Source organism: Hydractinia symbiolongicarpus, chromosome 2 (genome assembly GCF_029227915.1).
Source record: "Hydractinia symbiolongicarpus strain clone_291-10 chromosome 2, HSymV2.1, whole genome shotgun sequence".
Taxonomy (NCBI): domain Eukaryota; kingdom Metazoa; phylum Cnidaria; class Hydrozoa; order Anthoathecata; family Hydractiniidae; genus Hydractinia; species Hydractinia symbiolongicarpus.
Genome location: NC_079876.1, coordinates 35,917,326 through 35,989,414, shown reverse-complemented (window position 1 = coordinate 35,989,414; position 72,089 = coordinate 35,917,326). Strand labels below are relative to the sequence as shown.

At 35.8% G+C, this 72,089-nt stretch overlaps 2 protein-coding genes across 2 annotated transcripts; one reads left to right on the top strand and one right to left on the bottom strand.

Moving 5' to 3' along the window:
• Positions 1 to 23,551: 23,551 nt before the first annotated feature.
• Positions 23,552 to 26,271, bottom strand: LOC130630158 (cilia- and flagella-associated protein 251-like). Its single transcript, XM_057443551.1, has 5 exons — positions 26,228 to 26,271; positions 24,838 to 24,859; positions 24,226 to 24,318; positions 24,007 to 24,087; positions 23,552 to 23,749 (listed from the first exon to the last, which is right to left on the bottom strand). The coding sequence occupies exons 1-5, from the start codon at positions 26,269 to 26,271 to the stop codon at positions 23,552 to 23,554; spliced, it is 438 nt and encodes a 145-aa protein (XP_057299534.1).
• Positions 26,272 to 35,135: 8,864 nt separating this feature from the next.
• On the top strand, positions 35,136 to 38,734 carry LOC130630743 (uncharacterized). Its single transcript, XM_057444340.1, has 2 exons — positions 35,136 to 35,359; positions 35,554 to 38,734. Exon 2 carries the CDS (start codon positions 36,882 to 36,884, stop codon positions 38,199 to 38,201), a length of 1,320 nt encoding a protein of 439 aa, XP_057300323.1. The 5' UTR covers positions 35,136 to 35,359; positions 35,554 to 36,881; the 3' UTR covers positions 38,202 to 38,734.
• The last annotated feature ends 33,355 nt before the right edge of the window (positions 38,735 to 72,089 follow it).

Sequence of the window (72,089 nt, the reverse complement as noted above, 5' to 3'; positions counted from 1 at the left end):
TGACAATTTGCATTACTAAAAGAATAAATTAGCAATTAGGAAGGAGGCTTTCCTGATAGCCAAGGCTAAACAAAGGAGAAAGCCACCAAGAAAAATGTGAAATATTTTCATATGTCAGTAAATACTGTAAGTTTACAAAGATTAAAATGAAAAAGCATTATTGATTATAATTAGTATAAATGAAAATTCAGTACCATATAGTCAAATAGAAAAAAGTAATGAGACAAAATAATGAAGAGGAAAGCTAGTTGATGTATTGACTCATGTAGAAACTTGTAGCTAGGGATTTGATTGTGCTTAATTTACAGTTTGTGAGGTTACTATCAGGATAATTTCTTTGCAGATTGTTCCACTGTAATGTGGAGATTCTAGAGAATGAAAAAGATCCAAACGTCGATGTGTTAACTGTTGGTTCAATAAGCAAACGAACTGTGTTACATCTAGTTTCATGAGAGTGTGAGATTCGATCAAATTTGAGTGAGGTAAGTGTGTCAGATGGGAGGTTAGAGTTTAGGAATTTGTGGATAAATTGAATGTTAACTAGGTCGAAGAATTTAAGAATTCCAAGTTCTGCAAATATAGGCAAAGATGGGGATCTTGGTTCACTAAAGGTGATCAGCCTAAGGGCAGCCTTTTGGAGGGTAAGTATTCTGTGGGCTACTGTGGTGTCTCAAGTGCCCCATACTTGGCAAGCATAGCTTAAGTGAGAACTAAAGATAGCATGGTAAATGTTTAGCAGGGATTTTAGGGGAACATAGTGACGAATTTTAGATAACATCCCATTGGCTCTTTGAAGTTTAGTAGCCACAGATGAGACATGATACTTCCAGGAAAGATGTTCATCAACATGAACACCCAGGTATTTTACACTTTTGCTAGGATAAATGCGCTTACCGCATAGAATCAAAAAAGGTAAAAATTCAAGCCTACGAGATTGGGATCTAAATACAAGAAACTCTGTTTTGCTGGAGTTCAGTGATATTTTGTTGGCGTTAAGCCAACACACAAGGCGTTTTAGATCAGCATTCATCCCTCTACAAAGGGATTCTAGTGATTTTGAGAATTTCAGCAGATGAGTGTCGTCAGCAAAATGATAGGTCTCTGACGATTTGATACAATTATGCAGATCATTAATATACAACAAGAACAGCAGCGGACCAAGAACAGAGCCTTGAGGCACACTATGTAGAATGGCTTTAAGTTGAGATTTGAATTCACCGATTGAGACATACTGGAGACGACCAGTTAAATAAGACCCGAACCAATCATTTGCTTTTCCCCGAATACCATAGTGATTTAGCTTGGATAGAAGGATTTTGTGGTCAACAGTATCAAAAGCTTTTTGTAAGTCGACAAACACTCCACAGGCAAGCTCACCTTTGTCAAGGCAATGTCTAATGCGTTCAACTATAGTAAGCACAGCCTGTGATGTTGAATGCTGTTTTCTGAATCCAAACTGTTTGGGATATAGGATATCATGGTTGTTGAGAAAGCCTATGATTCTGTTGTACATAACCTTTTCATAGATTTTCTCAATGTTTGACAATAATGAGATTGGTCTGTAATTTGACACATCTATAGAAGAACCTTTGTTTTTGTAAACAGGCACCACTCTGGATGTTTTTAAAGATCTAGGAAAGATACCAGATTCAAACGAAAGGGTAGGCAAGGCATAGGAGGCATAGGCAAGTGCATAGTAGGCAGGCACCAGAAAAGGCATAGGAAGGGTAGGGAGAGGCATGGTCAGTGTTGGAGGGCTTTAGTACAAGTATGCAGTATATTAATAATTTTGTGTAGCACACACAGCATTAAGGTGTATCAGGTGTAATGTATATTTTTTAAAAAACAACTTTCCTGCAAAAATACAATTTACGTATGTTGTGCGCATCGTATCAAATTTTCTCAAATGTTCCTGGCCAAATTTAAATAAGGAATTTTAATCCAGGGTGAGCACTTACAGGTAAACAATGCCATACATCCACATAATAGCGTTACAAAAATAATTGTAGTTCAACGCTGTCGACTTTTCTTTTTCCAAAGTTTAACAAAAGTTATTGGTTTTGGCGGACGGTGTCAATGAATGTGGCTGGTGTCTTGGAGGAGGCAGGGGATGCTTACTCAAGGGCCCGCACCAGATCCCAAGCATGAGTGAATTTCACCAATCCTCGTGTTTCCACATTCATAGGTGTTTGTTTCAGTACAGTCGAAATCCATTAACTTTCCGATTATCCCTGTAAAGGGGAGAATGCAGAAGTTCTCCAGCAGCTTCTTATTCTTTGGAGAGAAACCTCCTTTTTTAATTAAACTTTCCGTCATAAAAGACTAGTTTTATCTGCATTGCGATGTAGTTACTCCTATTCTCTATAAAAACACAGGTACCAGTCTGACGTTAACATAAGTCCAATCGCTTAGTATATACAGGTATATTGTGTCGCCTATCTGTATAGGCATTTGCAGTAGGATATAAAGCTATATATAATAGCAATTAATTAGACTAGCTTGGAACGTAGCTCAGGCTGGAGTTAAGCATATATCCCACACTGGTGTAAAGATCATGTCAGGTTACAGAAGCAGAAATTATTATGACATTATTTCCATACATATCGGGAAATTAAATAAGAAATATACATTTGAAGGTTTTCAAGACATGTTGACAATTGCATAAAAACAACTTGTCGGAATTTACAAAGCCTCTGTAACAGAAAATGTAGATCTTACTGCAAAAAACGTTTTTCGATATATAAATAGTTTCTATTTCTGCGACTTGACACAAACTGGTGCATGCAAAGTTGATTTTCTGACCTACAAAATGGCAATGTTTATTACCCTGGGTCTTTTGTTACATGCATCAAATATGGTTACGATCGTCCACAGAAATATGACTTTCCAATCCGCCTCCATGTCATTCAATGTTAAGAAGTGACATTTGTGGTTGAGCAACGTAAAGGATTATACGTGACCACATCAACCTTTATATTTAAACTGATCATGAGTGTGGATGAAACGTGATTTTGCAAAATATGTATAGTTAGCTAGCTATGTTCTTTTGCTGACTTTGCTAAACTTTTTGGCTCTTAGTTTTTGGTATAAAATTGCCCAAGTCAACAATGGACGATCGTAGCTAGCTAAGTGTTGGGGCATTCCAACAGCGTAGAAATCATCCAAGGCACAAACAACTTCGACCACTAGCTTTAAGGACACGAATCCCCAGGGCGTAACAAAGAGCTCCACTACCTTGCCTGCACACTAAGCATCAACAGCGGCTTGCTAAATTTGGGCAACACATGTTACATCAATTCCATCTTGCAATGTTTTTATGTGTTACCCGCAGTTGCCACAGCCATCTCTGCAAATGACTCCATTATGCCGATAGGTAAAAGTTTTGTAAGTATTCTACGCAAACTATCCTCTTCCAAGGTTCCAGTAAACACTTCTTCGTTTCTAAATGCATTAAAAGGCCATGTTTCTAATGCAAGGGGTGCTGCTTTTAATCCGTTCTCTCAGCAAGATGCCCTAGAGATTCTTGAGTATCTCATACCAGAGTTGTCCTTAGCCTTTCCTTTCTTTGGTAGATTATTCAACACTTGTGTGAAAATCTGCACTACTTGCAGCGCTTGCAATAATATTAGCACCTCTGAGCAAGTAAGTCCATTTCTTCAACTGCCCTTGACATCGACTGTACAATCTTCAATAGATAACTTTTTGGAGAGCAAAGAATTGTCAGGTGTCAACTCGTACTTCTGTCACTACTGCAATAGTTACCAAACTGCAACAGTTGAAAAAGAGGTCGCAGAGTGCAGTTCAATTTTGGTTTTGCAATTAAAGCGGTTTGCCTATAACAAAGGTCTTGTGTCTAAGGGTTGTTCCCCTGTCACATGTTACCCGGGCACCGTTTCTATACCTATCACTGTAGAAAGTGAAGTCTCTTGTCGCAAGCACTACAACTTAAGGGCTGTAATTAACCACTCCGGAAATTTGAACAATGGCCATTACACTACTGTTGCTTATAACTAAGTGCATGGTAAGTGGTTTCATTGCAACAACAGAGCAGTGGTCCCTTGCAAACAAAGCTTGCGTAATGGTGTACAACCTTGCATCCTTTTCCTAAGAGCTTTAGGTAAATTGCAGTCAGCACCACATCTTCCGTCTTATGTCAGCAAGGGGGTTTGACTATTCTTTTTTTTTTTTTTTGTTTGTTTTTTGTAGTCTTTTCTTTGGAGAGTGACGACTCCACTTATTACCCCAATCAAAATAAAAGCAAAAAAAGAAAAATTACGCCAGCAATGGGGGTTAGACTGTACCAGATCCTATCTTTGGAGAGTGACGACTTCTCAGCAACCAGCAGAAATTAAAAAGCTTAAAAAAATAGAGAGAAAACAACAAATTTCATGGCCAAAACCCGCTGACACAGAAGCTTGGAGCGCTCTCAACAATGCTGTTTTCCACAACCTGTTAGGATCTCACCCTCTGTCAGACAGAATGGAAATTCTGGAATCCACAATTTACCATCATGCTTCCCTTCTCTTTGGATTTAAGGCTCAACCCACACATGCCCCATCTGGTTTAAACAGACGTGCCTTGCAGTCCATCTCGTTGGTAAAATAGAAAAATTCTCTTCTTTAACAACTGGAAACGTGTCGGACTTAATGCAGAGGGAACATTTACAAAATTCGCTAGGCAATGTTAAATTAAAGTTAACAACATTACGCCGGGGAGAACAGAACAGAAAAAAGCGATGAAAGATCTGCAATGCAAACCGTGCATTTGGTAAGAATCCTTATCAGGCTGGTAAAGATCTGCTGGATCCCAAATGCTCTATAGGCTTAATGTTCCTAAAGAATCCCTAGATGCCCACAAATCTTCCGTGTTCATTGATCCCTTATATGAGATTCTGCTTTCGACTCTTCCTGGTTTGCCTAATGCGTCTGCATTTGATTCTTCCAAGTTCAATTTCAAGGACTTTCAAACCATCCTTCATACCCGATGCAATGCATCGTCACCCGGATTGAACCAAATACCTTACACTGTTTACAAGAATTGTCCTCAAATTGCGTCCTTTCTTTTCAACCTTTTCCAATCTTGTTTAAAGAATTCCTACATTACTGTTCAGTGGAGGGTCGCTTCAGAAGTTTATATCCCTAAAAGCAAGCCTCCATCTCCATCATCCATTAAGGACTTTCGGCCAATAGCTCTCCTCAATGTGGAAGGAAAACTTTTTTTCAGTCTCGTGTCAAAGCGCCTAGAAAACCACATTCAGAAAAACCACTTTATTAACAAATCCATTGAAAAATGATGTATGGAAAAAGTTTCTGGTCTCTTTCCTGGGCTGATCTGAGAAACGCCAAGTCTATAAAAAATGCCCTATCTGCAATATGGCTTGATGTGGCGAATGCGTATCCCACTATACCGCATAAACTCATTTTCATGGCCCTTCTTCACTATGGTGTTTCATAGTCTTGGATAAGGCTTATTAACGCCTACTATGGCAGCCTCTTGAGCAAGTCATTCTCTTTTACAGCCTCATCCAGAGTTATTTTTATTGGATGTTCATTATCAATCATGCTATTTTTGGCAGCCATAAATGTAATCATCGAATATGTGTGCGCCGAAGAAGAGTTAAAAAGTTCTGTTCCGCCTGGCGATTCAGACCATCCTTCGGTTAAGGCCTTTATGGATGACATTTTTAATGTCTTCAAGTGTCCCTCAAACTCAAAACTTGTTGGATCGTTGTGTAACAGCCCTTCATTGGGCTGGAATGGGCTTTAGACCTTCAAAATTACGAAGCATTGTTATAGCTAATGGAAAAGTTTTAGATCAGTCTCCTTTTTGTGTCGTGCAAGAACCAATCCCATCTATTCACGCAAACCCAGTTAAGTTTTTGGCCGGACGATGAATTTAACATTGTCAGATTCAGCTGTTGTCCAACAGGCTATTGTTAACGCTGTAGAGCAAGTCAAACTCATAGATAAGTCTTCCCATAGAGGCATTCACAAAGTGTGGTTTTTCCATCATCTTCTAATTCCCCGAATACGATGGCCTTTTTTAATTTACGAAGTTCCGATATCTCGTATTGTTTCACTAGAACAAAAGTTTTCTTTCTTCACAAGAAAGTTGCCGAGACTCCATCACTCTATTTCTAACATAAGTTTGTATTCTGCTTCATCGCCATGCCCGTTACCTTTAAAAAGTCTATCCTCTGTACTAAAATCTGCTAAGATCAGCGGTCATCTTCTCCTCCGAGATTAGGCTGATCCTCTAGTCTCAGACTATCCTCCAGACTTAAAGGCTGGACACTGGAAGGTAGATCAGACAAAAAAATCAGCAGAGAGTCAACTCGAGTTCAAGAAAATACTTGGTTTCCACCAGTTTGGTAGAGCAGGCTTGGGACTGGTAAGCCATAAGAGTGTCCAAGCAATTGGTACCCATTCTTACCGCAAACTTGTATCAGATGTTGTGCAGAACAAAGAGGAAGACATTATGCTCAAGCCGTTCAGCTTCATGTCCAAGGTAACTGGACTAAATGGTGCTCGTTTATTAAATACAATCTTTCTCGGAAGAACCTACTGTCTCTGCCGCAAAGTTTATCTTCGTTTTGCATTGGCGCAACCTATGATACGCTTCCTTCTCCTACAAATCTTGTCAAGTGGGGAATTCAAAATGACAAAAGTTGCACCCTATGTAAAAAACCCTCTTGTAACGTGTCCCACATTTTAGGCGCTTGTAAATTAGCCCTTTTACAAGGTAGATTCACGTACCGCCACGATACTGTTCTACGTGTGTTAGTGACAGTTCTTATCCGATTATGATCTAGCAAAACCATCTAGATGTCATAAAATATCCTTTGTTCCAGCTGGTAAACGTCTTCCCACCAAAAAGCGTTCAAAAACTTCCACTTTTTGACATCCTTATATCATTCTCCCACAGAGCCTTTTTTTCAGTCAGCTGGCTAGAAATATACATGGCTAGTTTGTTTAGTATGAAATAGTAATGTCGAAATTTTATCTCCCAACGTTGCAAAAGTTTTTTACCCAATGTCACTCTTCTCAGGAAAACATTCGCTTCTTCATCTGCTTTTATATCTTCATCATTGGGCTGATAACCTTTTTCAAGAAAAAATTTTTTTTCCATGCCTGCAGTTGTTTTTTGCATTGTTCATGTGCCTTCAATACTTTCATCTGAAGTTTTAGTAACAGCGAAAAGCATTGTTTTCGTGAATATTCATTTGCAGTGTTTTTAAATTTGATGTGATGCATGTCGAACTGTGTCAAAATTGGACTTTCACCTATCATTTTTTGGATCAAAATACCGATATTTGATTTAAAGGATGAAGGCTTTTTCTCAGACGTGCTGGGTAAAAGTTGTAATGATCCAGGCTCTGTAATTTCTCCCAACACATTAATATTCTGTTCTATGCTATCTTCATTCAAAACAATCAATTCCTCATTCTCTTCTTCCGCTTCCTCCTATAAGTATAACAGTTTTTAAAAACTAGTTGAATAAGGAAATTTCGCAAATTAGATTCACCGTTATTGGAGCATGAAATTGTTTAGAAAATTGATTTGATATTTTACTTAGCAGATCAACTTCGATGTTAGTTTTAGAATATTCATTCGAATTGGCTTCATCATTTTTTTCTGCTCCTACGAAATGAAAGAACCTTATAGCATATCTATATATATACTTTTAACAAAATTGCAAAACTTATTTGTGGCAAAAAATGTTTTTCGCAATTGTGTTGCTAAAAGAAACTTTTAAAATTTTATACGTGCAAAACTAAATATGTCCAAGGTAGTTGTAATGTGTTGCATCACTGTATATAAATTAAAACTCACTGACTCCATCTGTATAGGCTTTGCTAAACCCTATCAATGATTGTTATTGAAAATTCAACTTGGTCTCTCTCATTTTCATTTTTTTTGTACTTCCTATAAAAAATATGGTTATATCAAACTTCCTCAATATTTTTTAGGTAATTTTTTAATGCAAGAGTTTTCAGTTGTTTTGTGTGGATTTTTCTACCCTTTCATCATTCCTTTTTACTGCAGTTTGCTGAATTTCGACTGAGTTTGGAAGTAGCAGGCCAGGAGTTTTCAAACATATTTTCCATAGTTCAGTTACTTCAGAAACAATATGTGGAGTGCTGTATTTCTTTCAATGTTGGTCCTTGCGATCTGAAATCACGCTCTAATGTTCCATCAAAGAATGCAATATAATTTTTATTCTGTTGTGTGTCCACCACACATCCTTGCCACATACCAAATAATCTGAAATTCTTTGCAAATGAGCTTCAAAGTCTTTTTGTAGTATTTCGTCCAGATTGAACGTTGTGTTTTCTTTGTCAGTCACTGAGTCACAGTCACTGTTTTTTGATGATACTTTGAAGGAAAAAATCTCGCAAAAATTTTTCTACACTTGCTAAAATACTGCAAAAATGTTTGCCTTTAAAGTATAATCAATGAAAAAATAGGCAAATACGGATGCATGATGATAACTTTGAAATTTTTTGCTCTAGATTGGAACGTTATGACCCATTCTTTTCCTTAAAAATTTGTTCAATTTGATGTCTGATGATGCTGTTATCCCGAATTGATTCACTTCTTCGTGATGAAGTTGCTCTGCTTATTTGATTCAGGCAGCTGAAATATCGTTCTTCATCTTCTGTATGTAGTTGGCTTGGAGCATATATTCTGGCCATATGTGGAAGGTGAGTAGTTAGGGAGTGAAAGTAAATACCAAATAATTTACGATGAGTTATAACTTTCTGATATTTCATCGAATTGATGCAAAGATAAGCGTGTGTGAAAGTTATATTGTGTAATCTCAATATTGATTTTGGTGTTCTCTCATCAGCTTTTGCATAGCAAAACAGAGATATCTCCACTAACGTGTGCAGTATTTCTTTAATATCTTCTGTGCAGTGATCCTTCAAATTCTTGTATACCATTAGAAGAGAATATCTGTAATCAGCGCCTTAAAAAAAATCATGTTGATAACTTTTTGTTTCTTAATGTCCATTTTTTTAAATGCTTTAAATGGACATTTTGAGTAACATACCTCTTATATTATCTTTATTTCCGAAACATGTTTCAAATGTTAGTTTAAGTATTTCTTTTCCTTCATTGTTTAGAAAAGATGGCAGCACTTCTTGAATGTTTGATATATGACCTAAAAAATTAATAGGTATGTATAAACAAAATATATTATATCAATATAGTATAACATGTGGACACAAAAATGTCATGATATTCACTGATCTCCTTTTCACAAACATGCTGACCTACACAGCACATATAAAATAAATATACCTTTAATGTCATGCAGCCGTTCAAATAAAGATACTTCATAATTATCCAAGTTTAAATATGCCATTGTTCTATCTTCGTACCCCTATGATAATGCTGGACTCCTGATAAGTCCTTCCATATGTGTATTAAATAAATTTTGCAAATTTGTTTTGTTTGTTAATTCTTTCAATGGAATGTGTCTGTAAATGTCTTTCAAATTCACTTCTAATGCAATATCAGCAAATTACAAATTGTCCTTTTTCTTCTACCACCTACAATAACATGTAAAAGACAGATGAGAAGTAATAGTTTAGTGATTCAATGTAACAAGTGTTCCAGTTCCATATATATATATATATCCATATATATATATATATATATATATATATATATATATATATATATATATATATATATATATATATATATATATATATATATATATATATATATATATATATATATATATATATATATATATATATATATATATATATATATATATATATATATATATATATATATATATATATATATATATATATATATATATATATATAAGTTTGACGTGTGTGTAAAAGAATTGTTTGATACTTTTTATATAAAGTTAACTTGTGGCTGCTCAGTTTTGTGATTTGACGGAATGAGCGAAAAATGTAAAAAACGTAATAAAGTAATTGACATGAAACCCCTAATGACACGATAAAGTAACAATTGACAATTAAACAATATTTAAAGCTAAGATGAAACATAATGATACAGATGGGACGTCAGAGACAATGAGACACGAAACTGGACAAGTCAGCAAAGAAATTGAATAAACAAGGCATAACAATAAACACTACATACCAGCGTCATTAGTGTTATTTAAATTTGTAAGTGTTCTTTAATTTTGTATTTTGTCATTAAAAATATGTTTGGGGAATGCATTCCAAGAAACAAATAGGCGAATAATAAAAAGTTTGCTATTGAAAAAATCCATTTGGGGCCAGTCACAGGACTGCGAATCCAGGTAACTTTATGGTTTCAATTTGTGTAACTTTCACTGTTTGTATATTGTCCCGTGTAACTGTCGAAATATGGCTAGACCATTTAGTGCAATATCAGCATGCAAAATATGTGTCATCAACGTACCTGTTGTAAAGTTGATTGGACCATCGTTTACTAAACTTTGAATTATAACCTCCTCTTGTTCAGTCTTAATTATGTTTGCAAGAAATGGTCCCACTGAACCACCCATACTAACCCCATCAGTTTGTTCATACAACGGATTTTATCCCTTTTACTGCCTTCTTAAGCGAGCCTTTGTAATAGATCTTTTGTTGCATAAAAAGGTGTATACGTTGATGTATGAAAATAGCTTTTGTTAAAACTTCATTTGATCTTGTTGCTTTTCAATATCGAGTGCAGTGATATTTTTGGATTAACTTTCTTACTGTATTGGTTAAAATTTATATTAGTTTTGTTATTGATGACATATATTAAAAGGAATCTCGAACGTTTTTACTATTAGAAAATTTAGTATGCGCACATAATTATTCAAGATAAAAACCCCTTTGAATGAGCTTGCTTTTATAATCACTTTCTTGTTTGCTACAGAAATTTAAAACACAATTTACCTAGTTGAAAATTAGTGCACGTGGAGCAAATTTAACAAGATCGTCATCCTTGGTGGTATGCACTCAAGTCCAGATATAAAATTACTTTTAAGTACAGACAGTTGATTTTCTATAAATGTAGAACAATCAAAAATTAAAAGAACATTATCTAATATGTATTAATACAAAGTTAAACAGTAACCATACAGATTAAATAACTAATCGTATAAATACAATAGAGCTGATCTGATGTTGTTTTCTTAAGTGGGAAATATCCCGCATTGTGAACAAACTCTCTTTAATTATTAACAAATACAGGTTGTTCCCTCAGACAGTATACTGAAGTCGTCAAGAGATGATGTGTTGTGACAGGCTTTCGGATGATCTTTAATGGTTGTAAAATGTCATTTGTTCAAATAATTCTGAATTTTTGACAAGTGATCCGGAGATGAAAACAACACAAAGATATTGTCAACGTACCTTTTAAAGTAGACTGGCTTGAATTCCGTTGGACAATTGTTCAGCAGGTTTTGCTCATGATAGCGAAAAACGCATTAGTAAGTGTGGGGCGTAGGGGTTAAGCCACAGCTACTCCATCAATTTGTTGGTAAAGTTTGTTATTGAAAATGAGATATGACTCCTTGGTAGCAAACACTAAAAAGATTTAAACTTACTTCTAGTTAGACCTTGACAGTTGTCACATTGATCAAAGATCAGGCTGGTACATATTTCGTTTATCGTTTGTCGTTTCATTGAACGGAATTTTGGTAAATAAAGAGTCAATGGCAAGGCTGGCCATATAGAGACTGTTATCTTGTTGAATGATGTCTTCAGAAAAGGAAAAAGAGTCGTGAAATGTATATTTTTTTTTGCTATTAAATAACACAAGAGCAAAAAGCTTAGTTAACTTATAGACCGGTGTAGCGATGACAAATATAGGTCTAATACGCTTTTTATAGACCTTGTTATGACCCTAAAGTATATTACAACACCAGGTATATAGGCGAGACGCCGCGTAATCTGAAGGTTCGGGCGTGCACCGCAGAAAGCCTGCCTTACAGATAAGAAATCAACAACGTTTAATTTTATAGCTAATAAGGAAGGCGAACAAAAATTATTTTGTGACAGCCACAAAATAAATATTAAGCGTGAGAATTTTTTTTAAAGATTCATAAATCCTAAAATAACTGCACGGAGAAATCCCGGAGAGACTATATCGACTCTCTTACGAGAGTCATGAAGAGTCTGCGCCAGACTCATGTTTTGTGTCTCTTGAAAGACTCTTGCAAGCCATTCATTCTCTTAAGAGAGCCATCAAAGACTCTCTTCGCAGAGTCTCTCGCGCTAAAGAAACCGTTAGAAGAGTCATTTTTAGTCGCAGAGAAGAGTCATAAAACTTTGACTGTTTTAAGAGAGTCTTTAAAAGACTTTCCTCGCAGAGTCTTTCCCGCTGAAAAACCCTTAGAAGAGTCAATTTGAGTAGCCGTGAAGAGTCATTGATATAAAGACTCTTCCACGAGAGTCATTGACACTCCTTTTGAAACCCTCTATTAAGACTCATTGTTGACATAAAAGTGAAAATTAGATTTCGTGACTTTGATAATAATCATCATGGGGAGATATGGAAGACGAGAAATGAGCTCCGAATTTCTATCATAATAAATATCTTATATATTAATTCCCTTGCGTGAGTAAAACTGTGAGTCCACGACACGGAAATCACGGGTCACTTTCTTATGACGTGGCTGTACGCTAAAATTTAACTAAAAAGATTAGGGATGTACTTCATAGAAATCGCACATAAGGTGTAAATATATAACCCGCTGCTAATAACGATATAAATATATATACCCTTATGCCAAAAAACTCTATGTTAGCATATATATATAGGTATCGCTACATATGAAACGGTATTAGATATTCACAAAGCATACGCACTGTTAAATGAAGTTCCTAGCATAAAACGGAAATTGTGTTTACGAAAAAGGTGGCTGTTCTTTTTGAGTATTCTCTACCCTTTCATTCAAAATAAATCTTTAAAAAAACATTTGAAGAAGAGCATCGTTTTATAAATTAATCATAGCAAGGTTCTGTAAGGTTTTTTCATGTTTTATTTTCAGTTTTTATTATATTATTGTTGCCAGACATGTTTTATAGCTAGCATCATAAAAAGCCAACCACCACCAACAACTAGCTAGCTAGCTAGGAATATATATATATATATATGTAGCCATGTTCTTTATACCTAGCTAAGTCTCCAGTTTATATTTAAGTGACTAGCTATTAGCTGCTGTAGCTAGCTAATGCTAGCTTTAAACTAAAGATTCCCAGTATATATATTCCCACAAAACCCATCAAACGTTATTAACCCTGAAAATTTTAAACATTTTCCTGGTTTTTTTTGGTTTGCGAAGTTCTTTTTCTCCAAATATTCTGAAAATAAAGTTCAGAAATTACTTATTTTTAAAATGTAAATTTAATTTGCTTCAAATTGTGGTTTTGACATTTTCATGTAAGAATTTGTGGGCAAAAACCTTAATCAGCATGCTAAAAGAACTGACTTTTCTTAATTTAGAATTACTAAACACAACCATTTTCTTACATTTAGTGTAAACTTTTGTGCGTATGGCTTATATTTAATACACCAAAAGAGCTATATACTTTGTTGATTTAAATTTTATACTCTTTGTAAGCTATTTTTTTCTTCTTTTTGACATTTTGAATTAACTTATTGTTGTAGAAGGCATATAATATACATGCATATAAAAAAATGGAATTTTGCAAATTTCTGTTTTACCACTCAATTTTTACATTTTATAAGTTATTTGGAACAGAATGGTATGAAATAGACCAAAATGCCTGATCTTAGTTGTTTTTAATTTACAGGCTGTGTCTGTAAAACTTTAAGGGGAACATTTGGTGGAAGACAATGGCATGACATATACTGATAGAACTGATTTTTGTTGTGTTAGATGTTATATCTGAACCTTTTTGACATTTTATGTTAATTTTGCGAGGAAGGACCATATATATATATATATACAGAAGAAGAATTCAATTTTACACCTTGCAAGCTTTGTTTTTCTATATTTTGTATAAATTCTTACTGGGGAGGACTCCGTGCAATATATCGAAATGACTGATCCTTCTCGATTTAAATTTGATGTGTTCTAAATCGTATATAGTTTTGGAAATTTTGTGTAAGATTTAATGGGTAAGGGCTAGATGCAATATGTCAAAAAAACTTTTTTTGTTGAATCAGAAGCACTCCCTACAACCATTCTTTTTTTTACAGTTTGTGAAGCTTTTGTGAGGAAAGAGTGTATGCAATATTATCGAAATAACTGATTTTTGTTGCAAACTGTCTTTCTTAGGCATTTTGGATTAAAATATTGTTTTAGAGGGCATATGCAGTAGATATATGTACCGAAATAATTAAATTTTGCAAACTTTGATTTTGTCGTTACCTCTCATTTTTTACATTTTGATTAAACTTTTGTGGGAGACCGTCGGTATGCGAAGGACCAAAATAAGAGATTTTAGTATTATTTAGAATTTGTATTTTGTGTTGCAAAATTGGTGCAAAAATTGACATAAAATAAACTTATATACAGATTGATTGCTGTTGTTTAACATGACTCATTATGACTTATATATATATTTTATGAAAATTTGTGACAGAATACTATGTGAGATTTGAAATTTTGTTTACTTTATTGATGGTAAAACAGCATGCAAATTGCTAAAAGGACTTTATTAATTTTAGATTTAAACACCGTTATTTTGTTGGCATTTTGTCTAAAGTTTGGTGAGGAAGGACCGTATGCAATATATCAAATAATGTTTTATTGCATTATAATTTATCCTTGCAAATCCCTTTTTAACACCTTAGATAAAAATTTCTACTTAGGCAAAATTTATTGTTTATTTTTCACATTTTGTGTCAACCTTTGGCAGGGTTTGCAATAAACTAACTGATTTTAACATATACAATGAGAGAGATTTGTGTTTGACATTGATCAGCTTTTTTGTATATATGTGGCGTTTTGAGTGATTTAAATTTTATGGGTGAGATGTATGTTGAAATGCTTTTAAAAACTTTTTTCCGAATAATTTTCGCATTTGTCAGATGGTCAGAGCAGTAATTTTAGTAGATTTAGATTTTAAATGTCACATATACACTGCAGTTGTTGGACACCTTCAATTTTTTTGTCATTTATATAATAATGCAGATGTAAGATGCGCACTGCTGTATTGTTTGTTTTTTGATGGACATATATCTGCTACATAAATTAAATGGAATACAGTGGATTCTTCCACGGGAAACAGCTAGTATATATTAATATCTATATATAATTTGGGAAGGAACAATAAAAAATTAATTAATATAACATGATTGATTCATAACTTACGGAACTGAGATATCATTTGGATTTATATAATAAAGCAATAATATGTGTTTAAGTAAAATCTTAGATCGATTAGTCCTGGAAGCACAGTCTCGCGAATTTTTCTTCTATTCACACCCACTAATATAAAAAATATTATAGGGACAAATTTATATACAACATGAATCATAAATATTCTTACGTGAACAAAAAATCTATTTTTAAAGTTGCTTTTCCCAAGAGCCACCAAGAAGGAAAAACCGCGTATTTGATTTTGATATTTTCGGAATTCAAGATCCGTCGATTTTAACTTTTGTAAGTTTAACGAATTTGAATCATTGTATATGAGAATTGAAACGAAAAGGATGGTTTTAGGTGAGCTAATTATATATTTTTTGTGTGCTATGGAGAACCTTTTTTTTATTTGTTTACATTTTATTGTTATAATTTTCATAAAGGCTTTCCAAACCGGTTAATAGGGAATTTTTTTTCTTTCTATGTTTAATCTTGTTTTAGAAACATTTAGGCATTTTAATGCTTTTAAGTTTTGTTTAATTAAGATTTGTATTGTGAAGGTTTGACCGAGAAAAGGAAGTGAGTATGGAAGGCAAGCATCCCGTCTGCGGAGAAACAAATTCTCACGGCGGATATAAATTCGGTAGTTTCTGCAAACCAATGGCCATCTACTACAATGCTGAATTCGTTGCATTGAATTGCTTCGAGAATGTTCCCAACACTTTTTACACATAAAATATGTGGATGTTTCTCGTGAAAATTTTTAAACAACATGTCAGCATTCTCTCGCAATAAAGAGGGTAACAATATTGCAGCGAGAGTCATCATGTATTCTAAAAGATAATTAAAATATGTATATTACTATTTTTCGGCAATTAGTCAGTTTCTTATAAAGTGGTTACTTATAAAAAAACGTGTATATGCTAAAGAGCAAATGTGTTTTAACATACCATGTTGAGAATAATAATAAATATTTTTAAAAGAAAATTACGAATATGAGACTTATTACCAAAAAAAGTAAAAACACAAAAGTTTTATAATTTTCATTTTTATCTTTTTATCTTCTCTTTTTTTATCTTTCACATTCTTAATTTTACGGCAAGTGTTGTAGAAAAAATATCAACCTTACCTTTACTACTTTATTTTTCACTCTGGTTATTTATTTCCTCCATCAACAGATCGACTTTAAAAGTCTTAGCAGGTTGAAAACCAAGAATTATTTTGTTCTTTAAGGTGAAGTAATCGTTCCATAATTGCGGCAAATCAATTTCCGTCACTCTTTTAAATTCATCCATAACCTGAATCGAGAACTTACATACAATCTGAAAAATATATGATTTAAAATTCATAAAAACTCTTGAAAAAATGTTTGAAAAATCAGAGTTTAAACCAAAGAGATGTTTATTTGTGGGATGACACCTGCATTTGATCTCCCAAAACAGGATATTCATCCAAGATATCAACAACTGTTCGTCCCTTTAATATTATTGCATTCCTTCTCATTGCAAACGTTTTATCCATTGCCGTCCTGATAGAATATATCCGGGAATATGGATGCGTATTATGTTTTCCGTTCATTTTTTTGATATGCAACTCCAACGTTCTTTCGTCTTCCCCATCCGGTGCCACTGGCAAAAAGTTAACCACACCCCACACATTTGTTTCTTTCGTGGCAACCTCGTTCTTTTTCTTTTTTTCACCCCTCCTTAAAAATTTGCAGCAACACATTCAGACACATCACCACACTTTCTTTTCCTGATGTTCTTGAAAAAGCTAAAAGACTTTTCCTCATTTTCCACTAAATAGATCAAAATAACACTGTTTTATGGGGAATTTATCTGGATTTATTCGTTTGGTATTATAGCATACTGTAATACGAAATGAATAAGTCTTTTTCTCAACTAAATATCAATATATTTTTCTTGCAACATTTATGTCTGGGGTGAAAATAAGTTGGTTTTGGATGTACTTTAATGTACTAACACGATTCTGTACATATTGCATGTATGTCTTTCCGCTTTTGATACAGGTCAGACCTATAGCAGAATCGGTAAGGCAAATTTGTTCTTTGATTTCCACTGTACCTTTTAAAGGCATCCACCACTCCCCTTAAAGCTAGGTACCCACTGGGCGTTTAAGTGCGTATATCTTAGTGTGCATATTTTAAACGCGATTATACACCCAGTAGGGACACTTATGCGCAGTTACATGCACTTATTCGCTCTTATACGCACATAAATGTCACATAACATAAGTGTTCTTTTATATGAGCAAATTCTTTAGAGGAGCGAAACCTGTAGAATTTAAATTTTAAGACTTAACTGGTCGAGTTTATCATTGTGCGTGCACTTTGTAATTTTCATTCTTAATTTTCTATATTTCATTTTAAGTCCTGTGCTGCCCTTTCTTCAATCTCTTTTTGATTTACATACACTTGTATGGTGATGCCCTTTTCAAATAAAGCATGTTCTCATACTCTTGCATTCCTTAATCTTGTGACCACTTCTGGTGCACAAAAAGCATCTTCCTTGATATTGCAGAATTCCTCTCTTTATTGTTGCTGTTATGCGATATTTTTTGTCCTTCTGCTTGAAATTGTCTTATCATACTCACATTGCTGGTAATAATGTCGCCAAGGTATTAGTATGTATTAGTTGCTTTTAAAATTCCACTTTTTAAGTTTTCTTGAATTTGCTTTACTATTGTTGTTCGAAAATTTTGATTATTTAAAAAATTGTTTTTTTCACAGTCGTTTATTTTTCCTCTTCTAACTGTCTACAGTTTCTAATTGTTGTTATAGTATTTTCGTTTCCCAGTGCTGTTATATCATCTACATATGTCATCAGTTTTATTACTAAATCACCATATCTGATACCTGTTCGTCCATTGATTTTAGTTTGTTGGTACTAATCCCACGCAAAGTGAACCCATATATAGTCCCTTGTCTAACGATTTTTTAACAGAGATTTTACTTGTAGTTCCAATTCGTTAACTTTGTTTATGTAGGCTTCCATGTTCATTTCTTCTATAGTGTTTACTTTGTCGGTAGGCATGTCGGTTTACCATAATTCTTTTATCCAATCTTAAAGCCAAAGTTTATCAAAAACATTTCTGTAAATCGCCATAAAAAGCATAAATTTTTTTTATAATATCTGTGGTCATCATCATCATGGATTCATCTGAGAAAGTGCGTTGTATAATAATAGAATCATTAGACTGGTCAAACTACGGCTTGTTGTTTTGTTATCTCATAATCATGAAGAAAATTTCTGTCATTTAATATTTCTCGAATATTTATATGAAGAATTTGTCTTTTTTGAAGCCCATTACTTAGAGGAGCAAAGTCTCTAGACTTTAAATTAAGACTTAACTGGGCGAGTTTATCATTGTGCTTGCACTTTGTAATTTTCCTTCTTTCCTCTTTGGTTTTTCATATCTTTTTATTTCCCTTTTTTTATATATATTGTTTTTATTTTCATATTCTTCCAACTATTGGGAATTTCCTGTCGATGTAGTATTTCGTTTAGTAAAATTAACAGTGTTTCTCGTAATTCTTTTTTTCTATATATTATATACTCATTTCTAAATGTCGCTATGTCTTCAGATCTCTTCGTTTTCAAAAATGGTATTGCTTTATTTAATTATTTACGTTTAAAAGAGAAGTTTTTTTTTATTTGTGCAGATTGGTTCAGAGCTCTTTAGACCAATCCTTATATATCTGTTGAATTTTATCGAAATTTTCTTGAGCATTTCTGTTATTGTTTTGCATAGCAACTTTTGTCTCCTTTTTGTTGTTCTTATGTTTTATAATGCTCCAAAGTTTTGGGTTATTTACTCCTCCAAATTTGTTATCTTATCTTAAAATTCTTTTTAGTGTTATCAATTTGTTGTTGTAGTTATTACCTTAAGTCTTGAAGTTAGTATACTTTTTTTATCTTGTTTTTTGTGTCGCTTAGTTCATTCTTAAGCTATTTTTTCAATTTCATTAGGAGGATATGTTTTTTTGAATTGTTGGTATATTGATCTTACATTGTTGAAAACATTTACTGGCAATTCTTAAGAAGTAATTCTCTCAATTTTCATATTTGCCATTCCAATTGGTACTTGATATAAATTCCCATTGTTTATTAATTGTTCCTACATTTCTTGTCTTTTATAACTCAAATTTAATATATGTTTGGTGTATGCTTGTTTTCTGATTTGCCTCCTTCAAATCTTTTAATATAGTGATTGCGTTATCATCTGTGTATGTTAACACACTTTTATTGATTGAGGAAGGTGTTATTTCTCTCTTCGTTCTATAAACATTCTCTTCACAAAATTAGCATTTTTCTGGTCTACTAAAATATAAACCAACGCTGACTTAGAGTAATCATCAACTCTAGTCCACAGTCCAGTGGTGGTGTTATTTGTGTATGCTATCTGTACTTTTTCCTGTTTCATCAATTTTAAGACTACTCCTCCTGGATACTTGTTATTGCTTCCTATTATAGTGTTTCCTATTTTCGCATTAAAGTCTCAAAGTTATGATTTTAGAATATCTTGATTAGTTTAAATTCGGACGAATAAAAAACTTTATTGGAAAGATGCCAGATTCTTTTCCTTATCAATAAAAAAGCGGTCACGTAGCCTTTTACAAGATTTAATTATAAGATATTAGCTTTATGCTTAAGACTAGTCTTCCTTTTTCCTCACGTCGAGTTATCATCTCCACCGCATCACATAAATGATGAAAATTCTCGCGGCAAAATAAATCGATAACGTTTCCATTAGTGCCCATAAAGCCTGTGAACGATATTGCAGCCTTATACATTTGGGCTAAAAGCCTCATTTCACTTCTAGCAGTTTTTCTTTTCTTGTGTTTGTTTTTGTTATAATGCTTATATCCTAACTACAGGATGAATTTGTCCTTTCGTACAATCCCTCCCAATTCGTCATCCCTGACCTTGTCCAAAACGTTAATTATGAAGTCATCGCTTAACCTTGTTGTCAATAGGCAGTCTTCAAGCAACGGTATCGGCACAGCAGCCGAGTCGAACTTCTTAGAGCAACCGTGTTTGCGGGTAGAGAAAAATCGTTTAGATATAAAAGCAGAACAAATACATGCAGTATTTGTTCTGCTTAAAACCAACAAACCTAACCAATTTTCGATGCTTTCTTCTTTTTTTCTCACCCTGATATATCGGATTTTTTTTAACAGCTTCTTTTTCATTAAATTCTTTGATCCCCAATCTTTTCATCTGCTGAAAAGCATTCACACGCTCTCTTTTTTTTCAACATTAGTGTTTTTTTTACTACCTCTAGTTCTTTATGGCAATTTTTAATGTGATCAGTAAGTTTGGAGCACATCTTCTTGTAAAAAACACATAAACGGTAAGGTTTATTATATAGAACCTAAAATATGAAACGGTTATGATTTTAAGGACAAAAATATTTAACAATAATTTGGATGAAAAACTGAAACTTGTTTATTTTACTACTAGTCGATAAAGCCCGTGGAAAAATCCACTTAGACAGGATAACAATAAAAAAGAACCGCTATTTAAATTTTCATGACGTCAGCAAGAATCTGTCAAAAGACGAAATATTTTTTCTAAGAAATTTGTTTTCACGTTGCCTCTATTGTTTAGAGCTTAAACTGCTGATCAAGAAAATGTATATGATCATGTCCTAACGGTTAATGAGATATAAGGGTTTAAAATTTTTGCTGACGTCATCAATAGCTCCGTCTAAACCGAATTTTTTTTATATAAATTTGTATACCTGTTGCCTTCATCGTATAGATCTTGAATCGCTGATCAGGAAAATGTATAGGATTATGTACTTTTTACAAACGGTTGCGGAGATATTAAGATTTTGTGATGACGTCATCAACCCGTCCATTCCGAAACTGATTTGGTAACCCAGGTTTGGAAAACTTACCCAAATTGGTCCTAGGTGGTCCCTAGTTACACACGCGGTGAAAAATCATTGACGTCACCACCTCGTTTCCAAGTTTTTAGCCTCAAAGTTTTGGGTGCACTGTAATGGCTTCATTAATTTAATATAGGATATTGACGTTAAAGTAGTGTCGCGCCGTAACGTCAGAAGACTTAACATATTAGGCATGCATTTTTCAACAATATCAAAGGAAAATAAAACATCTACTTTCTGTGTTAAGGACAGACACAGTCACCGTATTATTATAAGAGATTATTTTACTGCTACAATTCCAGCTGAGAAAAGGGATGATTTTCTAAAACGGTTTCAATGAAAAGCCAACCTCATTTTGTTATGTGTTAACAAAGTTATGTGTTAAGAAAGAACTTTTCTAAAGTGTGTTTTGTGTTAATTTCATAAATAATCCATCGCGTGGTAATTTTAGATTAAAGCAAGAAGAGAGAGAAAAGAAAGCAAAATAATAAAATAACGAATTTTACAGAAATCTTACTTTTTTGCTTCTTTTGATTATTTTTTTTAATTTTCGTTTCCTCTTTTTTTACTTTTTAACTACTTCAACCTACCTCCAGGAATCCTGAAAGATGCTGCCCAACCCGTATCGGGTCCATTAACTCACCTCATCAACATGTCGATTTCCACTGGACTGGTTCCAACTGAGTGGAAAATTGCGAAAATTACCCCGATTCACAAAGGAGGTGCAACTGACAACAACAACAATTATCGACCGATTTCCGTACTTTCTTCCTTATCAAAAGTCCTCGAGAAAGCTGTCCATAAACAACTATCTGATTACCTCGAGAATAACAACATCTTATCAGAAAATCAGTTCGGTTATCGGAAAAGACGTTCAACTGAGATAGCTACTATCCTGCTGACACACAATATTCGCGAAGCTGTCGACAAAGGCAACTTGGTAGGTGCACTTTATATTGACTTATCAAAGGCTTTTGACACTTTAAACCATTCAGTTCTCTTGGAAAAGTTGAAAAGTGTTGGAATCAGAGGTTCTGCTCGAAATTGGTTCGCTGACTACCTTTTCAATAGGGAGCAATACTGTATTGTTGAGAAGTGTAATTCAGAACGTATGAAGATCACCTGTGGAGTGCCCCAAGGCTCGATCTTGGGACCACTTCTTTTCTTGATTTATTTCAATGACTTTGAGTAATGCTTAAAAAACACGCATTCTTTGAACTTTGCTGATGACACTGTGGTTTATGTCGAGGGAAAGAACAAGGAATCAATCGAGTACCAGCTAAATGAGGACTTGAAGTTGATTTCAACATATTTCCAAATCAACTAGCTAGTTATCAACTTGAATAAAGGCAAAAACTAAACTATGCTTTTTGGTACCTCGAAAAAACTATCATTCTGTGGTAAAAATATGTCCTTGTTGTTTGATGACACTGAGAAACAGGCTACCGAAACATACAAATACTTGAGAACTACGTTGGATAGTTCATTTTCACTCTCTACTAATTTTGATAAAATCTACAAGCGTCCAGTATCCAAATTACGTATGTTGTCTTCTCTTCAAAGTTATCTCGACGATTCGTCAAAAAGAAAGATTTACAATGGAATGATTCTTCCTTGCATAATATACAACTGTACGGTAAACTTAAATTTAAGCCAAACGCAAAGAAATAAGCTTAAATCCATTGATAATCTAGCTGAAACCGTCACTGGAACAAGCCAACCACTTGTTGAAAACGTAGTGAAGAAACAATCAATTCTACTTGTGTGAAAATGTTTAGAAAGGAAAACGTGTGCAAACTTTATTGATTACTTCAAAGTACAGTCCCATGGTAGGGGGACAAGAAATGATCGTTATAAATTACAAATTCCTTTCACAAAACTCAAATATGCAAAATCTGGTTTCTTTTCAATGGGTGTTACACTATACAACGAGCTACCATTAAATATTCGTAAAATTGAAAATTTTAATTTGTTTAGGAAAAATGTTTTGAAGATTTTTAACCTTTGATTTGATTTATATCCGATAGTCACATACTCCATTTGATAGTTCAGAGTGTTCTGTTTGATTTAACGTGCTTATTTTTCCTGCGGAGACTTTACTTCAGTTGTGATATTTTATTTGTATTCATCTCACACACAATCTGGCAGTTTTAGCTAATTTTAAGACTTTTTAACTAGTTTTATTTTTATTGCTTATATAATATATGTTTTTACCTTACTATATTTTTATTTTTAAAGACAGGACGTTTGTTAATAGCAATATTATATATATTGAAAATCTATATCCTGTATAAAAATTTTTTATAATAATAATAATAATAATAATAATAATAAATTTCTTCTTTTCCATATTTCAATTCTTTTTTCCATGTTCTTCTTGCTCATCTTTTTTACCCTTTCCTTCATCTACCTCGTTTTCATTAGATTCACTTTCTTTATTTTCACCTTCTTTATCTTCTATATCTTCTTTCTCTTCTCCATCCACTTTTCCTTTTTGATCTTCCTGTACTCTTTTCTGTTTTTTCACCTTTTCTAGTTTTTGTGTATCCACCTAAAATGAAAGCAAAAGCATGATTATTTATCAAAGCAAAATATCCTTTTTTATATACTGAATATAATACGCTACTTCAATCAGTCAGAATAGATTCATTGCGACAAACGTTCTCGTCGCAATGAATTTATTCGGACTCTCTTTTATTTATTCTTGATTCTTAATTCTTTCATGCATTCCTCTTTTTTATGTTATTTTTCCTCGGGATCCCCAATTCCTTTACATTCAATTCCTTTATTCATACCTTCTCTCTTTACTTTTTCGCCTTCTCTATCCTCATTTTGGGTTTTATCTTCTTTTTCTCGTTTTATCATCTTTCTTGGTCCTTGTTTTTTTTCCTAAGTAAAAACATGATTATTTGTAAAAAAACACCTTAACATTTATAAATATAGATTCCGCAATTTCTTCCATTTAAAAAATAAAGAAACACCGATTTTTTATAAAAAGCGCAGGTATTCTCTCCATACATAACATACCTTAAAAAGTGGCATCTTGAGTAGTGAAGGGAAATTGGGGAATACCTTGTTTAATTTTGAACAACAATTAAACACAAACAAGAGAAGTTTACGCTGTAAGAAAGATAGTGCGAACAACTAAAAAATTATTCAAGACTGTTACATGTAAGTTTAAAAATGTCAAAAGCATTCTGATAATCAGCTGTCTAACATAGTATGTATTTTGCATTCCTTAAGTTCTTTATTATTATTTCGAGTACTAGTCGATAAGGCCCGTGGAAAAATCCACTCAGGCAAAAGGCCAATGAAAAATAGGTTGCTTTAGATGTTTTGCTGACGTCAGTAGTGCATATACAAAAAAAAAATGTTCTTAAAATTTCACACAAAATGTCAAACGTCAAATCGCATTAAATCCTCCACACAAATCTTACACAAAATCAAAAAGAACAGCTTGCAAAGTGTAAAAGCTAGTTGATAAAAAGTTACAACAACGACAATCACAACACCAATACTTACAAAACCGACAGTAAGAACACCGACAGTTACAACACCAATAATAACAGTGTCAGAAATAACGCATCTAAAATATGTACATCTTTTAAGTGATTATGTTGAAAACACTTGGTATTTTACTCTCAAATGCCAAAAAGGAGGCCTGCAAGAGTTAGCACAAATCAACAAATATAAGTTCTTTACACATTTTAAATATTGTCTTTCCCTTAAATGCTTATACAAAAATATGAAAAAGCCATAGTTTCGAAAACATCGAATTTAAATATAGAAAAATCAGTCATTTTGGTTGGATACCATCCTCTCCCACAAAAATTTACACAAAATGTAAAAATCAACCAATTAGGAACACAAAAATTTTCCTTTTTAGTTCCGTACTGCCCCTTTTCCAACAATTTTAAACCTAAAAGTCAAAAAATCAATGAGCAAAGAATAAACTTGAATCAACAAAGATCATTATTTTGGAAACATTGTATACGGTTCATAAACAAAAGTTTACACAAAATGTAAAACAGATTGGTTTTTGAGAAACACATCTAAATCAACAAAAATGATTTCATTCAGCATGTCGTATATTACCATTACCCATCAATCTTGCATAAAAAGTATGTGAAACACATCAAAATTTAGAAAAATCAGTCATTTCAGGGCATACAGTCATCGCCCATTATATACCAAAATCAGAAACAAAAACAATAATAAATAACTAACACACACACTTTAAATTCTATAAAATTCGTTCCAATTGTCATATTGCATGTGATCCCCCTTGTAAAGTGCACAGGTAATGTGAAAAAAATTATAAATGAATTTCAGTGTGACGTCATTTGTTTACTTTTTAGCGGTAAGCTCCTTGGCTCTGGCTTTAGCGTGGCAGGAAAAAAGATGCTAGGATTTGGTGAAGAAAGGTCTTTTACTGTGAATTTCTTCTAACGGGGACATCGTTGAGGTTATAAACTATTATCGAGTATAAGTTGATGGCTTCTGATTTATTTGAATTCATTAAGAATGCCTTGTTTGATGAAATGAACGATAATTTTGAAGAAATGAATGATAATTACTTTGCTTCACCTAGCACCCCAATCTTTTACCCTGCCACGCAAATGCGAAAGCCGAGAGAGCTTACCATTGAAAATGTAAGCAACGGAATTCATCTATACTTTATGGGCATAAAAATACATCCTACCTTTGAAAGATTTTGTAGGTAGCTAACTAGCTTGTTACATCGTAATTCGTGCTCATAAAAGAAGAGAAATTTGGAAACTATAGTAGTAATCTATAGATAATAAAAAAGAGGAATAACAACAGAATTCATAGGTTAGAGCTAGCCATGGGAGAGGAGCTGGACTTAGAGGCTAACATTAGCTAGCTAACAGTAGCTAAGACACCCAGTCAAATATACTTAAACCGGGAAGACTTAGCTAAAACTAAAGCTACCTATTTATGCTTAGTAAAACACATATAAAGAGAAACAATAGTAATGTAAAATTAGTAACATTACAGTTCAACAAACCAAAGTTTCCCATTTTTTAGTAAACCAACAGCTTTATGTAGCATTTTGAATTTTAGGACAATACATTAGTTACGCGCCAGGGCACATGAATTATGCAACAAAACGTAAACAAGTATGTCTACATGCGCGGTAAAATATAAAAAAATGTGGCTTTTGAAATGCGAGTCTGCTTGATCCACTGACATAAAAACCAAACGTCTAAAATATCAAAGTTCTTACTATTTGTGATTTCAAATCCACTTTAAACTCTAGCCTTTGTTTTCTACTTCTAACTTTACTTTACATTTAGCTCCACTTCTCACTTCACTTTTATACTTTCTTACTTAAGGGATCGTTCTTCTGTGCTTTTTTTTGGTGGCCTTTATTTTCTACTTCTAAATTTACTTTACTTCTAGGTCCACGTAGCTCAACTTTCACTTCCAACTTCACTTTTTTGCTTCTTCACTTGGACTTTTTTTTTTTAAATATGCTTTTTTGCATTTTGCATTTTTAAATATGCTTATTTTACTTATTTCAAGACTGTTCCTTTGTGGGGTTTTTTGGTGGCGAGAGGACACCATTTTTCGAAAGTTAGCCGTTAAATTTATCTCAGCAAATCAAATTAAGTCGTTTTCATCACGTGATGTAAACAAAGTAAACCCGCTAGCAGAATTGACATAATTTTTTCGGCGACTTCAAAGGAAAATGGCGATATCAACTTTGCCTGTCACACACTTAGCGTATTATTATAGAGATGACAAAGTCTGCGTCTTAAAGAAGTTTTATTACCTGTAGATACTCAGTATTGACACGCACCCTCGTCCCCAGGGTTATTTCACTTGTTGATATGAAAGATAACGTAGAAAAATACCCTGGTATTTAATATTTCAAAAAAATACACATACTTGTGTACCCTTCACAAAGACCCAGCCCGAACACAAACATATTTTCAATATTGTTTTAAGGGAAAGCTATAAACTTATGTATAACAAGCAAAGTTGCTAGATCACACTATATACACACTGCATGATATGGACACATAATATAGCTACATAGCTAGCATATGTTGTCTGTATTACGCGATTGTCTTAATTAAACCATAGTCTATAGAAGAAAAACCTGGTCTAGCGCTCCATTGTTATTTACGATTGTTGCGCCGTGCATGTTGACATGAATAGAATTGTTATCACGTGACCAAAGAGTTTGCAAAATACTTTCAAAATGGCGATGAGCGAAGACTACGTTACAGGAGAAACTCTAGATTTCTTGCTAGACTTTTTGGACGATAATGTTTTAGATGAAGAATTTTTGACTAAAAATGTTGTGGATGTCGGACAGGTAATATAAATAATATATTCAACGCATAATAATCTTCTCTACGTGGAACAACAACATTAAATTCCTGAATATAGCTAGCTATATATACAATAATAAATAACAATCAACATAAAAATATATAATATTAACGATATCTTTTTGTTTTTGTAGGTATTAACCCCTGGTAATTTTAAATGTGATGACTGTGATAAAGTTTGTAAAAGCAAAAGAGGACTCGCACGCCGTCGCACTTGTAAACATTCAAGTTTCTATGAAAAGGTTACCACTGAGCAGCAGCATATCCCAATCGAATTAGACAGCACAACTCTAAGTGATTTGGTTGTTGAATCTCAAGAATATTTATCAAACAACACATGCTACAATGAATTCAGAAGAATAAATATTAAGTGTTACAAATTTGTGGTTAACACAAGCACTTTACACAGATGTACGAAAGATCTACAGTGAGTTGAGTGAAACAGGAAAAGCTGAGAAATTTTATTCCAGTTTTTTCAGTAAAAAGCTAGTAATCATGATATTTACTTTCCTGACTTGGGGAAACCAAGTAGCACTCTTTTAGCAACACAATTAGCTGACAAATTGCTCGCACACTTTAAAAGATCTCCTGACACTGTGGCAACTAAACCAAAAAATATAACAAATAATGAAATTGAAGGAGCTGGGTATGTCGTAAGAAATTTTTAAAGAAAGCAAAAAATAACCCTAATTTCAAATTTCATGAAAACCAAACTGAGAGAACACTATTGCTGAAAACACTACTGATCAAGAGTTGATTCAAGCACAAAGTCGGGGTGGACTTACGGTTGTTAGATTTGAGTGCCAGAGAATATTTATGGAAGCCGAACTTACTTTTCGAAACCATACCAATGTTGCCCATTTACGAGAAATTGATATTAACAGAATGACTGTACAATTGTTGAAAAATACAGAAGTTAAACTTTACTTTCGTGTGCGTGCATTTTCGTTAGCTGAAGATATCACTGCAAAACACAAAATCAAACTGCGACAAAAGAAAAGTAAAGGTGGACTTCGAAAAGGTATAAAATACATATTATAGGACAGTAGTAGAACAGTACAATTTATGGAACAGTAGTAGAACAACAGTAGTAGCATACAGCACAAGGCATATATACGTCATACAATTTTCAGAAGTGGAGGTGATCTCTATCGGCGAAAGTAAAAACTTGGACCGAACGGGATTTGAACCAGCGACCATTGGGTTCGCGCCCCACTGCTCTGCCAATTGAGCTATCGGTCCGATAGTGAGAGGAGTTTGCAATTGCCTTTTCTCTCACTACAGGATTAAAACCAGTTACCAGGCTTGTGCTGGTGGGCTTGAACCACCAACTGCACTCATCAGGTTACAGCTATTGGACACATATTCTAAAAAAAACCACCAACTTCACAAGATTTTTAACACAAGCACCTTAAAACTCAGTTATTCATGCACTCCTAACAAGCAAAACATCATTACGCAACACAACTCGACACTGATGAACAGTAAAGTTGGTCAAGAACATCGCTTATGCAACTGTCGATCAACCTTACATAATGTCTTGTATATAAAGCCGAAGTAAAAACGAACACGAGCACATCTGTCTATTTTGGTGCCAGTGAGGGCGAGTTTAAAACGCGTTATAGGAACCATGTAAAGTCCTTCAAACACAAGAAATACCAGGGAAAGTTTATATGGCATTTAAAGGACACTTCTACTCCTTTTGACCTGACATGGACCATCGCTACAAGGGCATTCCTGTACAGATGTGGAACGAGAAGATGCGACCTTTGTCTCTCTGAAAAAGTGTGCATTATCCGTGCTGAACCCAAAGGACTCAGTCGTCGTCGTACGAATAAATTTATTATAGGAAATTTAAAATAGGCTACATAATTGTATTCCCTATTGTATTACGAGACCGTATAACGCGTTATGTAAATATGATACAAGCATACAGAAGAGCGAGGAAATATTTAGGAGAAAAACATTGCAGGAAGAAAATCTAAAATCGACACAGACAAATTTTTTCAACAAGCGCAAGAATTTCGTCAAAACCTTCTGCCGTCATTTGCAAGTAATTCTTAGTCCTTCTGCTCTTCTAAACGCGAAACCGTAATCCAAGTCTCATAAAGATGGAGTTGTGACCGTGTACTCTGTCTCCGCCTAACCAAATACTTTCTTTTTTTTCTTTATTTGAGACAACTGCAGTTATTACAGCAGTGGCGGCAAGTTCCTCGTCGCTCATGTTGATAAAGAAAAAGAAGTGAAAGTAAAATTTGATGCACAATGTATGATCGTGTAATACCAGTCCATATGATGAGACGAGCAGGTGGTTTATAATGATCATATATTATATGTCATATAAAATTTGATCGTGTACAAGCGGCTTTAGGCAACATCTTCCGTCCGAAACTAACTTTTATTCAGAGTTGTTGCTTTTTTATAAAAAATCAAGATACAGTGTACGAATAAAACAGGGTGAGTGGTATATAGATTTGTTCTTTTAAGAAAATGTTTTGTAAATGTGATTTACAAATTTTTCGCTCATTTTAGTGCGAAAATTTGTTATTTTTTACGGTATGCTGCAGATATTGTATATCAAAGTACAATTCTTGTAGAACTGCAACAATTACCTTTCTGAAAATTTTTGCTTTTTGAAGGATGTATTTATTAACATGCTTGATGCTGGTTCAAATCCAGGTGAATCATAGGTGAATGGTAGAGCAAAGCATTATTAATTATTATTTTTACTGTTATTTTATTATTAATAACAATTAGTCGATAAAGCCCGTGGAGAAATCCACTTAGGCAAAAAATCAATAAAAAAAGTTGCTTTAGATGTTTTGCTGACGGCAGCAGTGTAGCGCAGATAAGAAAATTCGCGAAATCTGTTTATTCTTTGTCTGTAATGTGCAGAGGTTGAAACGCTGGTCACAATAATTAATGTACAGGATCATATGTTCTCGACGAACGCCTAAGGAGATGTCAGGGATTAAAAGTCAGCAATGACCCGTCAACATCAGCAATGACCCGTCAAAACCCAAAATATTTTTTGAGAAATTTGTGTACCTGTTGCCTTCATCGTATAGATCTTGAAACACTGATTAAGAAAATGTATAGGATCATGTACTTTGGGTAAACGGTTGCAGAGATATTGGGGTTTGAAGGTTTTTTGATGACGTCATCAACCCGTCCATTCCGAAACGGATTCCATGGACCCAGGTTTGGGAAAATTACCCAAATTGGTCCTAGGTGGTCCCTAGTTACCCACGCGGTGAAAAAACATTGACGTCACCACCTCGTTTCCAAGTTATTTGGCCTCAAAGTTTTAAGTGCATTGTAATGGCTTCATTAATTTAATATAGGACATTGACGTTAAAGTAGTGCTATTGACGTCGCGCCGTAACGTCATAAAATTTAACATATTAAACATGCATATTTCGGTAACATCAAAGGAAAATGAGCACTTGCACTTTGCCTGTCACAGAGACACGGAACCGGCGTATTATTACATAGACTAGTCGATAAAACCCGTGGAAAAATCCACTGAAGCAGGATAAAAATGAAAAATGAGTGTCATATGAATTTTGATGACGTCAGCAACCCATCTGCAAAAAAAAATTAGAACCTAGTTTTTACGCTGCCTTTATTGTGTAGACCTTAAAGCACTGATCAAGAAAATGTATGTAATCACGTGCTTTTGATGAATGGTTAATGAGATTTACGAGTTTAAAAATTTTGCTGACATCAGCAAAGTCCCTAATAAAAGTACAGAAAATTATTTTTTTGAAATTTGTATACCCGTTGCCTTCATGTTATAGCTCTTGAAACGCTGATCAAGAAATGTATAGGATCCTGTACTTTTGACCAACGGTTATGGAAATATTGTGGTTTAAAGGTTTTTTGATGACGTCATAAACCCGTTCATTCCGAAACGTATTTGGGGACCCAGGTTTGGAAAATTACTCAAATTGGTCCCAGGTCGTCCCTAGTTACCCACGCAGGAGATGACGTCAGTTATTTCCAACCGTTTCCAAGTTATTTAGCCTTAAATTTAAAAGTGCAATGCAATGGCTTCACTAATCTTAATATACTTTCCTTTGACGTCAATATTGCTCTAACGTCAAAGTTTGCTAATTTACAGAACAAATTTATAGGCGATGTTTTATAGACTTTATCAAAGAAATTTTATCCACTTTGCAAAAGTCACAGACAGAACTGGCGTATTATTATATAGACTAGTCGATTAGGCCCGTGAAAAAATCCACTTAGGCAGAAAAACAATTTCAGTTCTGTCATTTGAATTTTGATGACATCAGCAAATATTTCAGTATATTGAACATGCCTTTTACTAAAAAAAATAATCTAAAAATGCATAAAAAGAAAGTATATAAGTCATAATTTAACAAAAAAGTTCTTAAAATCTAACACAAAATATCAAATGTCAAATCGCATGAAATCCTCCCAACAAAACTTCAGACAAAATATGAAAAACAATGGCGTGCAAGGTGTAAAATCTAGTTAGTAGAAAGTTACAACATTGACAGTCACAAACCAGACAGTTACGACAACGATAATAATAATGTCAGAAATAACACATATCTCAAATATGTATACATCTTATTATGTGATTATGTTGAAAACCTTCAATATTTTAATCTGAAGTGTCGAAAAGAAAGGCTTGCAACAGTAAGCGCAGATCTATGAAATAAGTTCTTTACGCATTTTAAACATTGTCTTTTCCCTAAATGCTTATACAACAATACAACCTGAACAATATCAAAAAGCCAAACTTAAACAAACACAAAACACCTAAAAACAATAAGTTAAACTTTGAAAAATCATTTATTCGGTTGCATACCATCCTCTCCCGCAAAGATATGCACAAAATGTAAAAATTAACCGGTTAACAAAACAATTTTTTGTCTAATGATCCGTACTGACTTTACCAAACATTTTAACCTGAAATGTCGAAAAAGCAATGAGCAAGGAGTAAATTTCAAATCAACAAAAATCATTATTTTGAAAACATTGTATATATATATGGTCCTTCCTCACAAAAGTTTACAATAAATGTAGAACACAAAGGTTTATGAGGAGCAAATCAAAATATGAACAAAAATCAGTTCAATTGGCATGTTCTATATTGTCTTCAGCCATAAAATCTTCCACAAAATTGATATGAAACCCATCAAATTCAACTCAGAAAAAGCAGTCATTTAAGTGCATACAAAAATACAACTTGTAGAATATCAAATTATTATTTTTAGTATATATAATTGCATATGGTCCTCCCTCACAACAGTTAAATTTTTGCACTAAATTTGCAACACAAAATACAAATTCTAAATAATTCCTATGGTTTTCCTCAAAAGTTTAATCAAAATATAAAAGATGAGAGGTGAACGACAAAATCAAAGTTTGCAGAATTTAATTATTTTGCTTTATAACAATATTTCAATCCAAAATGTGAAAAAGAAAAACAGTTTGCAACAAAATCAGTTATTCTGATGATATTGCATACACTTTTTCTCCACAAAAGTGTAAAAAAAGAATGGTTGTAGGAAATACTTCTGATTCAACAAAAATCAGTATTTGCATCTTGTACTCATTAAATATTACCCAAAATTTCAAAAAACTGTGATTTGGAACGCATCAAATTTATAAATAGAGAGGGATCAGTCATTTCGGTATGTTGTACAGAGTCCTGCCCGGTAAGAATTTATACAAAATATAAAAAAACACAAGTTTTTTCGGTGTTGTACTCCCTCAAAAAAGTTGAAACTTTTCTTAATTGAGAAAAAATGCCATAAACAAAAACATTTTAGTCAGAACATCTAGAACAACAAAAATCACTACACTTAAGGTACCAGAATTACTACATGTTAAATAAAAATCGTTTCGTCATATTGCATGTAAGCGATGTATATAAGTTTAGTTACACAAAATGTGAAAAATACATTATTTGCATACACAAATTGTGAAAAATACATTTTTTGCTTAAAAACAGTCCTTAAACTCTTCTTAAATATTATGTAATACTTTTTTAAAAGTTGTTGTGGCTTGTTAATTTAAGCTTAAAATGTCAATTAAAATAAGTTACAGTCACATTCTTAGCAAAGACCACTAAGATTAGCTTACATGTAAAAAGCAACATAAAACTGAAGCTAACATAAGGTAGCTACAGCAGCTAATAGCTGGTCACTTAAATATAAACTGGAGACTTAGCTAGGTATAAAGAACATGGCTACATATTTATAAATTCCTAGCTACATAGCTAGTTGTTGTTGGTGTGGTTGATGCTAGCTAACAAACATGTCTCGCATCAATAATATCATCAAAACTTTAAAAAACATAAACAAACCTTACAGAAACTTTTCTATACTTCATTTATATACCATGCCCCTTTTTAAATGCTTTTGTAAAGATTTATTTTGAAGGCAAGAGAAGACAAATGCTTAAAAAGGACAGCCATCTTTTTTGCAAACACAATTTCCGTTACTTTGTGCTAGAACTTCATTTAACAAACCACACAAAACTCGCGGCTTTTCACGACAAAGAAGACATATTTTTTTCGGCAACATCAAAGATTTTTTTCGGCAACATCAAAGGAAAATGACGATATCAACTTTGCCTGTTACAGACACACAGACACACTCTCCGTATTATTATAAGAGACTAGTCGATAAGGCCCGTGGAGAAATCCACTTAGGCAGATGGGCAATGGAAAAATAGGTTGTTTTAGATGTTTTGCTGAAGGCAGCAGTGAAGATCCCAATAAAATTAGAAAGATTTATTTTATTCTTTTATTGTAATGTGTAGAGGTTGAAACGCTGATTAAAATAATGTGTAGGATGATATGTTTTCGAGGAACGCAAAAGCAGATATAAGGATTTAAAAATTGTGCTGACGTCAGCAAAGGCCCGTGAAAACACAAAACATTTTTTTTTGAAATTTATACACCTGTTGCCTTCCTCGTATAGATCCTGAAACGCTGATCAAGAAAATGTATAGGATCATGTACTTTTGACGAACGGTTGCAGAGATATTAGAGTTTAAAGGTTTTTTGATGACGTCATCAGCCCGTCTATTCCGACACAGATTTGGGGACCTAGGTTTGGGAAACTTACCCAAACTGGTCCCAGGTGGTCCCTGGTTACCCACGCGGTGAAAAATCATTGACGTCACCATCTCGTTTCCAAGTTATTTGGCCTCAAAGTTTTAAGAGCACTGTAATGGCTTCACTAATCTTAATTAACTTTCCTTTGACGTCAATACTATTTAAACGTTAAAGTTTGGTACATTACAGAACAATTTTATAGGCGATGTTTTATAGAATTTGTTAAAGAAAATTGTAAAGAATATAATCCACTTTGCAAAAGTGACAGACAGACACACGGAACTGGCGTATTATTATATAGATGATTGAATAAACCAAACAATGAAAACGAAGTTTATAATAGTTTAACTTGTTTCATTTGCTTACAAATCCTTCTACAGATAAAGAAAAAAGCGAATCGGCCACGTTAAGTAGGCTGTTCAGTCACGTGACTTTTTGCCGTGTTCGGAAATTCAGCTTAAAACAAGCTGGCACACGGCAACGCGTATTTTGTTATTGCGCGTGATGGCACTTATTTTAAATCGTCGAATTCGGCACCTATTTCGCTTAAGACAGATGGTGTATGGGCAGATAGTGATTGTTAAGTACCTTAAATTTGTTTTTTTGAATGAGACTTGTTTAAACGACCAACAGTGTATTCAGATTTCGACGAGGGAAATGTAAACTTGGCGCAAACAGAGGAAAGTGCATGACGTATCAGGTAGTCTCACTTGAAATTAGTTTATATTAAAAATATACTTTCAATTTCTATTCTTATTCCTAACTTTCCTGCATGACAAATCTGGAGAAAAAGCATTTTTTGTTTATATCGAACCCCCGTCTTAAAGTTCTATGTAACTTGCTGCAGTGCAACAACGAATTTCGACTTTTTATTTATTTTATTTTATTATATAGTCTTGGAATGATGGCTATTAATCATGGCTATGTGCTAGATATTCCAGTTAACATTAGACACAGCTACTAAACTAAAGCACCAAAGCTAGCTAGCTACCTAGCTATATATATATTAGCCGAAGTAGTGGACCAGAAGATGGAGTGTGTGATGTTGTGTTTAATTATTCCATACCACTGTGTGGTTAATAGATAAAGGTATATTTTGCTTACTACTAGTGTGATTTGGTTTTTAAACACTTAAAGTATTAGGCTTGGAAATTTGTTGATTCCAGATACCAATTTGTTACCCACTCAGTTCTTGCAAACTGTTTACTGTTTACCATTATTCTTTTTTACAAAAACGTCTCTCTTCCAACTTTCCAGGCCTAAAGTTAGCTAAGAGTCAGAGTAGGTTACTTTATAGCTAGCTTATACTGTTTTAAAAAGCAAGATTTAGATAATAATTGAAGAGATAATGATTATATAATGTTATTTTTGTAAATATTCCATTGTTTAGTATGTATAGCTATATCATAATTGCTGACGTAAACTAGAAAGGCAGATAATACACAGTCTAGGTAGGAATGGTATTTTAAAAATAATATGCATTGGTTGAAAGTTTTGCAGCTTATGTTAGACAATAAAATTATTAGTGCAGTTTCGCTTGATATATTTTCAGCTTTAAAAATGAGTATTAAAAATAAACAAGTTTATGATCTTTTTTCTTCATTGAATGAAAAAGCATTAAAGAAGTAAGTGATGGATTTGTTTTACTTGGTGTTGAAATAACATGTCCAGAAAAAGCGTTATATACAAAAGTTAAAAGACTAGTAGAGAAAGTAAATGGTCTGAAAAAAAGGAAAGCTAATTCTGCTATAGAAACTTTGTTGGAAGCTGAGTTTAGTGTTCCAGTGCAAATTACCCCACATCAGCGATCTATTGATGCGGCTAGTTCTAGAAATGAAGTTTTGTTTAAAGAGAAAATGAAACAATTAAAGGAGGAAAACAAAAGTTTAAAAAGAAAGTGCGAAAATTTTCAAGAATTAGAAATTCAATACAACACACAAGTCGAAGAGGTTAAGTAACTTAGTAACGAGTTATTTGTAGCAATGAAGGATGAAAATAAGTTGACAGCAGAATATCGTCGTATAAAGAACAATTATCTTGAAGTAGAGGAAAAACTTAGAAATGTGGAATTGAAATTTAAAGATAATAGCAAAGCGAGGGCAGATAAATTGAGAAATTTATCAAAGAAAATTAAAAACAGAGATGATAAAATTAATAAAATGGAATCAGAAATAGCTTAATTGATATCTGGTACTGAGAATAAAAGTGTTGAGTTGGATGACATGAAAGTAAACTTGAACAGACTCAATGATAAATTAGAAAACAGTGAAACTATAGTTGATGATCTGCGGAATGAGAAAGCAAAACTGAAAAGAAAGACGCACAGTTTGTTGTTAAAAATTGAAAACCAGAAAAAATTGATTGACCACAAAGAAGTGAATGATATGAAGTGTTTAAAAAGTGATTATGACAAACTCTGTACAAACATGAAGCAACTTACTGAAGAAAATCGTGATTTGCAAATGCTCGTTTCGTTATTAAACGACAATGAAATTGTAACATTTGAAGGTGGACGTTATTCAGACGAAATAAGAGAAGTTGTTATGGAAATACTTTCCTTGAATGTCAGCATGGGAAAGGTAAATGATGTGATCAAGGTTGTACTTGAAAAACTTGCAAAAAAAAGGGTTGACAGGTTGCCTTCACAAGGTTTAAAAAGTCATTTAATGCAAGAAGCATTAATTTTAGCACAATTACAGGTTGCAGAAGCAATGATTGATAATGACAAGGAGGCGTTTGGTAATTGTTTACATGGAGATGGTACATCAAAATACCATAAACATTATCAAAATTTTCAGATTACAACATCGAAAGGAAAAACTTTAACATTTGGATTATCAGAAGTTGCAGGTGGCGATGCGGCAACAGTAATGAAAAATTTTACTGACACAATTGATGACATGTGTGACATTCTGAAAGAATGTGACAAGGATGCAAATTTTTCCCGGCTTGTCACATCAATCAAATCTACAATGTCGGATCTTGGCCCTATTAATCCTTTATTTAACTCACAACTGAAATCTTTAAGGGAAAAATTATTACCAAATGTTGTAGAAAACTGGAATTATTTAAGCGAAACACAAAAAACGGACATGACCGATATGGGAAATTTCTTTTGCAAATTACATCTTCTGGCAAATTTTGCCTCAGAGGCAGATAAAGTTCTGCATTCATTTGAGAGAATGGTCCTCTGTGATGACTATGAAACAGTATTTGCCTTCAATAGTGCAAAAGAATCTTCTGCTTCTAGATTAGTGCGTACAGCTTGTAAAGCTTTTCATGTGCGTGGAAGTGACGAATGTGGAGTAGCATCGTATTTTAACTCGTTTTTAGCTGGTCGCAATCAGAAATCTTACTTTGTACCATTTATTGGAAATCGTTTTTACATATTGTTTTATAACGCTGCTGCATTATATTACCATCGTGATGCAGTCGTATCTTTTCTTTCATCATGGCCTGATCCTAATAATTTACTGAAAGCTGTAAATGAAGACGTATCAAATAAGTTGTTTCTTAACTTGGCATTATTGATAAATTATTGACTGGTCCATTGTGGCGATTAATAGAGTCTTGTGAAAGTATCCTCGAAATAAATCCATACCTGTTACAACTTAAAGTCAAACTATCTGCACTCTGCAACAATTGTTCATCACTTCTATCTGGCAGTCATATTTTCCAAGAGGATGGTATTATTGTGCACAACAAAGATGAATTATTTATCAAGCTATTTGAGGATACAGGTGATGATGAATTGGATATTCTAACACAGCAAGCCCTTGATATTATTTGCCATGCAATTCTCATCATCTTAGAGCGTCAATGTAAGGATCAACTGCCTGGAGGAAAGTACTGGAGCCCCAGTCAGATAATAAAGGAGACGTCATCAATTGTACCAGTAACCAATAAGGCTTCTGAAAGTGACTTTGCAATTTTGGATTTGTTAGTGAAAACAGAGATAGGAAAAGGCGGATGTTAGGACAGACCCCGTTGGCACTTTACCATTCCACGTCAAATTATAGGCCATCCACGTCAAATCAACGATAGAAGAGTCTATAAAATCCGTTAGCACCTACGAATGTCCGGATCCGCCCCAACCCCCCAACCCCCGCCGTGTCCCCCGGGCCCCCTCCCCTCCCCATGGGTCCCTACCCACCCTCATCTGTCGTGCCTTATAAATTATAGTGTTATGTGTGTCTATAATGTCCTCTTGCTATCGGAAAGCATACCATATGCTAAATGCCGCGGTAAAAGATAGAATCAGAGCAATCTTCTCATCCTCATGTGTACTACTTCCGGTAGCATCGGTAGCGCCAACATCGCCACCGCCGGTAGCTCCGGTAATGTGTTTATCCGCGGTATCCACGGTATCCACATGTTTCACGATAGTGTGTTTATCAGGATGATCAGGATGGATATCGGTATGGACCGGCGTCACGGATTTATGTGATTCGTTAACCTTTCGATTAATCCCAATGGTAAGATCCTCGCCGGATATCAAAATCTTGTTGTTGTAACCCACCACGCCGGTCTTAATTCTAAGATTCATGTCGCTGGGTATCATATAAATACCCCGACCGACGGAATAATCAACCTTACTTGATGCGTAGTTTAGAGTATCCTGATAACGCTTAATGTCTTCCTGAATATCGACCCTACGGTTAACAATGTCCTCAAGGTTATTCATAAAAACTTTTTGGGCGGTCAGAGCACTTGAATCATTACCGAGGATGGAGGATCGTGCCGAGGCTTGAGAACTAAGAACAAGATATGCATAGGCTCTGACACTGCTCGAGATCTTCACAAGGCCCGTTTTCGTAAATCCATCAGATTTTTCCACAATCCACCGCGTCATGGAGTCGTTTGTGAAATAACTTAACCCCGGAGTTGGATAGTCCTTACGCCTTTTTTGATATGAACTGAGAAAGTACTGACCCCTGTATTTCATTTGGTTGGGATCAACCCCATAATCGCCACATATTTTTAGAAACTCCTCATTTGAATAAGGATTGTCGTATTGATTGAAACTATCCTCAAAGGGCAGAGGTATCTGCAAGCGCTTAATGATTCGCCTAATGTGATAATACACATGGAAGCGATATATCGACCTGACCATGGATCTACCATCCTTCAAGTGTTCGGAGCTGACTCCGCAGGCACTTGAAGCGCACCAGGTGGCGAAATTGAGCTGGGTTTGCCACAGTCTAAAAGGTTGCTCATTCCACACGTTCATACGTTGCGCGCTGTTGTTCATTTCATAATTGGTAAAAATGGTAGGAAAGGAAGCGGGGAAGGATCCGCTTTCGGACACAATAATGGCCTGTTTGTACAGATCCCTGGCGCCCAATATTTGAAGATACGTCCCTCCATTTGGCTTATATGTCGCGTTCGGGTTATATTTGAAAATGTCATCCATTCTTTGATTTAAATATATTCACAATCTCTAATATAATAATGTATATTACAATAAAAGACGTAAATAGCGAGAAGAAAATCTATCTGCATCGTCCGATCGACAACTCGCATGGCACGAAGGAGGTTGCGATCGTGGAGGCGTTTTCGGACAATATCGTGTATATAACTTTAGATAAAATAGATATACTCCTGGCGGATGGAAATACCCAGATTAGCTTACCAAAGGGTCGGCAGTACACCGCGAGGGATTTGAATTCGATAGTGGGAGGTGATGTGAAATCGTCGCCCCTAAGCAGAAACCCTAAATTGGCGAAAATAATGAATCTACATGGCATAACGGAGCTATATTTTCACCTTGATGAATTGGATAATTCATCAAATCTTGAAGATGGTGAATACAGCAACACGCTGATGACACACCATATATCTGAGCATGGTAATGATTTTACGCATGTTGAACCTAAAAACCCGCAATATAAGAAACTAAAGAAGGGTTTGCTTCAATCACTAACCTTGAGAGTCACTAGTCAGGAGGATAAGGTGCTATGGGGAGGTATGAATAAAACAGTTACACTGCACATAAGGGACGTGGAGGATACATATAGCCGACATTAACCGAATTAAAGTAAAATAAAATAAAAGTAATATGGAATAGCATGGAATACGGGAAAAAGTTAAACCCAGAGCGTTCACTTAGAATCGCGCACGGTGTGAAAGGAACGCATCAAAAAGTAATTGTCACTCACAACCCAAGTGAGATTGATCAGAACCAGTTACTCCTGATTAGGTTCCCTAATTTAGGTAACGATGATGTCATTGTTCCCGGTACTTCGAAAATAAGTTTCGACGTTGAACTCGAGTCAAAAGTCGACACGAAGAGAACATTGGTCTCTAACATAGGGAGGGCAATTGTTAAAAAGCTAGCTATCAAGTTCGAGGGTACCGAGATTCTGAGCATTGATGACTTTGATCTTTTCGGGTGCTACAGAGATTTATGGTTAACCAAGTCTGAAAAAAGAAATGCAATAAGACAAGGTATCATCTTTGATGAAGGGTGTACAGAAAACTGTATGAAACTGAGAGTTGGAGCTGCGGATAAAGACGCATCGGAGGTAGCGGACAAAGCAATCTATGATGCATACAAAAACAAGTTCACCATACCACTAGATTTTGAAATGTTGGATAGCAAGATCCCATTTTATCAGGCCGGATTAGGGAATAGGCTGTGTTATGAGATAACATTCAACAATTACGATAGGGTAGTATTATCAACTCCAACCAAACCTTCAGGTTCTGCCACAGCACCGGCGCCGGATGCTAAATACAAAATCTCCAACATATCTCTCGAATATGAGATTGTGACACAACCGACACTCGCCAGATTCATCTCAAATGAATACCAAAACATGGCCGTACTTTACGACAGATTTCTGAGACATAGACAAATTAGGGTGGATAAGTCGGACACAACGTGGAATTGGTCATTCAATACACCGTGCAAGTCCCTGAAGGGTATATTGGTTCTGTTTGAGGAAGAGAAAGCTTACAAACGAGATACCGGTAGGTTCTACAATCCTAAGATCAAAAAGGTATCCGCCATAGTTGAGGGTAAGCCTAACCAACTTTTCGCTCAGGGGATGCAACCGTTTGAGCATTATGGTGAAATATGCAAGTATTTCGCAGAGGGCAAGCAAAAGGACAGCAACGCCGGTGAAATACAGAAACATCTGCAACTACATGATGTGAAGGTCGCGGACTACCTAACCACGAAATATTCTCTATGGCTGGATTTCAGAACCATAGATGAAAACTCACTGCATGGGACCGGCCGACGGATTGAAAATGCGAGCGAGGGGATCACACTTCAAGTTGAAAAGACGGCCGAAACCGCGGGATCCTTAAACGCCTACATATATCTAATCATGGATGCTCAATTAAATATTCAAAACGGTGAAATCATGGATGTACTATATTAAGATGGACTACATGAAAGATCCTCACACGGCACTATTCGTCGGTCCAACGGGCTGCGGAAAATCCAAACGCGTAGTAACACTGCTTGAGAGTGAATACTTTGATCACTTCGATTTCATTGTGATTATATGTCCAACATTAAGATGGAACAAGACATATATGGGGAGTAACTGGTTCTGGAGGGATAGATATGTGATTCTAATTGAGCCCAGAGGTATGTTGTATGAATGGATTCAAAAGATGACGGATTTCTGTGCCGGATACAAAACATTATTCCTGATCGACGATATAATCGCAGATGAGAAACTGGACAAAAAGAGGCAACCGCTTCTGGAGCTGGCCATCAGCGGTCGGCATCGAAACCACACCATGTGGCTACTCACACAATCATACACCGCGATACCGAAGAACTTACGAAGGCAGGCAAAAATGTTATATGTGTGGTATCCGAAGGACAGACATGATCTCGCAACCATCCACGAAGAGAATGATGTCATTGAATCGTCGGAGATCCAGAAGGTTAAGGAAAGGCTGAAAGATGGCAAATATACACATTTAGTCATGAGGATGGAACATCCAAGAACTCACGTGATTTGCTAGAATGGACATTTTTTTGTTACAAGAGTCTTGTAACAAATCTATAGGAAAACTACAGCATAGTACTGTAGTACTGTAGTACCATGATAGAATATATAAATTTCATATTACTGGTGATAGCTGTAGTGCTATTGCTGGTATTGGTTAGTTTTTGCCTTTTTTGTATTAAAAAATACCTATCGCTATTGAAAATGGCTGAAAACGCAATTGGCAACATAATTTTTATCGATGAACAGGATGCCCGGGATGATGGGAAGAGACAAAAATTGCTCGAGTGTGTGCTGACCGGAAATAGTAAGTTATATCTTGGTAAGATGTATACGGAGGCGGAGATCCAGAAGCTCAAGAATGATGAGGTGGATAAACTGTTCACCATATACGAGGCTAAACTATCCGGTCAAATGGTAAAGTCTTTGGGACAGTCAATAATCCACATGTACTCCATGGGCGCCTGTACAGCTCTCGGTATAAAAAATCAAAAAGCTCTGAGTGATGACCTGGAGAATGATCCATTCCTAAACTCGGCACTCCAAAGGTTCACATGTGATCTATATTATAAGTTCGGATCACTACTATCACCAATCAGTGTAGGTTTAATAACAGGTAGGCATTATATCGCGGGAAAAAATTTAAACAATATCGATACGGATACTAAAGATGTCGGATACTCCAGTTCAGGTGACAACGAAGAACCCTAAAAAGGTTGAGGCCGGTAAGAGGCTGGCTGAATTCAATCGTAAAAATAGGGAAGAATATAAAAGATTGCTCATCGCACAGACGGAGGTACAGTCGGCACCTCAGACACACTCGGCACCTCAGATACACTCGGCACCTCAGACACACTCAGCACCTCAGACACACTCAGCACCTCAGACACACTCAGCACCTCAGACACAGTTGGAGGATCCTAAGGATATTGTCATCGAGGATTCCGTGACAGATGGCCCCAAACACGGCGGAGTGAACTACACAATAATGGGTGGTGGTGGGGTGATAGTACTTGTCTTAATTGGTGCTTATTTCGTCTATAAAAATAAGGACAAAAATATTAAGGTGAAGGGTACCCCACCAAGTAACTCGGGTAATAAAAAAACTATGAGAATAAGTAAACTTGAAATGGAATAAAGGGATAATATCGCGATATTATAATCTCGAAGTATATAAACATGGATAAGAAAAGTATAGTCAACGATATTTATAAGGCATCGGTCGTATGCGTTTTCGCTGTGGGCTATTCAATGCTCGGGAAAAAGGTATTAAAAATGACACCACCCTCAATTCAGAAGTTTGACCTGGAAGATACCGGAAAGCTTGTAGCCATAGTCGCCGCAAGTGAAATGACAAGAGAATATCTAGTTAAGCAGAAAATTATACCCGAAACTATAAATATATAATGTTGCGAATACTGGAATGGTTGGTCTGGGTTTTATGCCAGCGCAAGAAAGTTGAGAGGATTTTACCCAAGGTGGAATACATCGATACCGAGGTCATAGACGACTCTGATGTCATGGACTCCGAAGCTATCGTATTAAAATAACGCCACTATATTATACCGGATTATATAAACATGGCTTCAATTGCAATGATGTTGGGAGGTGCCTTCGCGAACGCTTTGGCCTTCACCGGATCAAGCTACCTCTTTTCAAGTTTATCAAAGGATAGGATAGATAAGGAACGGAAGCGGCATGATCTAGCCATAGAACAACTGCAGAAGGCTCAGGTTATATGGCAACGTAAAAGACAAGAGAGGGTTGACTTTATCAATAAGCAGCTCAGACTTGAGAAGAAGGCCGAGGGGAAATTCACGGAGCTGGATGACGCGATGCGCGAATATAAAAAAGTATTTGGAGGATCACCTCTCACAGATATTCCGCGCAGGCCCGTATTGAGCGACTTTTATACACCCAGCAACGGCCAGCATGAACGGGAATTGGCATTTATCGCGCTAAGCATGATCGGTGTCGGGGGTGCCGTGTGGTATTTCGAAAAATAGTACCATGCCGCGGGTATTATGTTACATGTGTCATGTAACATATATTCCAGATCCGCTAACGCTTTGTAACCATGTAGGTGTATATCAGACCTCCGATTCCAACTATCAAAGCCCACAGGTTTTGACTCAACCAACCGACGGCTTCCTTTGCTCTATTTAGGATCCATGATACGATGGATCCAATTATACCCGGTAGTGATGCGGCTGCGGCACCGGCTAATCTACCCAGGAGAGATCCTAGCGCACTCAGCTTGTTCTTTATCCATTCCCTCGCACCACCTTCGGTTTTTTCATGATTTTTTGTATTACCGGTGGATGACCCCTCACCTCCGGGTGTCAAAGTTTCAACCAAAAGTCCGATAACCATCCCGAATGCCGTTAGTACACTGACAACGGTGATACCCTGTTCACGGAATAGCGTTCGTATCTTTTCACCCAATGTAGTATCTTTGCTAAGTACCTTGGCGATTGTCTCCTTTATGCTTTTTATCTGGGTGTTAAGTTCGCCCTTGAGGATATTGATGGCAGACTGGTGGGCCTCCAACTCATCGTTTAGCTTTTCCAACCTCTCGGCCACCTGCTCCCTCTGTTCATCCGTGTATGACGGATCTTCCAACTCCTTCAACTTCATTTGTTCCTTATGTATCTTGTTCTCAACATCTACCTTTTTGGCGGTCGAGAGTTGGAGACTCCCGCGGATCCGCTGCACCGAACTATCCAATCCGCGAATATCACCGGCCGGATATTCGGCTTTCAGTGTACTATCATCGACCAGCGAGACCAGATCCTCGGCACTGTTCACCACCTCCCCGGACATGGTTTCTAATTCTATATCCGTCGCATTCTCTATTTTATCCGGTGACGGTAGTCTCTCTTCTATTTTGTTTAGCCTAGCGGCCTGTCGGGGGGTTATACTACCTTTCGGTATATCGAACCCCAAATTGCGCAGCCTTTTCTTGCCCAATAGATCCGCAATGGTACCGGTAGACCTTAGAGATCCGCCATGTGTCAGCGGTCTGTTATCATCCTTGTAGTATAATTCGCCATCGCGAGTCTCAAACAGATCGGTATGTATCACGCTCGGGTTCTCGTTTGGATATATAGTTAATAGCTTCTCATAGAGCGATTTAACCCGCTCACTAGTAACTCTGGAGCGCAGAGAGGTTCCTCCGCCGAATGATGTCTCCTCATCAGGTGTGTGTATCTGCACACGCGTGCGCTCCCTCGGTACCAGAGGTGTGGAGTCATCGGTACCCTCGTCGGGTTGACCATGGTCACCAAACGGATCAATATCAATGTCCGCCATTATTTTATTTATTTAGAGGATAGTTTTTTCCTAATATAATAGAAATGGCAGAGAGTTCTAGTACCAGAGAAGAAGTGTTTAAAACGGATATATCCAATTCCCAACTTGAGGAGCTGGTGAAATTACGAGGCAAGTTCCAAGACAGGACACACGAACACGGAGGATCTCTGATCATATGGTCGATTCTGGAGGGATTATCCGGAACCGCAGCAATTACCGGCTCGATAGCGACCGCGGTGACCATTATTAGAAATTTGGGCGGTACCCATGGAAATTACATGCGGAATTCGGGTATGTGTCTATTGGGCTCGGCTTCCTATGCGGTTACCGCCCAATATGTTAGGACATATCGGGAGAAACTTATCAAATTAAGAGCCGCATATCGCGTTGTACAAAATGCCATCGATGTTTTCGATAAAACGCTACTCTGGCACACAATGTAGAGCCGATTTTGAGAATTTGTGTGATACGTATCATAGAACTCTCAAGGATCTGGATAAACTGGATATAGGTTATTTAGAGTAAAGTTTTTTTCTTTGTAGTAACCACACAATGGCAGAGATTTATCCGAAGCTACCCACGGCTCCCGAGTATTCGAGCGAGCAGGACAAGTTTAATACTAATACTGTGAACTCTCAACTTGGGGAGCTTAGAAAATTACGTGATAAGTTCAATACAAAATATGAGAAATATAACAAGACGCTACACAGACTGGTGCTTTTAAATGCCAGCGCCACGGCCCTAACCGTCGCTTCGGGCATAGGTTCGGTGGTGACCGGTGCTACGCTCATCGGAATCCCCGCTTCCGTCGGATTGGGAGCCGTAGCACTGTCGGGAACCATTTTCACGGGATCCGTCATGGCCCTGATTAAAAGATATCGGAGCAAACTTGACAAGGTCATGAAATTATATGATGTTGCGACGTCCGCCATCGCCGTGTTTGAAAACTCCGTCTCGCGGGCTCTGAATAATGACGAAATTAGTCACATTGAATTTCAAACCCTGAGCGGTATATACTACGAAGCTCTGGACAAGATGACGAAAACCGACAGAAAGATGGAGAGCGAAACTCGCAACCAGTTTGAAAAAAGTCTAATGGACCAGGTTCAAAGCCTCAGAAGGACCGTAAATCAAGGTTAGTGATGTGCGCATGTACACCGCTCGCATATTTCGTGTGGTACGATAAAAGTGCTTAAAGTTTTTAGCCGTACATGTATATGCATAATATGTCGGACATGAATACCACACCAGACTATAAATTGATGAAACTGCGAGAGTTGCGAGAGATTGCCAAAGCCCGTGGGGTGAAGTATATTTGTGCGATGAAAAAGGCCAAGCTGATTGAGGTGATTGAGAAGAATGATCTGGATTCGTCATACACTATAGATCTGGATACCAAGCGGGAATGGTATGGATACTATACCGGCTGGAGGGAGAAAAACAGGGAGGCGTACCTGAAATGTCAAAAACGTTATAACGACAAGAGATCTAAGTGATTGTGCGCATTTTGTTACTCGGACGGGTAACAAATATCGGTGGGTGGAGATATCCATGGCGTGCGGATCGCTAACCTCAAATACGATCTATAAAAATTGGGTTAAAGATTCCTATATCGTATATCATATCCAAGCATGACGTCGAGATTTACAGATGACGAAAACCGACAGTTCCTCGAAAGATTCGGCTCCTGGGCGGACGAAAAATTCGGCCGCACAATAGACCCATGCCTGAATTCCACATTCAGCAGATCTTGTTGCGAAGAATTACTGACCATGGTCGAAATATTGGAACTACAATATGATGACTTTGAGGGGATCGGTCCGGACTCTGATCATGACTCCTATGATGATATTATAGAACACGTAAGAGCTCGAAGTGTCTTACGTAATGGAGGAGTCGGACTCGGATACTATGGAGCTCCCATAATAGAAGCGCGCGTATATGCGGTCGCCATGGTACCGAGTCATGAGGACGAAGAGTACGAGGAGTACGACGTTGATGAGGATGATAAGGATGAAGAGTACGAGGAGTACGACGTTGATGAGGATGATGAGGATGAAGAGGAAGAGGAGTATGAGGAGTACGAGGAAGATAAGAAGAGGACGACGAGGAGTATGATGAGGATAACGAGGACAAGAGCGCCGATTGATCGTGATTTTTTAGTGATGACGATGATGACCTAGAGGACGATGACAAATGCATAATTTGTCTTTCTAAAAGAAAGAGCGCAACCTTTGTTCATGGTAGAACAGGGCATTGCTGCTGCTGTTTATCGTGCGCATATAAATTGGAAAAGGGGGAAGATAATTGTCCCATGTGTCGAGCACCAATAGATTTTGTCATTAGACAATATTGAACACATATTCCCGGCCTTTGTTACTCGGATCCGAGTAACAAAAATCCTCGAGGTGCCGATGGATACCCAAGACTGAGCCATAGCGGCCCTATCTGCCGACCACCCTGCGCGATCCCCGGCATCATCTTTACCAGAAACAGGTAAAGATATCGCCCCCCTTTTCACCAACCTTGCACATAATCAGGAGGTAAATCTGTATCTTCAGGTATTAACATCAATTCCTCTTTTACAAAAGCCCGTCCGGGTCCGTCTTGAACATAGTACATTACACGGTTACCAGGTTGCGCTATTACCTCACGCAATCTATATGTGTTTTTCGACCATATTCTATCGGTTGCCCGTCTCCGCCCATCATCATGCTCTTCACCAGGTTGTAGTAGATATCTATACAGGCCATCCTTAGGTAATTCTACTTCAGGTGGATAGCTCTCTTGATTAACCAGAGGCACCTCTTTCATTATAATAGCATCTTTTGGCTTCATATCAATCATCTGCGTCTTTGTATCGTTTAGCCTATCAATCAGTTTTTACAGATGCTTAACCCATGTAGATGATACCTTTTCCGAATCATTCAGTTCTTGAGCATCTTGTATTTTGAATAAATTTTCGGCAAGTATCTTGTTCAACGCCTCAACAAAAGCTGTGTGCGTATGCTTATATTTTGTAGTCGCCCTTTTAATTTCAACCTTATGCTTCTCCAACAGCTTTGTCACATCTGCTTTGAATTCTGAACCGTTATCACATTGGAAAGTTTTTGGATAAGTTAATGGTCCTGCCTTGTAGATGTCCTCAATCATAGCGGCAACCTCTTTGGCTTTCTTAGTCCTCAAAGGTCGGGCTACCTTGTATCTGGAAGCAGCATCGATTCCCGACAAAATGTACTTATATTTATTACCATACAGTATGTCACCGGGCATGTACAATAAATCGAATTGATGTAAATCATTAGGGGTGGTAACTTCATAATTTGGTCTTTCAACATGTTTTGGAGCGGGTAAATGTACTTGCCAAAATGCTTGTTTTGATAGCCACTTCCTAATCTCCTTTGGCCTGAAACCGAATCCTCTTAAGCTCTGAACAGCCTTTTGTCCTTTCCATAAATTTTGAGGTTGATAGTAAGTCTCTTGAAGTTTAGAGTTTGACATGTTTTATTTATGCACACCTTTATTTATCTCCTTTTTTGTTATGATGTGGTACGATAAAAGTGCTTAAAAGTTTTTACATGTATATGTATATGCCATAATATGTCGGACATGAATACCACACCGGACTACAAATTGATGAAACTGCGAGAGTTGCAAGAGGTTGCTAAAGCTCGTGGGGTGAAGTATATTTATGGAATGAGAAAGGCTAAACTGGTTGAGGTGATTGAGAAGAATGATCTCGACCCATCCTACACCATCGATCCGGATACCAAGCGGGAATGGTATGGATACTGTTCAAGGTGGAGGGTGAACAACAGGGAGGCGTATCTGAAATGTCAAAAACGTTATAACGACAAGAGACCTAAGTGATTGGACATTTTTTTTGTTACTCAGACGAGTAACAAATGCTGGTGGGTGGGTACCCCATGGTGCTGGTGGGTGTCTTGCGAACGAAGCCCCTCACGATCCTCCACCCCGGTTTACGATTTATAAAAACGGCTTAAAGATCCACAGATCGTATATCACAACCGGGCATGACTTCGAGAAATACAGTTTCCGAATTAATACATCTCGCTAGAGAAAAATCCTCTAGAGAACGCGGCCTACATCATCGCTACTTAAGGCTCAGAAAGGCCGATCTGATCGAATTTTTGAGACCAACTACCGTTTCAGCACCGGTTAGACCGGTACCCGTGCCGAGACCCGCCAGACCAGTACCAGCGCCGAGACCCGTACCGGCACCGAGACCCTCGAGATCCGGTAGTGAACAACAGGGAGGCATATCTAAGACCTAAGTGATTGGGCATTTTTGTTACTCGGACGGGTAACAAATGTGATTCACGACCCTCGAGGTGCCAATGGGTGGGTACCCATGGTGTATCGATGTATGTATCACAAAGCGTGTTTTACTACAATTTAGCATGGTGGTTGCCCCACAAACCAGGACACTCACGACCCCCCAACACGGTTTACGATTTATAAAATGGCTTAAAGATCCACAGATCGTATATCACCTTAAAGATCCACATATCGTATATCATACGCAAGCATGACTTCGAGAAATACCTTTGCTGAATTAAGAAAACTCGCTAAGGAACGCAGCCTACCTGGCTACGCAAAGCTCAGAAAGGCCGATCTTATCGAATTATTGAGACCCACTACTGTGTCAGCACCCGTACCCGTGCCGAGACCCACTAGACCCGTACCCGTGCCGAGACCCACTAGACCCGTACCCGTGCCGAGACCCACTAGACCCGTACCCGTGCCGAGACTCTACAGCCCTTTACCAACATCTAGACCCACCATACATGTACCACCTACATCAATCAAATCTCTGGGGAGTTTTCTAGGATCCGATGGATCTGTACCCATACCAACACCGAGACCGGGACCTAGACCATTTAGATCTGGCTCTGACATGGATATTTTTGAGCAGGAAGAAATGGCTAAAACCAGACCTATAGTGAAAAGCAAGTTGATTGAATGGAGAGACTGGTTGACGAAACATGTACCTAAGGCTATTAAGGATAAAACAACAAAAGCTTTCAAAGCCATGAAGGATAAGATCATGGGTTTGTATAAAAAGGGCAGTGGAGAGGAAGAGGTGGAAGAGGTGAAAGAGGAAAACCCCTATACCCCCATTGAAGAAGCTTTTGTAGGTTCATACAAACGTTTCAAGATAAACTCGGATGGTAAGAAGAGGAATGTCAAGGTCTTTCTCAAACAGCTTAAGCCTATCGTTAAGAGGTTGATGAAGGAAGTGCTCAGGCAGAAGAAGTCGCTGAAGACTCAGGCTACACTGTGGGTGAAATGGGTAAAGGAGGACACCGGCTCGACCGATGCCCCACGTGTATATGTTGACAAAGCGTTCAATAGCTATATGGAGGTATTACATTCCAACGATGACATTTCCGATGTGATCCTCCGTATGACTAATAAAATAATCGAGCAGATTGAGAACCCCGCGCTTCCGGCCAGCGGATTCACAATCGAGAGGATCCTACATATGCATGTGGACTTTCACAAACTAAAATTAACCAGAGTTAGTTCTTACCTACCACTACCGGAGAACTTCAGCGGAAAGCGATCCGTGATTAACCCTCATAACGAGGATGATGAATGTTTCAGATGGGCTGTTATCGCTGCTCTCAATCATGATAAGATCGATAATCACCCTGAACGAATCTCAATCCTTAAGAAGCATGATAAGTATAATTGGGATGGTATAACTTTCCCAATGGCGCTAAACAAGATAAATCTCTTTGAGAGGAGGAACCCCGATGTCGCTGTGCATGTTTTGACGAAAGATGACATAGAGGGTGTCTATATGTGTCGAAAGTCGAAGCATCTTGACCGGGATGAGACGGTTGTTTTGTTTTTACTGTGTGAAGGGGATAAGAGGCACTATATCGCTGTTAAGAACCTGAGTGGTGTCCTGAGCAAGGTTAACTCAAAGCATAAGAATAAAGAACATTATTGCTTGAATTGTCTTTCCGGTTTCCCGAGTGAGATGAAAAGGGATGAGCACTTTGAGTATTGCAAGGATAATGATGCTGCTAAGGTTCAACTCCCCAAAGAGGGTACCACTCTAACCTTCAGCGATGGTAAGTTTCAGCTCAAGGTCCCATTCATCATGTATGCTGATTTCGAGGCTTTTACACAAGAATTGCCGGAGGATGAGAGAAAAGGCGGATCATCAACCGAGAAAGTCGATAAGCATGTCCCAACCGGATTCTGTTGTTATAGTAAATATGCTCATGGTGACGTTCCCAACCCTCTTAATCTTTATCGCGGTGAGGACTGTGTTACGCGTTTTGTGGATCATGTGGTTTCCGAGGCGGAAAGGTTATATAACATGTTTCCTCAGAAAGAAATGGATCCACTGACGGATGAGGAGCGTGACGGTTTCAATAGAGCCGAGGTGTGCCACATTTGCATGAAGGAATTTGATGACAAGGATGACATCAAGGTTAGGGATCACTGTCATTTCACCGGTAAGTTTCGTGGAGCCGCTCATCAGGGGTGTAATCTGCGGTATAAGGTACCTAATTATATCCCGGTTGTCTTCCACAATCTGAGCGGATATGATGCGCATTTATTCATTAAGGAGCTTGCAAGGAAGTACGGAGAGGATGGTATGGATGTAATCGCAGAGAATAAGGAGAAATATATCTCTTTCTCGACCGATGTTAAGGTTGGTGAATACATCGACAAAAATGGTGAGACTAAGGACAGGAAGATAAAGCTGAGATTCATCGATTCATTTAGATTTATGTCAAGCGGCCTAAGCTCTCTGGCTGACAACCTATCAGATGATCAGTGCAAAAACCTTCGAAAATTCTTCAATGGTGACGAATTCAACATAATGAGAAGGAAGGGTGTATACCCATATGAGTATGTTAACTCATTCGATAGGTTTAATGAAACTGAGCTCCCGTCAAAGGATGATTTCTACAGCAAGCTGAACATGAGTCACATCAGTGATGCCGATTATGCACATGCCCAGAAGGTGTGGAAGGACATGAAGGTTGGGAATATGGGCATTTATCACGACATCTATCTCAAGACAGATGTTCTATTGCTCGCTGATGTGTTTGAGACATTCAGAGAGACGTGTTCCAGATACTACGAACTAGATCCCGCGCATTTCTACACAACTCCTGGATTAACCTGGCAAGCATGTCTGAAAAAGACCAAGGTTAGTCTAGATCTATTGTCGGATATGGAGATGGTCATGTTCATTGAGAGTGGTATTAGGGGTGGATTGTGTCAGGCTGTCCACCGCCACGCCAAGGCCAACAATAAGTATATGGGTGACTTGTACAATCCACCTGATGGCTCTGACATGGATATTTTTGAGCGGCAGGAAATGGCTAAAACCAGACCTATAGTGAAAACAAAAATGAGATACTTGAGGTACTGGATAATGAAACATGCACCTAGGACGATCAGGCTGAAAATCAGTAAAGCCTACAGAGCCATGAAGGACAAGGTCATGAGTTTGTATGAAAAGTCATGTTGGGGACCAACCACACCGAAAGAGGGGAAACAATATACCACCAAAGCCACCAAGGTCGGGAGGAAGGTCAGGAGGAAGGAGGTTAATAGCTATCTTCAGTACCTAGATGCAAATAATTTGTACGGCTGGGCCATGATTCAGAAGATGCCGACCGGGGGGTTTGAGTGGGTTGATGACACGGTTTCTGATTTCACATCCGAACTGATTTCGCAATTAGCTGAGGAAGATGGTGAAGAGGGGTACATCCTTGAGGTCGATGTGAGCTATCCGCGGGAGCTTCATGATTCTCATAGCGACCTTCCTTTCATGCCTGAGAGGAAGGAGATTAATGGCGTCGAGAAGCTGACGCCATGTCTTTCTGGTAAGACGAAATATATCACTCATATCCGTGCGCTTGCTCAAGCGTTGAAGCATGGTCTTGTTCTTGAGAAGGTTCATAGGGTCTTGAGATTTAATCAGAGTGCGTGGCTGAAGTCATACATCGACTTCAATACACGGCTGCGCACGGAGTCGAAGAATGACTTTGAGAAGGACTTTTTCAAGCTGATGAACAATTCGTTCTTTGGTAAGACAATGGAGAATCAGCGTAAACACAAAGATATACGCTTGGCTACGAAGAAGGAACAGTATGAGAAGCTGGTGATGAAGCCCAACTTCAAGGGTAGCACATGGTTCTCAGAAACACTGATGGGTGTTGAAATGTCCAAGATAAAGATCAAAATGAATAAGCCGATATACCTGGGACTGGCAATTCTCGACATGTCCAAGATGATTATGTACGAGTTTCACTATGATTACATGAAGCCGAAATATGGTGATGACGTGAAACTGTGTTACATGGATACTGATTCATTCGTATACCACATCAAAACCAACGACTTTTACAAAGATATCGCCGATGATGTGTCTGCTAGATTTGACACATCGGGGTATGATAAGGAAGATGGTAGACCTCTACCATTAGGTTTGAATAAAAAGATCATTGGGCTGATGAAGGACGAGTTGGGTGGTAAGGTGATGACCGAGTTTGTGGCTCTAAGAGCGAAGACGTACGCATACAAACAGCTATGTGGTAGGGAGGATAAGAGGTGCAAGGGGGTCAAGAAGTGTGTGGTAAGGAAGACCATAGGTTTCGATGATTATAAGAGATGCCTGTTGGAGGGTGAAAATGTTTACAGAGAACAGATGACCTTCAGATCGATTAAGCACGATGTCCACACGATAAAAACAAATAAACTCGCGCTCAATGCGGATGATGATAAGCGCATAATTTTGGATGATGGTATTACCACACTGGCAAGAGGACATTATAGACACACATAACACTATAAATTATAGGGCACGACAGATGAGGGTGGGTAGGGACCCATGGGGAGGGGAGGGGGCCCGGGGGACACGGCGGGGGTTGGGGGGTTGGGGCGGATCCGGACATTCGTAGGTGCTAACGGATTTTATAGACTCTTCTATCGTTGATTTGACGTGGATGGCCTATAATTTGACGTGGAATGGTAAAGTGCCAACGGGGTCTGTCCTAACATCCGCCTTTTCCTATCTCTAAAACGAAGCCAAGTGCCAATGTTGAAACATTGCAGGCTTTAACCATGTGGTCGCGTAACAAAACACTTGATTGGTTTGAACAGAAGTCTTATGATGAGAAAAAAAGTATGATGGAATCAGCCAGACATAATGTGGAAAAAATGAAGGCGGAGTATAAATCAAGGAGAAAAGAACTGTTGGAGGAGAGGAAAAGGAAATTGCTTGCTAAACAAGATATGAAAAAGAAAGCTGAAGAGAAAATAGCATTGAAGAAAGTGGAAGCTTTTAACAAATTGCTTGAGCTAAATGTCCAGGCTTGGATATCTGTTGATGAACTGAAAAAAAACATCATGGATATATCATCACAAAAACGTGCAGAAGTTTTGCTAGCGCAAATGAATTTTTACAGGCATGTTATGCCTTTCAAATGCAATTCCAAATTGTTTAACAAAACAAAACAGAGTGGAAACAAAAGAGTTGATTTGTCTTGGGAAGAGCTTCTTGAAAACTTTGTTAAAATCATGCATGTAACATTTTCATCATCTGCAGAAAAGGTAACAAAGGATAATTGTTTAGTTGGTTTACACATACGGCATCATTTAAAGGAAGAAGATGAAGAGGATGCATATTGGTGTAAAGGGGAAATTCTAAGTGTAGCAAAACGACATTCCAATCCTAAACGCACGTTGTTTAATGTAGTATATGAGTCAGAACCTGAGACAGTTTGGAGTTTTCCAATAATTTTAGATTTTGAGAAGGGAGACGTTATTATGTTATCTTAGAATATAGTTAGTTATAGTATAGTTATATATTTGAGGGAAGAAATTTTTGTGGTAATGTAACTCGTTCAAACCGTGGAACTTTTTTATGGCAAAAACTTCTTCCTTTGAGGATCATTGTTTTGTCAACTTGTGACATGTGGTATATATTGTTCTATTAAAACATTTAGCACTTATGGTAGCTTAATATTTTGCGTTCTTTTTTTTATTTAGGTGCTAAAAGGTGCAGTTGTTCCATTTTCATCTGGTCTGCATATTTATACTCTGTCAAATATTTTGCAAGCTTTAAGAGTGTTTGTCAAAGTTTTATAGTTACCAACTTAGTGTTTTACAGTGGTTCCTGTGGACTTTCTTTTTACATTTCCTTAAATTTGAAATATCTTTTCAGCTATTACGTTATTTTCTCTGGCTGGTCTGCAAATATAAATTTCGTACATTTCTATGAAGTCTCTCAATGTTAAGATTACAGTTTATAAACATTTTTGCCGGTTATTGTATAATTGTTTTGCTTTTATACATTGATTTTATGTTATTTTTGAGCTACAGCATCATTTTTACTATCTGGTCTGCAAATTACACTCTTGTCAAATATTTTGTACTCTTCAAGAGTGTTTGTAAAATTTTTGAATAGTTACTAATTTGTGGTGTTTTATTATGTTCCTGTGAACTTTTTTTGCATTTTCATCAATTTGGAAAGATTTTTTCAACTATGACGTCATTTTTTCTATCTGGTCTGCAAATTTACACCCTTGTCCGAAATTTCGTACACTCTAATGAACTTTGTTTAACGTTAAGATTACAGTTTATAAAATTGTTTACTGGTTGTTGTATACTTTCTTGCGCTTTTAGAGCAATTTGTAGTAATATTTGAGCTATGACGTCATCATTACGTCATTTCTAAAAATAAACCATCAAAAATTAATATATTTTTTCTTTTACAAATATACTATCTACTGTAAAAATTTTAAGTTCTTACCATGTCTCAATCTGGAGTTATTGATTTTTAAAGATAGAAATTGTGAAAAAAAACCTTTACATGACCCCCGTCTTTGTGCCGTGTTTTGTTGCGAAATTGGCCGAAAAACGCAACAAAAAAGGGCTATACTATCTATCATAAAAATAACAATAACTAGAGAATGGCTTGGAGTTAGGAGTTGCGCGACCCCTCGTTGAAACCGTATAGAAATGTAGAAAACGTTGCATACGGCTAGAAGGTCGAGCGGCGCATAGAAAAATTTGACCTGAACAGCCTACGTTAAGGCGCACTCTGAATGCCGCGGTATTTTTAACTCGCCTGCTACAATTTTACACTATGGCGAGTAATTTTGTTACGCGCTATCTGGTCCGTGTTTTTCAATTGAAATTGTCATGTTGCGGGGCCTCGTGGTATTTTTGAATTTGACAGGCTTTGCCCTGACTGTCATCATTGTTAAGATTGTTGGTTCACATTGAAAGACTTAAAGAGGGAAGAAGAGTTTTACAAACAAATAAATGGTAAGTCGGTTCTTTATTAATATTATTTATAAATAAACTTTTGGAATATTACAGTTATTATTGAGTATATAGCTACCTAGCTAACAAGATGATTTTTATTTGCTGATATTGGTTTTTTCTCATTGTGAAGATGTTCGTTCCAAAAAAGCCTTCTAAAGCTAAAAATATTCTTGCGGTCGGAATGTTCTCCTTTGTTGCTTTCCGATGGGGTACAAAGTGGGCTTTTCATGGTCAAACCTTTCCAGTAGAAATCTTAATAAAACAGAATTTACAAGCAAAACGGCAAAAAAATGTCGCGAAATGGCAAAAAAATTAGGCAGTATCTAAAACATCTATATTATAATACTAGCATACGACTGTCCGTCACGCAAAATGGTACGTGGCCTTGTGGTTATGGAGTTCTCTTCGCAGTCACAAGGTCCGTGGTTCGGTCCACAGCGCGGGCATGCTTAGCAAATGCCTTTTCCACAGCTACGGGTCAACCCATGCCATGTGAGGGAAATTGGGTAGGTATTACCGGTGTATACTTAATGTATGCATTCCAAACACTTTTTACTGCCTCTCAAATATTCAAATTTTTCCTGTGTGTAGCTGTGCTACATTTTGGCCAAAACATCTCTTCACTGTAAATTAAAGATTACATGCTCATATATATATATGATAATTTGCAACAACGCAACACAACATAAACAAAAAATTTCTACCGGGCAAAAATTGGCCCTGTCATGATTTGTTTTATAAGTCAAGTTCCTTTTTTATGACAGCACAATATTTTAATAATGTTAAAATATTTTTGTATTTTGCCAACTCATTCTCACTTTTTGGAATCATTGACAATGCTGTGCTGTTTGTGCCAATGAAGCTCAATTTCAAGTTCTTTAACTTCTTTTTTATATTTTCTTCTGCCAATTTTAACTTCACCTCAACTTCTGCTATAACTTGCAGGTATTTTTCTTTTGCTAATTGACATGGATTAGCCTTCATTTCCTTTCTGGTTTTATTGTACTGGTATATTAGTGGGATGTCCCCAATAACAGCTTTCATCATCATCAGAGAAGTTCTGGACGATGAGGTGGGAGATAGAAGTGGTTGGAATTTAAAACCTGTAATGTTTCCTTGTTTTTTTTGTCTTTCAGGTGATGAGATATTGGTAGCAGTCTTATAAATTGGAGATAATTGACGCAGGGGAGTATTTAAATTGGTTGTAGAAATAGCATCTGGTGTTGAAGCAACTTGTGGCGGAAAAAAGGAGGTTGGTGTTAAGTTAATTTCAGTGCTAGTAGTGGTATGATTAGGTTTTCTACGTAATCTTCAAGTCCTTTTAAAGTTTTCAGCACCAATTTTTTTGTCATCTTTTCCAGTTACTTTCAACGCAGGTACACAATGCTTATTAACTAAACATTTTTCCCACAATCTAAAAGTATAACAGTTACACATATAAAATATACATACATTCTCAGCCATTATATGCACAATGGTAAGGGTGTGCATGTAAGGCCACTTGCAGGTGATTCTTTGTTCATGGTAATTTCTTTTTCATTATTTTCAAAAGGTTTCATATATGGTGCATTGCATCTAGTTTTTGTAAACAAATAAAGAAAGTATTGTAAGCAAAATATTTTGACATCAGATTTATAATAATCAAATTACAAAGGAAAATGACACTCAATAAACTTCGTAAATTTTTCTGAAAGGTTAAACAATGTCAAAGTATTTCAAAAATTGTTGATGATATAAGTTAGCACCAAGTAATAAAATTAGACACTTGAAGTTTTGAAATGTTTCATTATTTTAAATTTCTTGCATCAACATTACTAGGTAGTGCAAAAAAAACTAAAAGTAATTACCGTTGAAGGTCAATACCTTCAACGGTAATTACTTTTAGTTTTCCTTCCTCTTTTAGTGTTGACGATCGATAATGATGAAGAATCAAGGAACTGTCACCAGGTAGAGAATCAACACTTTTAAATATAATTCCATCACTGGTTTCTTCCCACCATTTATGTGAATCCAACAGAAAGTCAGCTATTCTTTTCAAAAAGGATTCATGATCCTTTGAATATTTCTCTATCCAAAAGAATTGTATCACGGTCCCTGTTATAAAAATACTACACAATAATATTAAGCAAAGAAACGCATTTTATGTTTTTTATAAACAATAGAACTATTGCTGTTTTCTTCCTCGATGTAAATACTTCAGCCATGACAATCTAAAAATTAGTTGACGTCAATTTTAATTTCACCATCATTTCATGGCAGTTGATTAGTTGATTGAAAGGACGTTCTGTTCTATGTAACCAGAGCACAAATAACATGATCTTTTATATCAAATCAAAAAGTCAAAATATCAATAGCACATTTAGTAAAATATAGAACCTACCTGTTGAATGTTTCTGTATTCTTTGGGAAAGTTCCTCAAATGATTTGCCTTTGCTCACTGCATTTTGGCCTGCACCTAATTTTATTGCAGCTTGCATTCTGATCAGGGCATTACATATGATGTATTCTGGATGGTTATTTGATGTAAGTTTAGTTACGGTCTTGATTGGATTAAAACTAGCCTCTTCTTTTTCAGTGTTGGCTGTGCGACCAAAAACAAGACGTAACTGTGTGCCAGAATGTCTGATAATTGAATGGTAATACACACCAAAAAATTTCCTCTGTGTCAGTGATGTTAATTTACCACGGATATGGAGTTTTATCAACATGGCGTGGTAGTGTGTTGCAATTATCAAATGCAGAATACTTGGCATACTCCTTCTATTTGCTGGCAAGTACAGTATTTCCTGGATCTTTGAAAGTGAGATCAGCAGTTTCAATGCAAAGTGGCCTGAGAACAAGAAAAGACTAGTTTATACATTGGTGTAAGTTATATTTGTTATGTTTATTTTGGTTCCATATTCAGGTGCAACTAAATCTTCAGATAATAATTACTGTAGCCCTAACTTAAAAATATAGTAAACTAGTCAATAGTGCCCGAGGAAAAACCCCCTAAAGCAAGATAAAAATAAAAAGGAAGCGTCTCTTAAATTTTGATGACATCAGCAACCCATCTGCAAGAAAATTAGAACCTGCTTTTACGTTGCCTCTATTGTGTAGAGCTTAAAGCGCTGATCAAGAAAATGTATGTAATCACGTGCTTTTGATGAATGGTTAATGAGATAAAAGGGTTTAAAAATAAAACAACAAACAACAACATTTGTATACCCGTTGCCTTCATCTTATAGATCTCGAAACGCTGATCAAGAAAATTTTATAGGATCATGTATCTTTGACAAATGATTGCAGAGATATTAAGGTTTAAAGATTTATTGATGACGTCATCAACCCGTCCATTCCTAAACTTTGGGGACCCATGTTTGGGAAACTTACCCAAATTGGTCCTAGGTGGTCCCTAGTTACCCACGCGGTGAAAAATCATTGACGTCACCACCTCGTTTCCAAGGTATTTGGCCTCAAAGTTTTAAGTGCACTGTAATGGCTTCATTAGTTTAATATATAGGATATTGACGTTAAGGTAGTGTTATTGACGTCACGCCGTTACGTCAGAAAATGTAGCATATTAGACATAAGTTTCTCGGCGACATCAAAGGAAAATGACGATATCCACTTTGTCTGTTACAAACAGACACAGTCTCTGTATTATTATAAGAGATATTTACCTTTTAAACTTTTTAATGCCCAATTTGTTACGATCAGCAGGCTTCTTCTGTAATCAGAGGCATTTTTTGCTTCCTTGTTATTAAACGAAGCCTCAATTATTTCTAATAAAGTCTTCTTCTTCGCACCTACATGATGTGGAAGCTCACAGTAGATATTTTTAATGTAGTTTGACACATCATGCAAAGGTTCATTATTTAATATCTCGTATACCTCAAGATTGAGCTCACTCAAAGGTCTATAGGACTTCCCAAACATGAGGGCTGGTAACCCTTGAATTCCATGCATTTCCTCTTAAAGCAAGTTGTTTAACTCCTTTGTAGGGAGATCATAGGAGAACCTTATTTTTCGTTGATGAAGTTTGTTTATCAGCTCATGCTTCTTCAATCCATTTTGTAACTTTACTGCTCCACTTTTAAGTTTATTACATGATTCGACAGAAGATTAAGCATGGCTGACCCGATCTTTCAAGGACAGATGTTGTTGTTTAAAAGTATGTACAAGACTGCTAACACAATCAGCGTGTACAGAGCATGAATGGCAAAAAAAATTGCCACCTTTTTGCTGCCCAGCTTCAAATGCCGCTGCAGGACTGTCACCCTTGAAAAATCTCATTACATCAGTTATACCATGTCCAACACTTTTCCTCATTTCTATGATATCTTTGCGGCGTTCATTTGAATATAAAAGCTGCTGGTCAGTTGCAGGACATCTGGCCAAAATGTAAAACTCCGGCTTTTCAATCAAAGCTTGCACATTTATTTTTCTTTTAGTCTTTTCCATATACTCGTCATCTGTGAGAAATAAAGCAGGTTCTTACATACATGCAACAAGCATGATGATATGGCTGTGGCTAGCTATAGATGACCCATCATGCCAAAACATCAAATGACGCCTCCTTTCAAAACACTTCAAGGTATTTACATACTCTTCTCTTAAGGCATTTGTTCACTGAACTCTTTAATTCTTTTTAGGTTGAGAATCAATTCTCCTTGTGTCATGTTTTCATAATCCTTATCAGATCTTAGTCGCATAAATGGCAAATGCTTTTCCAACATGTCTTTTCTTATTTCTTTTAAAGGCATTTCCCGTCCAGTGACCTCAACAGTTTCATGTATTATCTTGTCTTCTTTTAAAATTGCTTTAGTGAACGACTGTGGCACAATCAGATCTCCAAGGGAGTATTCCCATGTGGTTATTTTCTCTTTCAGTTTTTCATTAACTTCTCTGTTTGTTGTTTCCACGGGAAAGGACATGTTCGTAAAGTTAGGGATGTCCGGTCTAAAAAAATTGTATCACTTTTAAATAAATTGTTGCTGTGAAAACTTGCTAGATTAAAAATAAGACTACAAAAGAACTAAAAATATTGATTTTAGCAGTTTCCGTGTGATTCCGATGTACGATAATACTAACTTCCGTTTTTTTCTTCTCACTTTAGTAAATGCTAAGTTGGTTTGCTGTTACACAATTTCCAAACCTGGTCAAATTGCATCCATTGTTGATTAGCAGTTCTTTTAAAACTTGCCCACAGTTTTGTGGTTGAATACCTGAATATAAATACTAAATTGGTAAGTTTACTTACTACATGATAAAAAGATCTTACAAGCATGACGTTCAAAAACGTGCAGTTACAAACCATAAATTTTTATGTCTGCTATCAAGTACCGATTTATTAAAAAGGAAATACATAACCACTTGTCACAAAAATGGTATGTGAAATAACTACTAGGTTTTTGTATAAGAACATGCAAGACCACATCAAGTTTTATAAAATAATTAAAAATTGAAGGGATACTGACCATTATTATTAACTAATTTATGTCATCTTGCTAAATCGCTAAAATTAATCTGATGCACTTCTTGATAATTGTTGATCTCTTCAAATCATTCGCTTTTCCTTCACTCAAAGTTTTCCAGCTGTCCAGTGTGGCTATGAGGTATTTTAAGGCCCTCAAAAATTAAATAAATTTATTGGTATTGGTATTAGTAAATGTTACTAAAGTCTTGATTTCATGCTATCATTACCTGAACAATATAATTCTGACAATTGAAACAGCATTCTTTACCTGTGTAATTTTTGCGACATTGTCATTTGTCCGTTTCACAGCATCGATTTTGCTTTCAAAGCTTAAATGCAACCGCAGTTTATCTCTGTTTCGTAACGAGATAGTTACTCCATAAGCACTGAAAAACAAGCAATAATCAAGAACTTAATGTTGCTTAATTTATATTTTAGATTAAGTATGCCGACTGTTATGTACTTATTGCTTTTGGTCCAAATTAACAACAAACTTCATACCGTTCAACAGATGTTTCCGCCCACTGATGCTCAATATCTTTTTTCGCTGTGCGCAAAAGACATCGTTTATCGCTCTCCTTTTTCTCCAGCAACATCGTTTCAAACTGGGATGTGAACGAACTCTCGAATCTTAATGCAAATTCATCATTAAGTCCGTTTACAGCTTCTGTCATTCGATCCTACGCGTAAAGCAAATAATTCACATGTATTTATTTAAATACTTTGTAAATTTGTATAGATTATATATACGAAACGTTTACTTAAAGAATAAAATATAACAGCCAAACCTTCATTTCCTTTTCCCTGAATAAGCCGCTCCTCTCTGCTTTTATTTTAAACGAGTTTTTTTTCGCGGGAAATAACGCCAAAAACTGTTTAAAACTTTCTTGACAACCAAGACAGTTCTGAAGGCTGTGTGTCTTTTTCTTCTCCACTGATAAATTCAGCCAAGCTTTAGGCGAGAAGCATTCTAGCAACTTATCTCTTAAAGCAGTGTGACGTTCGCTAACCCTCGTACATTTCCAGGGATTTTAGGGAAGTTACGTGTAAAAGTATTGTAGTCCACTCTGCTCACCAATTCACTATATTTTTCTTTTAGTTCGTTGAACTTGTATTTGAATACACGTCCGTTATATACCTTTTTGTTTTCATTATCTTGTTTTTTTAAAGGCGTGTCTCTTGACAAAATGACATACGCCCCGATTTTGAGAAAGCCACAGCAGAACGGATCAACGACAGACATTTTTTAGTAAACCAAAACGACCAAAACGCTTGTGGACCCGCCGTGTATTTTTTCCCGCCTTCACCAAATTATTTATTTTTTGCCGCCTCTGATATTACTGCAACCTTATTGGGTGGAATAGCCGATTCTTATTTGTTGTCCGGCGATTTCATGTCTGCGTTTATTTTTTCGCAACATACATTCAATCAAAATGTGCATTGACTACATTAAAGCTACTTCGTCCCTGTGCAACCTTTGGAAATGGCTGCTAAAAACAATTCAAACTTTGGTAATAAAAACAACATAAGAAAATTAAAAGTGCAGTAAAAATTTAAGTGAAAAAATAGTTTATTTTTTTAATAAAAACGTGATTAGTCTAATATTTGCTAAAAAAATAAAGCTAGGAGATCATAAGGTAAAAATAAAAATTAACTAAGACATGAAAATAAGTTGCCCTAAAGATTTAGCAATTTACATCAAAAAAGAGCTTTGTCATAATAGGTCTTCATCCTTACACCCTAGAAAAATCTGCTAAATTTTTTCATATACTAACTATAAAGTAAAATTTAGAAGCACACCATGCATTGCACTTATCAAAAGGCTACTTTTATTTCGCACAGATTAGCTAACTGGATTTAAACCTGCGCCAAGCGTAAATAATCTCTTATAATAATACGGAGAGTGTGTCCGTCTGTCTGTGACAGGCAAAGTGGATGTGTTCATTTTCCTTTGATGTAGCCGAAATTTCCTTTGAAGTCTCCGAAAAAGTTATATCCATTTTGCCAGCGGGTTTACTTTGTTTACATCACGTGATCTAAATGAAGCAACTTGATTTGCTGAAAAAATTTTAACGGCTTACTCCCGAAAAATGGTAACCCTCGACACAAAAGCAACAACAAGAAAACAGCCCCTTCGTCTTGAAAAATTGCAAAAAGTAATTCAGAGAAAGAAAAGTCCAAGAAATGAAGTGAGAAGTGGTAGCTAGAGCTAGAAGTAAAGTAGTAAAGTTAGAAGAAGAAAATAGAAGCTAGAGGTTGAAGTGGATTTGAAATCACAAATAGTAAGAACTTTGATGTTTTTAGACGTTTAGTTTTTATGTCACTGGAGCAAGCAGACTCGCATTTTCCAAGAAAAGCCTCAAATTCTTGAAGTTTCATATTTTAGCGCTTTTTTAAAAACAAACCTAGCCACCATATTTGTTTATGTTTTTGTTGCATAATTAATGTATCCCCTGGTGCGTAACTAATGTGTTTGTCCTAAAATTCAAAATGCTACATAAAGCTGTTAGCTGACTAACAAACGGAAAACTTTGGTTTGTTGAACTTACTGCTTATTGTAATGTTATTATTTTTACATTACTATTGTTTCTCTTTATATGTTTTTTACTAAGCATAAATAGCTAGCTTTAGTTTTGGCTAAGTGTTCCCAGTTTAAGTATATTTAACTGGGGGTCTTAGCTACTGTTAGCTAGCTAATGTTGTCCTCCATGGGCTATTGTTATTCCTCTTTTTTAATTATCTATAGCTAGCTACCTTAGTTTCCAAACTTCTTTTCTTTTATGAGCACGAATTATGATGTAACAAGCTAGCTAGCTACCTACCTACAAAATCTTTAAAGACTTGAACTTTTGCAGATGTATTTTATATTTCTTTTCGCATTTCCTGTAAACTTTACAAAGGGACCACATGCAATATGACAAGTGGAATATTTTTTTTCTCCAGAATTTAAAGCGTGTGTGTTAAGTTATTTTTTATTGTTTTGTTTCTGACATCCTGTTTAACTTTCGTCAGCCTACATGTAAAATGCCAGGTTATTTTTACAGGGGGGTGTAGCTAGACATTTGATTGGAAATTTACATGGGTTTTTGACTTTATTTTAATTTATGAGAGGAAGGTCGTTCGGTTCGGGAAGGTTGTTCGTGTTTTTGTTTGTGTTGCAAACTGCTGTTTTTTAAAATTTTCTGTAAACTTTTGTGGGAAAAAGACCACATGCAATATACTGAAAGCACAAATTTTGTAGAATTGACCTCCACTAAAGGCTGTTGTGTAAGCTAATGGCTTTTTTATAGTTCGTATTATAAACTTTTGTTGGGGAGAACTAAACTGTATGTGATGTCATTTTTGGAAGAAAATTCCATGGTTTTACGTTTTTGTTAAGAATTTTATAATTGTGGTAATATATAACTGTGTTTGGTGATGATGAAAAAACTTTTTTGTTTTTTATATTTTATGAAATGCCTGATTTTTCTATAATTTGATGTGTTTCCTAACCTTTTTGTGGAAGATTTATGGGCAATAGCAATATAGAACATGCTAAATGAACTGATTTTTGTTGATTTGGATGTGCTCCTCAAAAACCGATCTGTTTTACATCTTGTGTTAACTTGTGTGAGGACGGACCGTATATACACTCTGTTTTCCAAAAGTAATATCTTTGTTGATTCAAATTTACTCCTTATTTATTTTTGACATTCACGTTTAAAATGGTTGGTAAAGGTAACTACAGATCATCAATTTTTTTTGTGTTCTTAACCTGTTAATTTTTACAATTTGTGTATATTTTTGGGAAACAGTATAGTATGTAATTGAATAAATGTTTTCCAGATATAAATTTGATGTTTTTTGACACTTCTGATTGAAATATTAAAGGTTTTCAACGAAGTAAATATTTGAGATGTGTTATTTCTGACTTTATTATTATTGTTAGTGTTGTACTTGATTCAAACATTATTTTGATTACTGTTTCAAGCTCTACACATAATCTTTGTTGATTCAAGTTTATTCTTTGCTCATTGATTTTTTGACATTTATGTTTAAAATTGTTGGTAAAGGGCAGTGCGGAACTAAAAGAGAAAATTTTTGTGTTCTTAACTGGTTGATTTTTACATTTTGTGTAAATTTTTGTGGGAGAGGATGGTAATGCAACTAAAATGACTGACTTTTCTAGATTTAAATTTTATGTTTTCCAAACTACGGCTTTTTCATATTTTTGTATAAGCGTAAGGGAAAAACAATATTTAAAATGTGTAAAAAACTTATTTTTGCTAACTCTTGGAGGCCTCCTTTTTGACACTTCAGAATAAAATACTGAGGGTTTTCAACATAATCACTTATAAGATGTAAATATTTGAGATGCGTTATTTTTGAAATTGTTATTATCCGTGTTGTGACTGTTGGTGTTGTAACTGTTGGTCTTCTTACTGTCGGTTTTGTGAGTTTAGTGTTGTGAGTGTCGATGTTGTGAGTGTCGTTGTTGTAACTTTTTATCAACTAGATTTTACACCTTGCAAGCTGTTCTTTTTTATTTTGTGTAAGATTTGTGTGGAGGATTTAATGTGATTTGATATTTGACATTTTGTGTAAGATTTTAAGAACATTTTTTTGTATATACACTGCTGACGCCAGAAAAACATCTAAAAGAACCTATTTTCCCATTGTCCTTCTGCCTAAGTGGATTTCTCCACGGGCCTTATCGACTAGTCTATATAATAATACGCTAAGTGTGTCCGTCTGTCTGTGACAGGCAAAGTTGATATCGTCATTTTCCTTTGATGTTGCCGAAAAAAATATGTCTTCTTTGTCGTGAAAAGCCGCGAGTTTTGTGTGGTTTGTTAAATGAAGTTCTAGCACAAAGTAACGGAAATTGTGTTTGCAAAAAAGATGGCTGTCCTTTTTAAGCATTTGTCTTCTCTTGCCTTCAAAATAAATCTTTACAAAAGCATTTAAAAAGGGGCATGGTATATAAATGAAGTATAGAAAAGTTTCTGTAAGGTTTGTTTATGTTTTTTAAAGTTTTGATGATATTATTGATGCGAGACATGTTTGTTAGCTAGCATCAACCACACCAACAACAACTAGCTATGTAGCTAGGAATTTATAAATATGTAGCCATGTTCTTTATACCTAGCTAAGTCTCCAGTTTATATTTAAGTGACCAGCTATTAGCTGCTGTAGCTACCTTATGTTAGCTTCAGTTTTATGTTGCTTTTTACATGTAAGCTAATCTTAGTGGTCTTTGCTAAGAATGTGACTGTAACTTATTTTAATTGACATTTTAAGCTTAAATTAACAAGCCACAACAACTTTTAAAAAAGTATTACATAATATTTAAGAAGAGTTTAAGGACTGTTTTTAAGCAAAAAATGTATTTTTCACAATTTGTGTATGCAAATAATGTATTTTTCACATTTTGTGTAACTAAACTTATATACATCGCTTACATGCAATATGACGAAACGATTTTTATTTAACATGTAGTAATTCTGGTACCTTAAGTGTAGTGATTTTTGTTGTTCTAGATGTTCTGACTAAAATGTTTTTGTTTATGGCATTTTTTCTCAATTAAGAAAAGTTTCAACTTTTTTGAGGGAGTACAACACCGAAAAAACTTGTGTTTTTTTTATATTTTGTATAAATTCTTACCGGGCAGGACTCTGTACAACATACCGAAATGACTGATCCCTCTCTATTTATAAATTTAATGCGTTCCAAATCACAGTTTTTTGAAATTTTGGGTAATATTTAATGAGTACAAGATGCAAATACTGATTTTTGTTGAATCAGAAGTATTTCCTACAACCATTCTTTTTTTACACTTTTGTGGAGAAAAAGTGTATGCAATATCATCAGAATAACTGATTTTGTTGCAAACTGTTTTTCTTTTTCACATTTTGGATTGAAATATTGTTATAAAGCAAAATAATTAAATTCTGCAAACTTTGATTTTGTCGTTCACCTCTCATCTTTTATATTTTGATTAAACTTTTGAGGAAAACCATAGGAATTATTTAGAATTTGTATTTTGTGTTGCAAATTTAGTGCAAAAATTTAACTGTTGTGAGGGAGGACCATATGCAATTATATATACTAAAAATAATAATTTGATATTCTACAAGTTGTATTTTTGTATGCACTTAAATGACTGCTTTTTCTGAGTTGAATTTGGTGGGTTTCATATCAATTTTGTGGAAGATTTTATGGCTGAAGACAATATAGAACATGCCAATTGAACTGATTTTTGTTCATATTTTGATTTGCTCCTCATAAACCTTTGTGTTCTACATTTATTGTAAACTTTTTTGAGGAAGGGCCATATATATATACAATGTTTTCAAAATAATGATTTTTGTTGATTTAAAATTTACTCCTTGCTCATTGCTTTTTCGACATTTCAGGTTAAAATGTTTGGTAAAGTCAGTACAGATCATTAGACAAAAAATTGTTTTGTTTACTGGTTAATTTTTACATTTTGTGCATATTTTTGCGGGAGAGGATGGTATGCAACCGAATAAATGATTTTTAAGTTGAACTTTTTGTTTTTAGGTGTTTGTTTAAGTTTGGCTTTTTGATATTGTTCAGGTTGCATTGTTGTATAAGCATTTAGGGAAAAGACAATGTTTAAAATGCGTAAAGAACTTATTTCATAGATCTGTGCTTACTGTTGCAAGCCTTACTTTTCGACACTTCAGATTAAAATATTAAAGGTTTTCAACAGAATCACATAATAAGATGTATACATATTTGAGATATGTGTTATTTCTGACATTATTATTATTGTTGTCGTAACTGTCTGGGTTGTGACTGTCAATGTTGTAACTTTCTACTAACTATATTTTACACCTTGCATGCCATTGTTTTTCATATATTGTCTGAAGTTTTGTTGGGAGGATTTCATGCAATTTGACATTTGATATTTTGTGTTAGATTTTAAGAACTTTTATGTTAAATTATGACTTATATACTTTCTTTTTATGCATTTTCAGATTATTTTTTTTAGTAAAAGGCATATTCAATATACTGAAATATTTGCTGATGTCATCTAAATTCAAATGACAGAACTTTTCAATTGTTTTTCTGCCTAAGTGGATTTTTCCACGGAGTTAATCGACTAGTCTATATAATAATACGCTAAGTGTGTCCGTCTGTCTGTGACAGGCAAAGTTGATATCGTCATTTTCCTTTGATGTTGCCGAAATTTCCTTTAAAGTCACCGAAAAAATTATGTCCATTTTGCTGGCGGGTTTACTTTGTTTACATCACGTAATCAAAATGGAGCAACTTGATTTGCTGAAATAAATTTAACGGCTTTCTTTACAAAAATGGTGTCCCTTGACACCGAAAAAAAACAACAACAAAAGAACGGTCCCTCTAGAGCTAGAAGTAAAGTAGTAAAGTTAGAATTAGAAAATAAAAGCTGGAGTTTGAAGTGGATTTAAAATCAATAATAGTAAGAACTTTGATGTATTCAGACGTTTAGTTTTTATGTCACTGGAACAAGCAGACTCGCATTTTCCAAGAAAAGCCTCAAATTCTTGAAGTTTTATATTTTACCGCTTTTTTTAAAAAAAACCTAGCCACCATATTTGTTTATGTTTTTGTTGCATAATTAATGTATCCCCTGGCGCATAACTAATGTGTTTGTCCTAAAATTCAAAATGCTGCATAAAGCTGTTAGCTAACTAACAAACGGACAACTTTGGTTTGTTGAACTTACTGCTTATTGTAATGTTATTATTTTTACATTACTATTGTTTCTTTTTATGTGTGTTTTACTAAGCATAAATAGCTAGCTTTAGTTTTAGCTAAGTGTTCCCAGTTTAGATATATTTAACTGGGGGTCTTAGCTACTGTTAGCTAGCTAATTTAGCCTCTCCAAGTCCTGCTCTCCCATCCCATGGCTAGCTCTAACCTATGAATTATGTTGTTATTCCTTTTTTTTAATATGTATAGCTAGCTAACTTAGTTTACCTATTTTAAACTTTCAAAATCTTTCAAAGACTTTAACTTTGGACAGGATAGTAGGATGTATTTTTCTAGGAGTATAATTATTTTCACATTTCCTGTAAACTTTACAAGGGGACCCAAGCAATTTTTTTCAGAATTTAAAGCATGTGTGTTAAGTTATTTTTTATTGTTTTGTTTCTGACATCCTGTTAAACTTTCGTCAGCCTACATGTAAAATTCCAGGTTATTTTTACAGGGGGTTGTAGACATTTGATTGGCAATTTTACGTGGGGTTATGACTTTATTTTAATTTATGAGAGGATGGTATGGTTGTTTGTGTTTTTGTTTATGTTGCAAACTGCTGCTTTTTAAAATTTTGTGTAAACTTTTGTGGGAAAAAGACCACATGCAATATACTGAAAGAACAAATTCACGTTTTTGTTAACGTTTTTGTTAAGAATTTTAAAATTGTAATAATAACTGTGTTTGGTGATAATGAAAACTTTTTTGTTTTTAATATTATATGAAATGCCTGATTTTTCTATGATTTGATGTGTTTCATAACCTTTTTGTGGAAGATTTATGGGCAATGGCAATATAGGACATGCTAAAAATGGACTGATTTTTGTTGATTTGGATGTGCTCCTCAAAAACAAATCTGTTTTACATTTTGTGTAAACTTTTGTGAGGACAGACCGTATATACACTCTGTTTTCCAAAAATAATATCTTTGTTGATTCAAATTTACTCCTTATTTATTTTTGACATTCACGTTTAAAATATTTGGTAAAGGTCACTACAGATCGTCGTACTCAGGAAAAAATTTTTGTATTCTTAACCTGTTCATTTTTACAATTTGTGTATATTTTTTGGGAACAGGATAGTATGTAATCGAAGAAATGATTTTCCAGATATAAATTTTATGTTTTTTGACACTTTGATTGAATAATTAAAGGTTTTTCACAAAGTAGAGATGTGTTATTTCTGACTTTATTATTTGTTGCTATTGTACTTGATTCTATACATTATTTTGATTATTGTTTCAAGCTCTATACATAATGATCTTTTTTGATTCAAGTTTATTCTTTGCTTATTGATTTTTTGACATTTAGGTTTAAAATTGCTGGTAAAGGGCAGTACAGAACCAAAAGTGAAAAATTTTGTGTTCTTAACTGGTTGATTTTTACATTTTGTGTAAATTTTTGTGGTGAGATAGATAGATAGATAGATGTGCATATTTTACATGGCTATCCTCACAAATATCGAGGGATATACCCTGTCTATTATCTCCAGGAGGGGCCATGGCGTAGATGGAGAGTCCTAGAGTATTTAATGCTCATTTTGAGCTACGCAGACCCAATTAGAGCCCGCGCTCTACTAGACAACTCCCGGCAACATCCAACGGCCCACACAGTGTG

What these genes read in the sequence shown, in the direction of transcription:
- LOC130630743 (XM_057444340.1), top strand. Translation starts at nt 36,882, where the DNA reads ATGAAAGTAAACTTGAACAGACTCAATGATAAATTAGAAAACAGTGAA.
- LOC130630158 (XM_057443551.1), bottom strand. Translation starts at nt 26,271, where the DNA reads ATGCTACATAAAGCTGTTGGTTTACTAAAAAATGGGAAACTTTG. An exon ending in CTCCTTTTTGGCATTTGAGA is followed by an intron (nt 24,319 to 24,837) that starts GTAAAATACCAA and finishes TCTTTCTTACAG; the next exon opens with CGTAAACTTCTCTTGTTTGT. An exon ending in AGGATAGAGAAGGCGAAAAA is followed by an intron (nt 23,750 to 24,006) that starts GTAAAGAGAGAA and finishes CTTTCATTTTAG; the next exon opens with GTGGATACACAAAAACTAGA.